The sequence below is a fragment of the Rhineura floridana genome, chromosome 9 (genome assembly GCF_030035675.1).
Source record: "Rhineura floridana isolate rRhiFlo1 chromosome 9, rRhiFlo1.hap2, whole genome shotgun sequence".
Lineage (NCBI taxonomy): Eukaryota > Metazoa > Chordata > Lepidosauria > Squamata > Rhineuridae > Rhineura > Rhineura floridana.
The window spans coordinates 44305906-44377994 of NC_084488.1; the positions used below are offsets into that span (position 1 = coordinate 44305906).

The 72089-nt window shown below is 40.6% G+C and overlaps 1 long non-coding RNA gene across 1 annotated transcript; it reads left to right on the forward strand.

Moving 5' to 3' along the window:
* The first annotated feature begins 13918 nt into the window (after positions 1-13918).
* Positions 13919-27987, forward strand: LOC133364327 (uncharacterized). The gene is made up of 3 exons (XR_009757915.1): positions 13919-15119; positions 16955-17061; positions 27851-27987. It is a non-coding gene; the product is annotated as an uncharacterized LOC133364327 (long non-coding RNA).
* Positions 27988-72089: the final 44102 nt, after the last annotated feature.

The following is a 72089-nucleotide window of genomic DNA, read 5'->3' on the forward strand; positions in this document are numbered from 1 at the left end:
TGTGCACATAACCAATAAAGGCCTAACTTTGCTGCAAGCTTGTGTCTTCAATTTCCTCACAGACCCCCAGTTCAATGAACCTCAAAATTCCCCGTCATCTGAACATCCCATTATAATACATCTGAACCAGGAAACTATGGTTTTCATGTTAGTAACAAGCCAGAAGTTTGAACAAACTTCAAATTGTTTTTTTAAGATCCTGGCTTGGTAATTACAGTCGACTGATTTTGACATAATGGGAAACTATGGTTAGTTGAAGACTTCCAGAGTAACTATAACATGCTAGAAATGGAGGAGGGAAAGGCAAGACACAGGCAAAAGGACTATATCTCAGCTTATTAAGAACAGGGAAATAATCCAAATCCAGGGACTGACCGATGATGAAGATAGCAATTCACAGAAACCACAACCACAGAAACCATATGCCCCAAAGCAACTTGGCTTGTAAGTGGTCCGTCAGTATGCAAGGATCTACATTTTGCCTACCACTGCTGTATAATACTTTGTGCCAAATTGTATAAAATATGTGTTTACAATCCAGATCAGAATGTCGGCTAATTCTTTCAAAAATTCCATTTAGGAAGTGCTGACAACATGTTTTAGAAGCAACAGTATTGTGCAGTAGAAACAGTTCGTTGCTCTGCAATGTTTGACAACACAGTGGCATGTTATGAGAGCTCAAGACTCAAACTTAGAATATGACAGAAATGAAGTCAATTATTAAGGTTCTTTGATGAAGAATTTTAATAATTAAAATTAACATGCAACACGCTGTGTAAAGCAAGGGCACATTTCAGCTACTGTTCTACAATTTTATAACAGATAGTAACTTACCCTTCCAGTCATACACCCAGTACAATGAGAATACATTTTATAAATTAACCTTAAAAATCTGCTGAAAGCAACTTGTTCTTTATGTTGAAGTTAAAATTGTGTACACGCCAAATGAAATGGATTGGAAGAGCAATGTTTACATAGGAAAACCAAAGACAGACTTTACTTTCAGCAGGTGTATCCAAAGATTGTATCTCAAAGAGATGCTGAGATTGCCTACCTTAAGGAGAAATAGGTTGTCCATTATTTCAGTTTATGAAAGTTATGTCCTTTTCCCTGCCCCTTATAAGTTAAAGTAATAGTTGAAACATGACTGTCTCAGAAAGATTCACCATGTTATGTTCTATATGTGTTTAATCCCTAGAGGTCAATACCACACTAGAACTGCACCATGTTCCATCATTAGTACTACTAACATATAAAAAATGTGTACTATACAGAGAGAAAACATTATGGCTACTTGAAAGCCAGCAGTAGCGCAAAGTCATATAAGATTTTAAAAGCAGTTCTTAAAACTATAACCTTCATTTTTATTCTCCAGCTAACCTTAAGTTTTACATACTTTTGCTATGCATGATGCAATTTGCAAACATACAAACCTTTCATTAGCAAGTGTTGATTCAGTATGTTGCAGTTATAAAAAAAGGCAAAATCCATATTAGGTATTATTAGGAATTAGGTCAAAAATATATATGCCAGTATCTTAATTCCCTTAAATCTATGTTGCAACAACACATGGAATACTGGTTGCTCCATCTCGGGAAGTATATGTTATGGTTGGAAAAGGTATAGAGCAGGGCAACCAAAAAAGATCAGGCTGAACCATTCCCTACCAGGAAAGGCTAAACTACTGGAAACTTTTTAGTTTAGGGGGGAAATCAAGTAAGAGGGAACATAACAGATTTTTTAACATTATGGAGAGAGATAAATTTGCTCCCAAGAACTCCTACAATGCAGTTGACTGGCGATAGTCCATAGAAAGGATATCTTCACATAGCATGTATGGAATCCACAGACATGACAGTGTAGTTAGAGGGCAAGTTTGTTAATGGCTACTAATCATGATGGCTACATGCACTACACACTATGCCTCCAAGTACCAGCCCAGAGGTAAATTAGCAATAGATTGATATGACAGTAAGGTATTTGAAGACAATTTAGGAGCAGGGTTGCAGGAAGCAGTGGAAGAATAGAAACTCAGTATAATCTTACAGTGTTTAAATGATAGAGGTGACTGAAAATGGGCCTACTTGGGCCTCTGACAGCACAATCTGAGATTATGGCAAGGACACATCAGTTCCACTTTGTGCTCCAAGCAGGGGCAAGATGTGGCAAACAGAGAGATAGTAACTGATAAAAATTAAGGTGGCCTATATTGGGTTAGGTTAATTTGGCTTGAGCTGTCATTTTTGACTGAAAAATCAAGTTGTGGTTCACTTAAAAACAATCTGCTTCCTTCTTCCCTGAGATAGGTTTGGGCACATGTATGGTTTACTATGTCAAGAGTACGATAGCACATTCAAACCCCACTGAACTCTTCTCTGTCTACTTATGACTAATTCTTTATTTTTAATTTGCTTTTATGGATCTGCTTATAACCTTAATGCTTTTTTAATGCCTACTAACTTCATTATGTGAACACTTATATGCAAAATAGCTTGCTTAAGATGCTAATTATTTGTTTCCAAGAAGACATTATATGTTAAACTATTTTCAAGGGCTGCTTATATGGTTGAGACCAGACCATATGCTTCATTGTGGAAGTCTGACTCATTGCCAACTGTATCTGTCACTGTGAAAATCATGCAATTATTAGTTTACAAGTAAGAATTAAAAACACATTTTGGTTTCCAAAATTACAAAAATAAGATGGAAACTTGTACTTACCATTAATTGCAAACACAAGTGCCTGCACATTGTTCATTTGCTTGAGCTGTTAGACGCTACCTTTAAACAGATTTGCACCAGATCAGTGCTTGAATGATCAGTACAGATTTCCAAAAGGAGAAACTGGATCCAGTACACAGCCCCCAAAGCAAACACTCCCATTTATTCTTACAATGGTATTACTGGTATCAGCTACTACAGATTTCAATACTTATTGCTCTGCTGACTGATATGCAATTATGGTATTATATTGTGTAATCCACTGCCAACACTAACCTTTTTCTAGAAACCTCCTCATCTGAGGATGCCAAACAGAGGATACATCTGGTGGACCCTTGACACTGTTCTACATGGAACAGATACCAAGGTTGATTCAACAGTTGCTGGCCCATTAAAACTTCACCTATAAAAGGCTTCTTAATTAAAATGTCAGGATGCAGCCAGTTTATTCACTAGAGGACTGAAAGGAAATGGGATGTGCAAACAGAATAACGCAGATTCCTCTGTGCTGTCACACCATTTGATGCAAGACCCAGTCAGGTACACAAAGTGGTAGTAATGTCTCCGTCAAGACACATCTAACTTTTGCAACTGTCCAGGCCACCAAACTTTGGAGATGGCCATATCAGGTACACGGAAGTGCTAGGAGAATGCTACTTAGCCTAGAAGCATCTCTACCAGACCAACGCTGATCACAAGTCTCTGTCTCGGAACAGGCAAATCACCAGGAGTGTTCAGCCATGGCAACATACCAGTAAGACTGAAAAAGCCCCCGCACTGTCTACATCACTATGTTTTCAGTGTTACAGGGTCAACACTACATAATTCACTTTTCAGAACACAGACATATGCACATCACACACCCTTTCCTGCATGGGTTCCTCCATCCAAGCTCTCCTCCCCTTGATTTAAAGCAGAAGAACTTGTGTATGACCATGCCCAGGCACTTTGAAGGAGCAGCAAAAAAGTCTTCATGAGTACATGAATACTGTGACACTGTACGGAGTAGGGGTAGAAAGGTTTTCTGGAAGATTCTGCATGGCACTTTCTAAAAATATCTTGACTATAGTAAGGTTATCTACACTAGTAGAAATCTAGGTATCCAATTACACACCAGCAATCTATTAGCAAGCTTAATGGATGGCATAAAACACAATTAAAAAACATGCCACATTCATTTCTCACAGATACCAGAATAGCAGTCACAAACCTTGCTAATGTGCATACCAAGATATCTTAGAACACACATCTTTCAGCTATAGGGATTTTCACATATTAAGTATTACAAAGCACTTATGTGATGAAGTATCATTTTTGAATCTTAATAGTCTCCCCTTTGCTGTCCTCACAGTAAACAGAAACATTCTGATTTACAACTAAGTTAACTAAGTTGCATTCTGTTAGACCTACATGAAATTGATATTTTTAGCTCCAATATTGCCATTATTATTCTTTGTTGTAAAACAGAATAAACTGTCACAGAAATGTCTCTGTGTACGATGGTCCCTATTGCAAAAGAACTGGATAAAAGAACTATCAAGTAGAGCTGGGCATGTTTGTCAGCTCTACAGGCACACACAGACATTATTAATGATAGTATGTGTCTTCAGGGAAAGTCATATTTGATTCATCCCTCCTTTCTACCCATTCATAACCAACAGTGTACAAGTACTCTTTGTACAACATGTCAGGATTTCCTTTTGTAAAGAGATGTACATGGTTGCCATCTTTTTTTTCCTGACAGGACTCCGTATGCCTTTAACAACTGCATGACAGGCAGAAGTTGGAAAGGCTCTGTTATTCCCCCATCAATAAATCTCTGTGCTTGGGAAGTCAGCATCTGTTAACTTCTGCTTGTTTTCACTGCACCTGTTAATAGCTGAAGGAGCCCCATTAGGGGAAAAATATGGCAACACTAGATCAATGCATGGGAAGTCTGATATTTTAGATTGTAAATTGTTCAGGACTCCTCCCCCCCCCCAAGCACCATGAATTTATGTACGATGTATTTTTTTTAAAAAAATGCACATTAAAAACAATATTTAGGTAAAAGCTTGTTTTACTTAATTTTTAAATGTGAGTTTAGGAGAGCACTATTCTCCTGTGGATAAGGGGAAAAGTACTTAATTTCATGTGCCACCAACTTGTGCATCTTTTACCCTATCTGGGGGATTGTTGGGCTGACTGGCAAGACTGGCTCTGGATTTATATAATGCTCCCCCCCACCAAAAAAAAACTGTTTTGTGAAGGATGAAGGCTGAGGTAGATGTTTTTCAGCCAATATGCCCAATAAGCTTCACAAAACAGGAACTATCATCACAGTCAAGATTTACATAACCAACCATTCTGTTCTTTTTAATACCAATGTGGCTCACAAAAGATGACAACCAACAATCATAAAAACAATCTGAGAACTAAAAAAGTGAACAGCATAAGAGCATATTAAGGGAACAATATAGGAATCACCAGAAAGATGGCTGAATGGTCATAGGAAGCAGATTAAGTGCCACTTTGCTCATGGAAAGAGAGATGCTGGCAGGATTTGATTTATGACACTGGAACACACACACACCTGGTACAACACTGGCATAGATATTCTACTGGCAGAGCAGTGATTGAACACACCCATATAAATGGCACAATCATGCAAGGCTAATCTCATTAACTCCCTACCACAGTTGTAAATGGGTAGGGGGGGAAAGGCAATGCCATTCCCATCCCTAAAGCAAAATAGCAAAGAAATAGCAGCTGCTCTACCAGCATAACTTCCCCCTCTTGCTGTAAAAGGATGGTAGGATCATTCTGCCTTTATAGCACTCTACAGAAGCTTGTTGAAATACTGAGGTCACTGGGTGACCTTCAATATTCAATCTTCCATTGTTTTCTTTTTATCAAAGCAGAAAAATCACTATCATGATTTCAGTAGTGTCATGTGGCCAACATCATTTTTCCCAAACATACATGATTCTCCTGTGTCAATAGATATAGTACCCACATTCATACAAAAGCTGCTGAAGGAATGCCAACCTACAATCCTTGGCAACCTACAATCCTTCTGGATTTCAAAACAATAGGCAGAGCCTGTAGTACAGTTACAAATTCAAAAGTGCAGGGTCCCTTCATCATTCTTATACCACACCTCCTCACAGCCATACACCCAGGATTAACTGTCTCTTTTGCAATTTCAGAATTGTAGAACCAGAATAAAACTGTTGTGCAAAGGGTCCCCACCCCAACTTTCCCTCTCTGGGAACGAAATGTTGCCAGAAACCATTTTATTTTCAAAACTCAGAAATGAAGCCTAGTGTGGGAATAGGATTTGGGAGACCAATGTACTTTGCCATGAAGCTCACTTCTCACGTACTGTAGGAGCCAATCAGCATGAAAGGGGAGTTGTGTGTTAGCTACTGAGAAGAGTCTTCTCAGTGAATGAAGAACTTCCGTTCACTCTGATTATCTCCAATCAGCACCAAAGTTTAAGGAAGCATATTATTTGCCAAGTGAGAAGACTCTTCTCAGTGGCTAACATGCTCCCCTTTCATGATGATTGGCTTGTACTGGGACCCTACTCCCAAAATCGTATGGCGTCTAGACCCCCCACAACCCTGGATGACTGCATCCCTGGGCAGAATTGTGTTATCTTATTTTCCAACTGAACAACAAACATCTGCAGGACTGAAACTCTACAAATGAGAACCAGAAGACATAAGACTATAGTGTGGGCAGTGGCAGCACAATCCAAAAAGACACAAATTCGCTGCAGCCATTTCATTGCAACTGAACATCTTAGGATCTTTACAGTTTAACAGCAAGCTTTATTTCTGACCAGTTTCTAACAAGCAAAGATGACCTAAGACATTTTTAGATCAAGTAGTTTTTAAATGTTTTCAAATTAAATAAATAAAATCCATTTTTAATCTAATAATCATAGACAGTACTGCATATACTGTGTCCAACAATACAGACAGACATCAAAAGTCATTAGACAGTAACATGCCATTTTAACTGAGCTGCCATAATGTGCTCATGGGGGTATGAACTGGCAGTGACTCACAAGGAATGAGATCTTGAGATCATTGTGGATAGCCTGATTATGATGTCAACCCACTGTACGGCAGCTGTAAAAAAAAAAAAAGGCAAATGCCATCCTAGGAATCACTAGGAAAGGGGCTGAAAATAAAACTGCCAACAGTTAATGCTGTTATGCAAATCTATGATGACCACACTTGGAATACTTTGTACAGTTGTAGATACTGTAGAATTGGAGAAAGGTCAGAAAAAGGCAACCAAATGATCAAAGGTGGAGCAGCTCCCCTAATGAGGAAAGGTCACAATATTTGGAGCTTTTTAATTTAGGGAAAAGGCAATTAGAGGTAATCTGGTAGAGGTGTATAACATTTTGTATGACATGGAAAAAGTGGACAGAGAAGTTTTTCTGCCTCTCTCATAAAACTAGAACTTGAGGACATCCAATGAAGCTAAATGTTGAAAAATTCAGGGCAGACAAAATCAAGTAATTCTGCACAAGGTGTGGAATTCACTCCCACAAGAGGTAGTGATGGGCATTAATTTGGATGGCTTTTAAAAGAGGATTATATAAATTCATGGAAAATAAGGTTATCCCCGGCTACCACCTAAGATGACTATGCACCTCCATTACTGAAGGAAATTGCAGATGGGGAGGGTACCATATTCTTAGTTTCTGCTTGCAGTCTTCCCATTAGCATTTGGTTGGTCATAATGAGAACAGAGAGCTGGACTAGTTTGGCCTTTGGCTTGCTCCTGCAGGCTCTTCTTATATTCTTACAATGTATTTGAAAATTGAAGAAAAATCCTAACACACCTGTATTTGTGAATCGATGCTCTAGAAACTAATAGGAATAGAAGCAACTGCTAATATTTTGGCTTTGCATTTACAACATTTCTATTTCTTAAAAAAAATTAAGCTGCATAATTTACTTTCTGTAAGAAATCATTATCCTGTCAAAACAGACTATTCTATTCACATTATCTCTTAATTAACACTGAAACATTTAAAAGCCATTAGAATCCATCCTCAAGAGTTCTAGATTGCAAGAGTTCAAAACCCAGCTGTCTTTAGACAGCACAAACATACTATTTTTATATTAAAATGTTAGCAGTAGAAAACAGTGAAAAAGAGAATAAATGTAAGAGATGGTAGTTCACAAGTAATCTGTATCAACAGTGTTAGTTACTCTTCAAAATCATAACTATCCCCCTGTTAAAGAATTCAAAATAATCGCATGTTATTTCAGGGTCAGAGAAAGGAATAAGGAATGGATTGCAGGACACAATCCAGTTCTAAAGCACTTTGTAATGCACATCACTACCATTTGCTAATGAATATGGTCCGAGCTTATAATGTTCAGAATCAATACCTGATTTGCACAAAAGTCAGTAGATTGCAACAACTGGAACAATATCATGTGATGCCTAGGTTTCTGAAAGATAGGTTTCTTGCTATTATAAACATTGTTATATATTCAAAAAACATACAATCGGTATCTGAAAAGGCTGCATTTGCCTGTTGAGAAAGCCTCTACATTTGGGGTGGGTGACCTTTTTCAAGGCCAAAGGCCGCATTCCATTCTGGCCAGCTTTCCACGAGCCACATGCCAGTGGTGGGTGGGACCAGAGGAAAAAAGTGGGCATGATCTGAAACAAAAGTGGGCAAAATGATGAATATGATTTTTACCTTTGTACAGTAGGCTAGTTTTTCTACACTTGCACATTCCTTTCCATTATCTATCCAGAAAAACAAGGAGCATTATCAGAATTCAGGGATTTATTCCAGCCTGGCAAAAATACTAAAGGAAGGTGCAAAGCAGGACTGGCAAGAAGGTGCAGCTCAGGAGCACATGTGACTTAAGGAGAGTCCTGCGTCCAGCTAGAGAGGCTTCAGGTTCTCTATGTCCTACGTGACCTGTTCCTCCCACAAAGTCTCCAGTAATTTTCTGCTTCTAAACCAAAACATCAAGCTTAGAATAAAGAATGCAAAATCAGAACACATATGCATATTTTTATATATTGTTTTGGTTTGCATAATTTATGTTGAGTAAAATCTCTATTGCCTGTTATCTCCATTTTAATAGTCTTCACATCCAGCTGCAATGTTTTAGCTTAATATCATAAATCACATGATTTACATTAACTAATGCTACTTTTAAAAAGCTAAATGTTGCTCAAAACATAATCCATATTAAGATACGTAACATGAGTTTTCAGCATAAATTTTGGCATAGAATTTGGATTTACATGGCAGAGAATAATATTTGTGTTTAGCATGATAATACAAAAGTTGTACATATGTGGTGCAACATACAAAAGGTTTAGTTGCCTTGATATCGATAATAAATAATGATACTTAAATAATGATCCTTCTCTTTCATTTATCTATATGAGAAGTATCTGACTAGGTTAAAATGAGACTTCTCCCATTTATTTAGAATACTATTCAAACTCACACATTCACCCTTGGATTTAGCCCTTGCTCCTGAAGTGCTTTGCCCACATGAGTTCTCCTTGTTTCTGCATGCTACATCTATTCCAAGGCTAACTCCAGCATGCTTTATCCCCCAGCTCCCAACGTAGAGACCCTGAGTTAGTGCAACTCAACTTTTGCTCCCTCCACTACTGTTTTTTTCTGTGCAATTAGACTTCTGAGGGACTTCTATGCACAGTGAAGGGGTATTCACAGCACATGTAGTTAAGAGTATTTATAGGAATTGTCCAAGTCATTGGTTCCTCCTAGTTTCTATGCTCAACTATTTATAAAACTGAATAACTGTTTTGGTCAAGCCTATAACCTTTCCCCCTAAACTGATACACATTGAAAGGAATGCTATCTTACCAACTGTTTGGTGCTACATGAAACCATCCCAAACTAGTAGTGGCCAAAAGTCTTACAGACATTATATTACATTTTTATTGTGTAGGATATGGGTATATAGTAAACTACAAAAACTGTAACCTAATCCTCGTATTTTACATATGCACATTTAAGAGCATGGGTGAGCACCTCAGGAAGGACAAGCTCTTTCTTTGTGAACATTTAAGACCCTTGCACCTAATCCTATGATCAGTAGTGCTTCTGTCCGAGTGCATTCTTATACTGTACATGTCTACCCAGACAAGTCCAATAGCTCTTACTTTCAGTGCAGCTTCAATTTATTTTAAAATACCCTCTGCTGGAACTATATCAGAAAACCTTCACAATATTTGTTCCAGACCAGTTTGTCAGAAGTGGGTTGTTCGCAAGCTTCTCTAGAGAATTGTAACAGAGCATAGTCATGTAATTTAAACTGGAATCATCTAGATTCAACTAGCTTTTAATACCAAGATTGCTTTAAAATGCAGACTGCTTCAAGCACTCGGACAAGCACATTAAATATAAACTTTAGCTTCTAGTAGTAGAATTAGGTGGTGTGATTTACCTACCTGGAACCTTCAAAATCAAGTGGACAACCCTCAAATAAAATATAGTTTCCTTAAAACATTTTTTAAAAATTATCATATGTAGCAATGGCTCCCTTGCATTTGGGTGAAGACTAAAAACAGTTAACACACTGGATAACAATATCCACATTATCAATTTTCATCATAATACTAGTAAATCCACTTATATACTAATGAACAGCAAATCACCCAATACCAAAACTCAAGTTACATCATGTCAGATTGTACTGTATCAATAACAGTTCTATAAAAAATCTGCTTACACAGTTATAGGTTTGCTATATGGTCAAAGCAAATGTATAACAAGAAGAATGAAATGTAGAACTACAGTTTCAAGTCTTATAATTCAGATTTTAGAATTAAAGAATGTGTATATATGTGTGTGTATTCTTTTCAAAAATACATACTGATTAAACTGAAGATTAATTAACAGTTCATTACAGCTTGATCTGTCTAGCAACTCCAACTTTTACTCAATTCACTGTAACTGAAGGAATGCAGCTCCTCTAAAGCAAAGCTCAGAGCTACATATGACCTCTCCAGGCACTGAATTTATTTTACATTGTCAGATTAGATCCATCTCCACAGACATCTCTGACATGGTAGCAAATACTTTGCCAACTTGTAGCCTACCACCATCATCATGTATGGACCCAATCAAATGCAGCCCAAAAGCACACACAACTCTGAATGCATTCCCTTTCTGAACACTCAGCAGCAAGCAGACACAAACAAATGAAAATGCACAAGCCATCAGTTTCTACATGACCATGTTTCTGTATTCAGCCCTTAGAACAGGAAAGGAGAACCCTGCCCTTCCAGGTATTACTGGATTGGAATTCCCATCAACCATGACCACTGGCCATGCTGGCTAGGCCTAATGGGAGTTAGAGCTCAGCAATATCTGAAGGTCCACACATTTCACCTGACCTAGAAGAAAGCACAAGCAACATCAGACACCTAAAAGAGCATGGTGGGAGTTGAGGAAAAATCTCAACTTTTCCCTAGGTGAATCTTTGTTTTAGTAGAAGAACATCTAGTTTAACCAGCAGTTAGAAACTTTTTTTCTTTCTTAAGAACTGATGACTTGATTATCACCTTGATCCAGACAGGCAAGTACTTTGAATGAAGTTGATTTAGTACCACTGATTTCAATGAGTCTAAGCATACTCAAATCAAAGTGTTTCAAGTAAACAGAATTCTAGACCAACTATTGAATCACAGTCCCACTGAAGCAAAAAGAAGTAGAAATAATCTTGTGGCTCCTTAAAAGACTAACAGATAGATACTCTGCTGAAATAGCTGCATCAAAGACAATCAAGAGAGGTTAACACCAGTGAGGGCAGAGTGGTCTTAAGTGATAGGACCATTTCCTACCTGAAATACCCACAAAACCTTTTAAAAAAAGGATTTTTTTTAAAAGGTTATGTTAGAAGATACATATCAAACCTGAAAAAGGATCTATTTTAATCATGGATTATTCCCTCCAGCAGTCTTCAACATAGTAATATTAATATTAATAGTATTTTGTAAACACATTTAAAATTTAACTTTTGAAGGTCCCACTTAACTTTTGATAGCGAATATAGCAATTTTATTAACCTAAGAAAAAGGGGGACAAATGGACTTTTAGCAAGCAAAAATAAAGTTTTAACAAGAACAATGAAATGGATTGCTTCTATATTGCCCTTGCTACTACATATACTTGCAAAGCAACAAAAATTAACCCCATTCTTCTCTAAGATACTAAATACCCAACTAAGACACACAGTAACAACTAATTTAGAAGAGATTCTCGATATGGTTACTAAAGGGCATAATTCAGTCAAAGTTGAACACTTTACTTCCTGATTAAAATCAATGGAAAATCAAAGTCCATTATGAAAATCAATGGCACTAAATTTCAGCTTGATCATGCTTAAAACAGGACATTGACCCTTTTTTTACTATCTGCATTAGACTGCAGTCTCTTACATTGGAATGCAGCCTAATTATAAAAGCAAATTTTATCTTGTAGTTTTACAAGATGTGGTGGGAGGAAAACAAAACAAATCTGAAGTTACACTCACATTTAGTAGTACAGATACGAAATGGTGACAAGTACAACCTACTAGATGTCATAATTTTTAAAGGAGCTTAACTGAGTAACAGAACCACTAAAACTCATTCCCAACCATAACCAATTTCCATGTTTTAGTAATATTTTATTTTTAAAAGTTTGCACTGCTGTAACATAGCAACCAACACTTTTGTTATTGTTCATTTCCAATCAGAGTGCAGGACAAGTTCTGTTGGAGTTCTGAATTAACCATTTGACAAGTATAATCACTTGAAACTATCTGCAACAAATTGATACAATTACACACATCTAAATTGTAGGCACCCTTTTCTACCTTCAACTGTTACAGTCCTGCAGTTATGTAGTCACAAAGACCTAACTTCTTAACATCAAGGCTTAAGTATTTCACTATACATTGCAAAAACAACCCCCCCACACACACAAAAACAGGAGTCATTAATACCAAAGAAACGCATCTAAGGCAGAGAAAACAGAATTATAAACTACATGTTACCAGCCACTCAAAAAAACTTTTTTAAAAGAAAAAATGATACATCAATCAGTAATTTTAACAGCAGAGAACCTTTTCTCCTTTTTGGAAAGTATGCAATATAACCTTTTATTTAGCTATTATTAGAAAGCGGTCATTATAATGAAGAATCTGATACAGTTTTCCACTGCTCCATCTGCTGGATGCCTGTACAAGGCTAACAACTAACTCCCAACATGGGGGGGGGGGTGTAACATCAAACAATTCAGCAGGTGGCTTTAGCAATCTTGGGATACCTCATGTCCAAGGTAGTGCTCAACATTCACTTAGCATTTTAAAATTAAAGAAAAAGGACATAATATTTGCTGTAAAAACAGTATCAAAGAGGCAGAGTTTTCAGTTAGCATAATCTGCATAAAGACCAGGATAGATGTACAAGCCACACATACACCTTTTACAATCCCAAAGCAAGCCAAATGGTCTTTTAAAAATATCACATGTGTACTTGCAATGAGGTTTATATAAGAGGTATCAAAATAGACATAAATTCACCTTCAAAAACGATACATGTTTTTGATACGATGCTTTCAAAATATGTTTACCTAAAAGCATCTTTGATCCATGCAAGCCTGAAAAAGGTGTCTCTTTTTTTAACCGCAGGATTTACATCACTACTGCTGAGGTATCAGGCAATTTAAGACCTGGAATATGGGAGAAGAGGGAGTAAAAGTTAAGATACAAAATACCTTTCCCTCCCGGGATCAAGCGGCAGGGAGAACAAACTTCCTCCTTTACTTCCCTGCAGCTTCAAAACTTATTTACCTCCCCAACTGAACTCTTGCACGGAGCAAAGCGGAAAATCTGAAGCAGCAAAGGCCAATTATTCAAAGGCGCCATCTATATAATAGCGGGCTCAAGCGACTCCTATAACGGAGGAGGGTCTTGGCTCCTCCTAGTGCACAAGCGCTTTCACCTAGGGCAGGCGCACCCATTTGGGAAAGGGGGAAGAAGAAGAGAAGGGAAAGCTGTCAGTACCATATGCAAGGCAGAGGCAAAGTTTGACACACAACCCATTGAAGTGGGGGGAGAAGGATTGGCAGGATTGAGAGAATAGAATTTCAGTCATCCCGTACCCCCTTCCTTCCGGAGCAGCGTAGCCAAATAGGAGCGTACCTGTGTCCTGGGTCTGTGCCAAGCTCAGGACAAGCAGAGTTAAAACCGCTCTCCGCGGAATGGCCTCAGCCTCGGCTCCAGAAAGGCAGCGCTGCAGGACCCACTCACTGGAGAAGAGCTGCCGCCAGTGGCGGCGAGCAACACGTTTGCGTCGAACTTCGCCGCGTCAGTCACGCCGGAGCGCAACAATAAGCCAGGAAGCCTCGCCGTCCGATCCTGTGGCTTGCGCGAACAATCGCACCACCCCAAAAAAGACGCGGCTCTCCTCAGCCTCTTATTGGCACCGAGCTTAGATTCTGGCAGACAGTTATTTCGCTCTCTGTCTTCCTCGGTTCCTCTCTTGGCTTTCCCACCCACCTCAGTCAGTCCCGCCAGCTCACTCCTTCTTTGCCTGCAGCTTCAGCAGCTCTGTGGCCGGCGTCAGCTCCGGTTTGCCCGGGCGTGGATGAGGTGGGAAAACGAAGGGTAAGAAGACAACGACTGTGGTGACGGCGGCTGCTGTTAAGGAGCAAAAGGACTCCGCTGGAGGCAGAGAGCGAGTGGCACGTCTTAGGCTGCAGCAGCTCCTTCCAGGTGCCTGGGAGAAGAGATGAGCCGCTGTCCCCGCCGGCACCCGAGGGCAAGGCAAGAGACGCGCATAATCTGCGGAAGGAGCCGGCGTGCAGCGAGCGGCCACTACAGTCTACCAGCATCCGAAGACGGCTGCTGCTTGCAGCTTCTCCTTTTCCTCCTCCTAGCCGGCAAGCTCCAGGCTGCCGCTGGTCTTTGCCGCTTCCCTCATTAACCTCCTCAGGAGGAGCGCTCCCACCAGAACGCCCTTTAGTCACGGAGGAGGCGAGTTAGCAATTGTTAATGGAGGGGTTTTAGTGATGTGCCGGCAGGGGTTCTCTTACGCGCGCTCTCACTCACGTGCCTTAAAGGTACACCACTGTTTCACTCCCCGGCTTGGCGTTTAACGCTTGTGAATGGGGCACATAAGCCCCGTCAGAGAGGACGGGAAAGGCACGTGACACAGGAGCCAGCTCGTTCTCTTTTTTGGCGTGAAGGAGGGTTGCTGGAATAGCAATGAAGAAGGGGGCGGGGCTTTGAAGCGAATGCCAGCAGGTGTCAATGGAGGCAAGGAGAAAGAGAAACCTGTTCCAAAGGAGCAGATGGAATAGCATGAGGTTTTCAGACGTGGAGCAAAGGAGACAGAATAAGGTGGCTATAGTAAGAGGAATGACTGACAGAGAAGAAAGAGGTCGCGTGCGAGGACGGGGAAGTCTGAATGGAATGGCCCTTTTTAGAATGGGGGAGGGATGACGGCAGGCGGCTGGTTTTGTTTAACGGCAGAGGTGATAACGGCAAAGAGGAATAATGAAAAAGCTGGTGTAGTAATGGCAGACCGGGTGGAATGACAAGCGAGAGAAGGGCCATGATAAGAAGTAGATGGACTGACAAGAAAAGGGGTATGGAAAGAATGGCAATGGTAAAAAAGAAAGGATAGAGTGAAAAACAAGAAAGGAAGGAGCAAGTTGGCAGCAAACAGAATCTTCCCAATTGGTGGAATTAGGGCAAAGGTAAGATGGAAATGGCTATAAAGGAGGATTGGTAGCAGGGAAACACTGAGTGCCCCATGGGGCTAAGAGAATGGGGGGGGTATGGTGACATGTCACTGTGCATGATCATGATAGAATGTGCAGCAGAAAAGGATTGCTGGGGAGACTTGCAAGTGTGAAAATATGACATATCAGATATTAAATGTACTACTACCTTACACAAAGGTAAATATGAAAATAATAATGTGATAGCTGTAGAGAAAATGGTCAACAAACATGACTTATGAGATCTTGCCAAAGAGAAACTGAGTTGTAGTACAGTGCCTAGTGTTTGGATGTGGTAAATCCAAGTACTTCATCAGCCCTGAAGATCATGAGGTGACCTTATCCAAGTTGCCATCTTTAAGCCTAAACTGCTTTGCAAGGTTGCTTAGAGACTGACAGGACAAATGTATGATTCCTGTCCATGTATACTCCTCCAATTGACTTCAGCTGGTGTTAGACCCTGGTAACTACATTATAAGCTTGCCTTAATGAGCCAGCTTTCTATAAAAGAGTTCAGCCTTGAAACATTTGATGTAATAGCAAACTATTCATTTCCATAACTCCTAAGCAATTACAACCAACACTTAACTGAGGGGAAAACAACAGAGGCTACAGTCCTAAACACATTTACTAGGGAGTAAGCCCTCTTGAAAACACTGGGATTCACTATGCATGAGTAATCATACCCAGAGTTGCACTGTACGATGTATTGTAGCATAAGCTTTCTTGGAATAGAACCCACCAATAAATGAAAGAAATATATATACAATTGTACAGAGGAAAAAATGGAAACAGTGAAACCAAAAGGCCATGAAATGCAAAAGATCCAGGTCGTCTGTGATATTTCTGTGCAAAACTCAAGTGTATACAGATGTCACTTTTTGTCTTGTATACATCTGAGCTTTGCAAAGTATCACAAACCTATTAATCACACTGTTCTTATTATACTCTTTATACCCATGTGTATATATTTGCCAATTGAAGCATACCCTCAGGGAAGACACCTGGGAAGTGCTGGCAGCTCACACTTTAGAAATTAAGCACAGAGAAAATAAAATCATTTCAGAACATTTTGTACACTAAGAAGGGCTCTTCAATTAAGTAACTAATAGTATATACTGGAGCTAATTTTATACCCAAATATTCAAACATGAAATTTAAATTTCCAATATTTGCTTGATCCCCTTCAGCCAGTTATCATGAGCCTTACATAAAGGGAAATAAGAAAAGTGAAGAAACGCTTGAAGTGAGTTTGGAGATTGGGTCTTCTAAAGACCGTTATTGCAAAAGATAAAACTCTTCCAGGTTTGCAGTGCCCATTTATTTGGGAGACTTGACAGAGAAGTATATTTGGCATTGTATGGAATAACAGAACATGATACATCCTAAGTGTACTCTTTCAGCTCTCTTCTCCAAGGATAAAGATGGTATTATCTTCCTAAATTCTTCCAGCAAAGAAGAGAAGCAAGAACAGACTACCTGTCTTCTGACTGCAATTTTTCACAGAGTTCGTGGAGAGAAGGATATATTCTGATGATCTGCAGGCACATTGTTCAAAGGTAACTTTATGCTCATTATTAAATGGGATTTACCTTATTCTTTACACTACTTCTTTCTGGTCACTGTCTGATACTTTCTTACAATCTGGTGACTGGTAACTGGTCTTTGCAAATAAAATTCTAAAAGTTATGGGAAAGTGTAAGAAAAATAAGCAGGCTTTTAGAAAGATATACATAGAAAAGGAGGACATAATATATAAATATTTATTTTAAATTCTGGGAAATCTGAAAGGAAAGCATTATTTTTTTAAAAAAACCTGAGACGTTAACCTACCAATCAACACATCTACAAAATTAAAGCTCTTACTAAAAATTATAATGGTACATAAATTATTTACTCTTCTGTTGCTGTAAAAATAAAGAAATCTCTGTTTTAAGGGAAGCTGTTAATGCAGCTGGACTGCACAACTACTGGCCTGTGATATATAATTACATATCCTGTTTGTTTGCAAGTTGAAATCAAAAGAGATCTTGGCAGTGAACTGTGTGTCCTATCTAAACCAGTTTGGGCTTTATGGGAAATAGAACCAAAGTGGCCTTTATTTGACTTTTGATATAAAATGTCGGTTTATTTCCTGGTGACCTGACCCTTACCTACATTCCAGTGGCTCGCATAATAAAAGCCGGTTTAAGCTGGACACGTCCCTACTATGCATTTCTGTATCACATTTATGCTTATAACCTTGCTTATTGTTACTAATGTGCCTTGCATAGGAATGTCAAATGCTGTTCCAGTGTCCCACAAACCTTGACTTGTAAAACTCCTTTGATATGTAAGCAAAGTATATCATGTCTGTCTCCAGTTTAGGGGGCGCCCGGTTGCAGCTGGGCCTCCCCTCAATAGTTGCCTTTGTCTGCTCCTGCATAGTGCTTATCTCAAGGACATGCGAAATATGCAGACATAGAGTCTAAGAGATAGTCTTGATGTTTCCACTTTGTCCTTCCCCCTGTACCCCTTTACCTCCTTACATATGCCCCAAAGCTATGACAGTTAGCAATTGCTTCTTTTGTATTTTATGACGTGAACCCGATATTGTAAACTTCGGGGTAAGCCTATATAAACCCTTGAACACCAATAAACGAGGTTCCCATGCTGGCCTGCTTCGGCTTGTAAGTATTGGGTCCCCTTTGCAAAGGTTTTTGTCTCGTGTTACTTGATCTCTGATAGTGGGTTCATTTGCACTCAACTCCGCACTCTTCCCGGGTGTAATAAGCGAGTTGGGGTTGACAGGGCGACTTGCGTGTTGGGTTTGGACCTAACAAAATCAAAAGAGATCTTGGCAGTGAACTGTGTGTCAAGGCTTTGTGTTTCCTACAGCTCATGTGAGCCTCACAACACACAGACTTTATTTCATTTCTGATTTGCAAAATATGGAAATTGACCAGGGAACCATTCAATGGATTTTCAGAGCCACCAAAGGCCAACTGCAGCAGCCTCTATAAATCTTATTGAGGTATTCCTCAGTGCTGGTATACCTCTTCCAGTATTTGAGAAAAAGGGAAAACCTTTACACTGTTGTTGCTTAGGTAAAGATACAAAATGAAAGTGAGAAAATGTTCCAAATTTCTCTTGTCTTAAATTATATTACTATTATTATATTAGTTGAGAAGTTGAAAAAAGTTTGACTCTTCAGCTGAATTTTAGCAGACATATACAACTGCTTATTATTGTGGGGAAACTGACTTTTTACTTTCCTAATTGAGATTAGGAAAGCAATCAGTAGCCCCAGTGGGAAAATATTTAGCAAGTTTCATACAACATAACTGTAGACACTCTTGTAGCACTTCTAGCCCAGCAATAAACATTTTTCCACAGTTACATTTTTCCAGTCATTGTGATGCACAGATACGCAGTTAACAGATATTCCTAGGATTAATATTAGTTCAGTAGCAACTACTGGAACATTATGTCCCTAGATCTTTTCAGAAAATGCTGCATTGGAAATCTGAAGAATTCTTTTATCTTCCTAGCTAGTTGAGTTCACATAGATTCACCTTTCTGAACAGAGTACAAATGGTTGTTTGCATAAGAACTTTGTAACTCCACTGCAGTCAAATAACAATAAACTGGAAAAAATAAATGCATGTTTTATTCTCAGTGGTAAAGTGCATTGTCAAATACAAAAACACCCTTTTTTCAAAGAGCAGATCAAGTGCTGACTTTGTTTTGAAGCATTTATTTAAGAAGGCATTGCAAATGAAAGTGGTTCATGGTCTTAACATCCTTGGAAATAACTTCTCAAAGGTGATTGCTCTGCTTGTCAATCCTAGTGGTCACTGCCAGTTAACAGAAAGCATGAAAGTTCAGTAGGAAACCCCATTAGGTTCAGCCAGTTTTCTTCAGGAATAGAGCAGAATAGTAGGTAACAAAAGATTGCCACATACTTTTAAAAAATAACCTATTTAAAATATTTCAACTGGTTTCTTTAAATTAGTGAAGTTCCATCTTTGCTGATACTATTAGGCTGCAAGGACAGATAATGTCCATGAACTCTTAATATTCTTATCATTACTGCTTATTGCGTATTAATTTGACATCTGCATTTGCACATACACTGTATTCATTTTATGAAGGATACATTGATAAGAACTCAGTTCTTTTATTTGCTATAAGACAATTGCCATACAAGCACTAGGGTGCCTCTTCCACATAGAGCAAACCACTTTCAGCCTTTGGGGAGGAAACCTACAAGGAGGGTCAGAGCAATCCATACCCTTGATCCACAGTGCTGGAAGTTTGGATGAAGTGGAGATAACCCCTCCTCCCAGCTTTGCCTGAGTTGATCTTTCACTGACCACTGGCAGTGGAACTCTGCCATCTCAGAGCTCCTGATTGCATCTCTTCAAACTGCAGGTGGGCGAAAGCCCATTCAATCCAAGCCTGTTTGATTCACCAGCCTGGGAGTTGGCATGGTGAAAATACAAGACTTAGTAGCCTACCCACTTCCGCACTGGTGGGACTATGAATGTGGCTCTGACACTTCATTAAATTCTGTTACTGCTCTTATGGGATTAGAATTGTATAGAGTTCCATTTTGGTTTAATCTTTCCCCTTCAGGGTTGGAGCCTGATGCTGCAATACCATGTAAACTTACTTGAGACTACCTGTTCACATGGGAGCTTAACTTACATTTTTTTTACTTTCAATTCACATGGCATTCCTCTGGAAAGGTTTACTACTGCTGTTTCCTTATGGCCCCGCCCCCAATTCACATGTTTACTTCCTCGGGTGGGGGGAATCTTGCTGCACACACATAACACACTGGCTGTGTTTTCAAAAATGTTCTTCTCTATGGTTTTTTTCTTTTTATATTCAAGACTTCAATCCAAAACATGTCTACTCAGAAGTAAGCTCTGTTAGATTCAATGGAACTTACTCCCAGGTAAGTCTGTATTGGATTGCAGCTTCAGGATTGCATACAGGAAAGCAGGCAAGGCTCCTTTTCCAGTAATTTCTTTCTTGCAGTTCTTTTTTCCTCAGTTCTTTCCTAGGTCTCTTGGGAAAGGACAACCTCGCCCAAACCCCTCCAGTCATTTCCATCCTTCTCTCTGTCTCCCCCACCTTCCTACAAGGCATTTCTGTTTCATTAACATCTTTAACAAGAATTAAGCACTTGATGGGACATAACAGAGCCCACCCACTAAAAAAAAATTGAAGTAAAGTACCTACACAACAGGAGAGAAGCAAAATTGAGGCATTTTTTCTTTCCTTTTTGCATTCAAATTGGATTGATTTGCTTCAGATTTAAGGGAGAAAGCAGTGACTTGCCTTCCCATGGGCTAAAATGTCATGTAAACTCAGCAAATTTAACAGGCATGCAAGTAGCACCGATCTCAGAGTAAGTCCCCATGTGAATGAGCCCTAAGACCCATTGAATGCAGTGGGAATTGCTTCCACAGAAACAGGCATGGGATTGGACTGCATGGAAAAAAGCACTGAAGGAAGAAGACAGGAGAAGGGAGAATGTGTAAGGAGGGTTAACTGCTTGTGGAACAAATGCGGTGTGGTAATAAGGATTTTCAGGAAAAGTCTATGCCTGTCCCTGTATAGATCATCTGGCAAAATTTTACTCATTGCACCACATCCTACAGTCTGTCACAGAATGGTGGCCCAAAAATAGAAACTTTCCACCGTTGCCCTGCACCCTGGGAAGCCCTTCCCTCTGCCATACATGAAGCACAATCCATCAGTTGCTTCAGATTTCTTCTAAAGTCATATATTTTTGCCCAGTTTTTCCCTGAACCATAAGATTGGACCATGTTATTACTGAATTTTTGCTTTTATAATACTGTTTTACTGTTTGTTTGCATCTGTTTTTGTTACTGTTTTGTTATGTCTATGCTGCATTTTTGTATACTGCTTAGAAATTTTAAAATATTAATAATTTTAGAAATGTTTTAAATAAATAAAATCAATAACCCAGCTTTCCAAGGAGTACAAGCTTGCTATTCTAAGCTAAAATGAAAAAGCTCAGAAGCATCAGAGGGAACAAAAGATGAGGCTTTGTAGAGAATTAAGAAACATGGTGGTTTATGGGGTAGACATATAAACAATCTTATAGATGAGAACAGGAATTCAGGACTCGTGCACAGGGACTCAGTGGTGGCATTGAAATGAAGACATGACATTATCACAGTGAGTAGAAGAGTCAAATATGATTTACTAGGGGTACTCTAGATTGACTGAAAGAAGCTACATTTGCACATAACACTAAGCCATGTTTTGTTTTTACTATGGAACAAACCAAGCGTCATAAGAACCCTTCTGGATCAGACAAAGGTCCATCAAGTCCAGTGTCCTGTTCTCATAATGACCAATCAGATGCTTATGGGAAGCCCACAGGCAAGATATAAGTGCAACAGTTCTTTCCCAATTTGTGCTCTACAGCAACTGGTATTTAGAAGCATAGCACCTCCAATACTGGAAGTAGTATACAGCCATCATGGCTATTAGCCATTTATAGCTTTATCCTCCATGAATTTGTTTAAATCTTTTAATGCCATCCGAGTTAGTGGCCATCACCACCTCTTGTGGGAGCAAATTCTATAGTTTAATTATGTGTTGTATGAATAAGTATTTGTCTCTTATAAATCTTCCCACATTCAGCTTCATTGGATGATCCCAGGTTCTTGTTTATGAAAGAGGGACAAAAACTACAGTTTTTCCACAATAGGCATAATTTTATATACCTCTGTCATGTCCCCTTCATTCATTTTTTTCAAAACTAAAAAGCCCTAAACATTGTAACCTTTGTTCATAGGGAGTTGCTTCAGTCCTCATTTTGATTGCTCTTTTATGATCCTTTTCTAGCTCTATAATATTCTTTTTGCAATTAGAAGTGTATTTTTTATTTATTGATTACATTTATATCCACCAAGAAGCTCAGGGTGGCATACAAACAAGGTTCTCCCCCTCCCAATTTTATCTTCACAACAACCCTGTGAGGTAGGTTAGGCTGAGAGACAGTGAGTAGCCCAGCATCACCCAGTGAGCTTCATGGCTGAGTGGCAATTTGAGCCTTGGTCTCCCAGGTCCCATTCCAACACTTTAACCACTATACCACAGTTATTCCAAGTGTGGTCACACCATATATACTATGATATTGACAGTTTTATTTTCAACCCCTTTCCTAATGATCCTGAATATGGAACTTGCCTTTTTCACAGCTGCCACATACTGGGGCAACATTTTCATCAAGTTATTCACAAATCTTCAAGATCTGTTTTCTAGTGAATCACCATTTTAGATCCCATATGCATGTATGTGAAGCTAGGGTTTTTAGTCCCAATGTGTATCTCTTTATACTTACTTACATTGAATTGCACTTGCCATTTTAATGACCATTCACTTTATTTGGAGAGATCCCTTTTGAGCTCCGTTTGTTCTTACCATTCTAAATAATTAGGTGCCGCCAGCAAACTTGGGGCTTATCCACACAGGTAAATATTGCTGCTATTTTTTCTGCTATGAGTTCTTATATATTGATACTTTTTCAATTTTCATCTACACAAAAGCTACTTAAGTGCCCCAGCAAGCTGAAATTGAAGGGCTAGTCCCCTAATGCATCACCAGATAATCACCTGCTTTTAGATATGTTAAATTGGGTACCCAGCATGGAAATTACAAAGAAACTAGAAATGAGTTTATTTTGAGTTGATACAGCTGAAAGTAGAAACCTTTGAGCAATATCACATCTTTGCACTCAAGTTGGGGGGAAAAATAAAGGCACCCTTCATCTGTCAAGAAGCGGGGCTGCTTGTTGCAGTAAATTGTGTAGAACACTGTCAGTCTGCCCTCTGTGGCTGTTTGCAGCAACATAAAAAGGCCAGCAGAACTGAGGAGAGCAGCCAAAAGTTGCTTGTCAATCCAAAGGAAACAAAATGAAAGAAGGAATGATATAGTGGGCATGGAAAGGGGTGTATGGAAAAGTAACAATTGACACACTCACCTAAAAACATTGCAGCAAAGTATCTACAACCATGAGTGGAGTGGAGACATATTTTTCTCCACTTTTCATGTTATGAGCGGATTGAATTAGTATGTATTTATGGAGGAAACTGTGTGAATAGCTTCTGTTTACTGATAACACCATGTGAACGATGTGAATTAAGAGTTGTTGTTAGTAGCAGCAAACACACAGTAAACCACCATGTGGATAAGTCCTTGGCATCTTCTTGGCCTTGGTGGTACCTTTCCTGCTGTGCAATATACATTCCAGCTGAGCTTCTATTATTGTTGTTTTGAGCAATCCCCTAGCATTCTGGAGCATTTTGACTCTTCTTTCCCTTTCAACTTCCTTTTTACCACTCCACTCATTTTTTGTGTTACCTCTTTGGAAGTCAAACATGACTGTCCACTTAACATATATAATATGTTGAATTTGACAGTGCTGAAATGAAGTCACTGAGTCCAGCTGGCTCAGCAACACTTACATCTCACACCAGGTCCTGTGCAGCACTATAGATTAAGTCCAAGATCCCTTCCCCTTTGATTGGTTCCATTTCTTTTCCACAGTGCTACAAGTCTGAAAGGTGAATTCATTTTGTATTAGGAAAATTTAGTGATGTAACTCTTGCTCTAGCTCCCGATTCAATTCCCCCACCATATAAGTCTGCTTTGGCTATGGGTCAAATGTTGCTCATTTTAATTACCTGAAATTCTCATTTAATTCAATGGACTCTTTCCTCAGGTAAAGCAAATAGGCTTTTTTCCCTGAAGTGTTTAGAAATTAGGGTTAAGAACACAAAGAGGAGAAAGAAGGTGGTTGAAGCAAAGGAAAATGAGAGAAATCACAAAGGACTCAGAGTAAAACATAACAGAAGAAAAGATGAAGAAAGCCAGGCTAAGTAAGGATCAGTTACTTTCAAAATGCTGTGAATTGCTTTATTGAGTTGCTTTCAGTTGCCTACTTCACTTTTTATTCATTTTTTTCAGTTATTCTGTACTTAATAATTTTATATTAAAATCCCAACATTAATTATTTTTAAGATTGAAACATCAAATGGAGAGAGTAAAAGTAGTCTCTGAAATGTACTTTTATATTACATTTGTGTGGATTGAAACATTTTGTAATTTTTTTAAAAAAGGTCTGTCTGCACCTGCCTCAATGTTACAATTATCCTTCCCCTTCCTCCTTTGAAAGACTCATTTTTTGGAACTCTGGTGCATATTTTGTTAATCAGTGATTAGACCATGTCATCTGTACTTACGTTATGATGTTAACATGTCAAAACCTCATGCCCTACAAGTGTACGATCATGTGGAGACATTCCAGCAGTGAAATACTCAGATACGTTCCATGGTTATATCCCCATATTTATATGGCAGGACTTTCTTTTACAGAGGTGAAGAATCCACAATTTAGCCACTGTACTGCCTTGGTATGGCAGTAGATACAAGGCACAGATAACTTGGTGAAGGCAGGTATATTTCTACCCCCACAGGGCCATTATTTTGATTAGGTAATAAAGAACCCTGCCATGCACATTTTGTTTATAAAAATTTAACAACCATGTAAAGAAGGAAGACACAGAGGAAAAGTGGGTTCCAAACTGGCTTCTGCTAAAAGAAACAACATATAACGTATAATTAAATAAACCCAAAATCCTTTCACTTTGCATGATAAGGGCTTTTTTTGTTCATTCAAGCTCCAAAATGCAGGAAATTGCAGAAATTGATGGACCTATTATTTTTAGCAATGTGTATATAGTTTGGTATCCTATGTTGTGGTTAGTTCAAGCTGGATTGATATCTTGGAGATGGACAGCTGTTAATGGCACAAGGGTGGATCTAAATCCTAGATTTGTCTGTCCACTGGAATAGACACTTGGTTTGCCTCCAATGATTCACGAGCATAATTCTGCTGGTGGAACAGGACTTCTGTTTCCTATCCTCTCTGTGCTACCCCAGACATTTTCTGGCAGGTCTTCCTATGCTCTGGGGCTTATTCTGAGGGCATGAGGGGTCTGGAGGGGACAGGAAAGGAAGTTCCATTGCACACATGGAAGTCTATTGCACCAGCGGAACTGCAGCATTGGATACAGCCCATGGAGTCTATATAACTAAAAGCTATCATGTAACTGAAGCTGCCATTCCATGCTACAAACACCCAACTGGCAACCAATACCATCCACACAGAATGATAAGAGTTTGAAAGTACCTTAAAGGTCACCTAAGCCAATTCCCTGCTTAGTGCAGGATAGCCACAGGTAAAGCGTTCCTCTTTACTCCTCTTGTATATCTTCCACACACAGTTTTGATTAGTTTTCTAATCCTGGAACAACAATCCTGTGTGGTAGGTTAATATTTCTCCATAGTGCAGAATCACCAAAAGAACTGAGAGAGAAAAAGAGAGCCTTAGTTTTAAGAACCTTTTGAGTTAAATGGCACCAGAAGCCCTGGGATCCTAATGGGAGGAAGGGCGGGATATAAATCTAATAAATAAATAAATAAATAAACCTTTGGATGGCATTGGTTATTGAATTGCTCTGTTACAATATTCAAACTTAATCACATCTAAGCTATATGTAAGGACCCAGATTAGGGCAGAGTAACTCTCCATAATATTGTAATGTTAGTTGGCCTATTGCTCATTTCTCACTCCACATTCCACTGAACCCTTCCCTTTCTTTCACTTTCACTTTCTGTTTCACTTTCTTTCACAACAGGTTCATATAGAGCATGTGCAGGTGACACTATTATGGATTCCTTTCCCATTAATTACTATTGGTAAAAAATACAAAAATAGGGTTATTGTTACACTACAAAAGCACATAATAAATGTTCCCCTGGACCTACCACAACAACCCATTTCCAAAACACACAGTGCAAATGGACAAATATTTCTGCCACCACCTTAACAATGTCTATGGAAGAAAAATGCACATCACATGTCCACTTCTCAAAGTATCTCATCCAGCATTTAACTCATTCAAGATAAACCACCCTCAAACTTATCTCTCCTACACTGCCATGATTGAACTCATTAGTTTGTTGAACTAATTTCTAACTATAAGCCATGGAACCAGCTGTTTCCACCCATGATCCTCATTATAATGGTAGAATGTGATTCACCTGGCTCAGGCCTTTGAAGGGTTACAACTGTGGCCCTATAATATTAAAAATCAAATAAAGCACTAAAAGTACACAGAAACAATTTTTTAAAGGAGAAAACAGAACACCAAAAAGAACAGAATCCATCAACTTTGACTTGCCTCCAGTTTCCTGGACACAAAGGACAAGCCAAGGACACACAACTCATGTTTAGAGCATTTGAGAGTCAAATTCCACCTACCATTCCACATATCTGTAGAAGATTAGTGAATGAGAACTTGAATAACTCAGTTCCCATATAGCTATATAAAACCTGGGAGTAACTGGAAAACCTGTTTTTATGCAGCCATTGTTGTGTTCCCTAGCTGGAGGTGATTGGGCAGACAGGACCTCTGCCATGGAATACAGACCAAAATTGTACAAGAGAGAGACTAAGACTTCAATCCAGTACACACTTATGTGGGAATAAGTCCTATTGAACCCAATGGAGCTTACTTCTGAGTAGACATGTATTGGATTGAAGCCTTAGCCAGGATGTGCTCAGCATTTTGAAAGGATTTATGCTATTTAGGAAAAGGTGGGAACAACTTTTTTGTTCTCCCAGGCTTTTTATAGATTTCACTGTTAATTACCATCACGCAAGACTGACGTAGATATTTTTGCCTGTGCATTTATCAGAGAGGTTTTTTTACATTCCTCTGAGATGGCTTTAATTTTATCATGGTATTTTGACTGTCGTATATATATTTTAAGTCTTTTACATTTTGTTTTCAATGTTTTATTGCACCTTGTCAAGAGAACTATCACACAGATTAACATACTGTATATAGATAATAAATATACCAATCTTAGAACATGCTGTTGTACTACTTTGAATGATAGATATTTATGTCAGCATGGTAGCTTGTGTTTAAGGCTTCATTGAGCAAGGTTTATGCAGTGCAAAGGATTAATGGGCAGTCAGTGGAAGAAATGTATAGTGGAGCCACAGAGGTTTGAATCCCAGGGAGCATAAAGGGATACCTTTCCTTCTTGAAAGGGCAAAATGTCTCACTACAGGCTTCCCTGCATTCTCTTCTTCACTACAGAGTTAATTCTGCCACTGCCTGGCAATATTGCTATGTATATAATTATAGTCATAGTAAAAGTGACCTGTAGACTGCCAGCTTTTTGCAATTTATATTGTAACAAAAATCGATCTATTTAATTCTTGCTTTAACACCTTATTTCCATGAGGTGAGTCATATGACTGAACAGAGTATAAAAGGCATTGGTGGATTCAGCAGCTGGCTGCACAAATATGCACAAATATGAAGATCCTTTCAATTATTCTGCACTGCTTGACCAGTGTTTTAACTTGAAGAGCTGAATCATCCCCATTTCTATGAAGGTAGGTGTACATGTGATTCTGTCATGCAGTATCATAACCATGGACATCTCAAGAAAGCAAGCATAGGTTGCCAGACAAATGATGGCTTGCCATACAAACATTGGGGAACTCTCATTCCTCAGGTTGCTTTATTCGTTTTTTATATGTTACTATGTCTCTATGGCGATGGGTGCTGATGCAGTTCCTAGACTGAAACAGTTTTAATCACCTCAGATAATAGTTTCTTATTACAGTAAAAAAAAAGGACAAAAAAGGACAAACCCATTACTATTATTGCAAGTCTGCAATTATACTATGTTACGTACAATCCTTTTTTCAAACCCTTGGTGATATTGCCTTAATTATGCCATCTTTTTTCAGTGTGGTGTACTTCTCTTTTTACCACTGGCAACAATTTTTAAACACATTTCCTTGGACTTGAAGACTCAGATACTTGTATCTCCCAAGAATGATACTTAGACCAGGCACATACAAAAGATGTATATTCGTAGCTTTGTCAGATTCATCCTTTGGTGAGTGTCAAGTTATCAAGTTGTTCTGCATGTGTGTGTGTTTTAAACTTCTAATCCTATCTTTATGTATCAACAGAAAAGGAATTTGTAGTAATGTGTCCCAGCATGTGCAGTGAAACTTTGTGTCAAAATCAGAAAGAGTGAAGATTACTGTATATTGTCTTTAATCTGTTTTTAATCTAAACCTTTAGCCCGTGAGTGAAGGCCAGGATAGTACAGAAGCATTTTGTCCACTGGCAGTTAAAATAAAATGGGTTTAACATAAATATTCAAAACTCCTCCAGTATAACCTTGCTAATGAAAACCCACCACAGAATCTTACGAAACCTGACTTAAATTTCTTCAAAAACCACTGCTTAAGTTTGGGCAAAATTCAGGGAGAACAGAGTTTCAAAAGTGTAAAGTAGCTGCTACTAGTCCTGATCGGATAACTTAAGCTGCACGGCTTCAGTCCTAGGCACACTAAATTAGGAGTAAGTCCCACTTAACATGGCTGGACTTACTTTAAGTAAGCATGAAGAGGATCATGATACTGCATCTTAAAGGCAGAAAAAAAGTCCAGAGGAAAGAGGTAGCCCATCTCCTTGGAATTTGGGAATATTTAAAATGTGTTTTTTAAAAATGTTACCTGCTCTGACACCTTTAGAAATTCTAAAATTAAGAACTGTTAAAACATACAAAATGTACATAATAGCTTCTAGAAGACTCTGAAAAATAGTAATGGACTGCCTTCAAGTCGATCCCAACTTATGGCGTCTCTGTGAATAGGGATTTCATGGTAAGCGATATTCAGGGGGGGGGGTTACCATTGCCTCCTTCTGAGGCTAGTCCTCTTCAGCTGTCTAGGGCCTGCTCAGCTTGCCACAGCTGCACAAGCCAGCTACTTCCTTGTCTGCAACTGCCAGCTGGGGGGCAACTGGGCTCCTTGGGACTATGCAGCTTGCCCACGGCTGCATAGGTGGCAGGTCACATAACCCCTGAGCCACTCATTGGGGGTGATCTTTAGCTGGCCCTTGACACCCAGAAGACATGAGCAGGGATTTGAACTCACAGACTGTGGATTCCCAGCCAGGCCCTCTTCTCCACTGTGATATGTCAGCTGTTCTAGAAGACCCTAGGAGCCAGTTATAAAATTATTATAAAATAATAATCTGCACATCTTTTACACCACTGTCAGAGGCTTTGAATGGGTTCAGAGGAAAGTTCCATATATTTTCTAATCTGTATTGCCAGAGCATTTATTTTGATCACTCAGGAAGTTCAAAATAACTTGCTATAACCCTGAATCTAGTCCAGTGCTGTTTTTGTGTGGCTACTTGGTAACAGAAATACATTTCATAGAATCATGCAATAGTAGAGTTGGAAGGGGCCTACAAGGCCATTGAGTCCAACCCCCTGCTCAATGCAGGAATCCAAATCAAAGCATTCCCGACAGATGGCTGTCCAGCTGTCTCTTGAATGCCTCCAGTGTCAGAGAGCCCACTACCTCTCTAGGTAATTAATTCCATTGTCGTATGGCTCTAACAGTTAGGAACTTTTTCCTGATGTCCAGTTGAAATCTGGCTTCCTGCAACTTGAGCCCATTATTTCATGTCCTGCACTCTGGGACAATCGAGAAGAGATCCCGGCCCTCCTCAATGTGACAAACTTTCATGTACTTGAAGAGTGCTATCATATCTCCCCTCAGTCTTCTCTTCTCCAGGCTAAACATGTCCAGTTCTTTCAGTCTCTCCTCATAGGGCTTTGTTTTCAGTCCCCTGATCATCTTTGTTGCCCTCCTGTGAAACTATTCCAGTTTGTCTGCATCCTTCTTGAAGTGCGGAGACCAGAACTGGACACAGTATTCAAGATGAGGCCTAACCAGTGCTGAATAGAGGGGAACTAGCACTTCATCTGATTTGGAAACTATACTTCTGTTAATACAGCCTAATATAGCATTTGCCTTTTTTGCAGCCACATCACACTGTTGGCTCATATTCAGCTTGTGATCAACGACAATTCCAAGATCCTTCTCACATGTCATACCGCTGAGCCAAGTATCCCCCATCTTATAACTGTGCATTTGGTTTCTTTTTCCTAAGTGTAGAACTTTGCATTTATCCCTGTTGAATTTCATTCTGTTGTTTTCAGCCCAATGCTCCAGCCTATCCAGATCCCTTTGAATTTTGTTTCTGTCTTCCACAGTATTAGCTATGCCCCCCAATTTTGTATCATCTGCAAATTTGATAAGCATGCTCTGTACCTCCTCATCCAAGCCGTTAATAAAAATGTTAAAGAGCACTGGGCCCAGGACTGAGCCCTGTGGTACCCCAATCATTACTTCCACCCAGTTTGAGAAGGAACCATTGATAAGCTCTCTTTGAGTATGATTCTGGAGCCAACTGTGGATCCACCTGATAGTTGTTCCATCCAGCCCCCATTTAGCTAGCTTGCTAATCAGAATGTCATGGGGCACTTTGTCAAAAGCTTTGCTGAAGTTGAGATATATTATGTCCACAGCATTCCCACAGTCTACAAGGGAGGTTTCCCGATCAAAAAATGAGATGAGATTAGTTTGGCAGGATTTGTTCTTCATAAATCCATGTTGGGTCCTAGTAATCACTGCATTGCTTTCAAGGTGCTTACAAATTGACTGCTTTATAATCTGCTCCAGAATTTTTCCAGGGATTGATGTTAGGATGACTGGTCTGTAGTTCCCCGGTTCCTCCTCCTTGCCCTTTTTGAAGATAGGGACAACATTAGCTCTCCTCCAGTCATCCGGCTCTTCACCAGTCCTCCATGATTTCACAAAGATAATAGACAGCGGTTCTGAGAGTTCTTCAGCCAGTTCCTTCAATACTCTAGGATGCAGTTTATCGGGCCCTGCCGATTTGAACTCATTCAAAATGATTAGGTATTCCTTGACTGTTTGTCTATCAATCTCAAGGTCCAATCCTGACCCTTCTACTTCATGTTTCCCGGGAGAGTCATAGGCCCTTTTTTGGGAGAAGACTGAGCCAAAGTAGGAATTGAGGACTTCTGTCTTTTTTTTGTCATCTGTTATCATTTTGCCATCCTCATTGAGTAGCTGTGCCACCATTTCTTTTCTCTGTCTTTTACTATGGACATACCTGAAGAAAGCTTTTTTGTTGCTTTTAGCATCCCTTGCTAGCCTCAGCTCATTCTCAGCTTTAGCCTTCCTGACACCATCCCGGCAATTCCGTGATACCTGCCTGTACTCTTCCTTTGTGGCCTGGCCTTTCCACTTCCTGTATGTGTCCTTTTTTGTTTTCAAGTCATCTCTAAGCTTTTTGTGAAGCCACATGGGCTTCTTCTGCTGTTTTCCCCCATTTTTCCTTGTTGGAATTGCTTGCCATTGCACTTTTACAATTTCCTTTTTTAGAAACTCCCACCCATCTTGGACTCCTTTTCTCATTAGGGTCACTTGCCATGGAACCGTACTTACAATTGTTCTGAGTTTATTAAAATCAGCTTTCCTGAAGTACAGGGTGTGCATATGGCTACTCTCAGCTTTTGCTTCTGTTAAAATCAAGAATTCAAGTATGGTGTGGCCACTTTTCCCGAGAGTTCCCGTAACTGCCACTTCATCCACCAAATCATCTCTATTGGTTAGAATCAAGTCCAGGATAGCTGATCCTCTGGTTGCTTCCTCCACTTTTTGTAGGAGGAAGTTGTCTGCAACACAAGTCAGAAATTTCTTGGAGGGTCCGTGTTTGGCAGAATTTGTCTCCCAACAGGTATCTGGATAATTGAATTCCCCCATTACTACTACATCATGCCTCCTCGAAACATTGGCAATTTGCTTTTCAAAAGTTACATTCTCATCTTCTCCTTGATTGGGTGGTTGGTAGTAGACTCCAAGCACCACATTCCTTTTGTTACTTGCCCCATTAATTTTAATCCAGATACTCTCGGTGGAGCTACCAAGCTCATCTTCCTGTATTTCTGTGCAGGGATATATATTTTTAACATATAGCATGACTCCACCTCCCTTTTTATTCCTTCTGTTCTTCTTTAACAAGTTGTATCCTTCAATTGCTGTATTCCAGTCATGGGAGTCATCCCACCAAGTTTCAGTTATACCTATCAAGTTGTAATTGCCCTCCCGTATTAAGAGTTCACGTTCGTCCTGCTTGTTTCCCATACTCTGTGCATTAGTATACAGACATCAAAGACCATGTGATTTATGGCTTGGCTTCCTTACTACATTTTTCTGAGGGCTGTTACTGGGCCCTATTACTGTGCATAAGCCTTCATCAGTCATTACCACCAAGTTTACATCTCCCTCCTCTTTAGGATTTAGTTTAAAGCCCTCCTGATGAACTTCTCCATGCTCTGGCCAAACACATTCTTCCCAGCCCTTGTGAGATGCAACCCATCACTTGCCAGCATCTTCCAGGAACCATAGCCCATGGTCAAGGAATCCAAATCTCTCACGGCTGTACCACCTTTGTAGCCATTCATTCACATGGAATATTTTTCTTTCCCTTTCTACTCCTCTTCTAAGTACTGGAAGGATGGATGAAAAAACTATCTGGGCCCCAAAGTCCTTGAGTTTTCTTCCCAGAGCTTCAAAGTCTGATGTGATTTCTTCATAGCTCTGTTTGGCAGTGTCATTTGTTCCCATATGGATGAGGAGAAAGGGATACCTGTCAGTGGGCTTGATGAGTGATGGCAACCTTTCCGTCAAATCTGTAATCCGTCCTCCTGGTAGACAGCATACCTGGTGAGTCCACGGATCTTCTCTGCATACTTGGGTTTCGATTCCATGCAGTAGGTAGTCTCCCACTACTAGTACTCTTCTCTTCTTGTTGTGGGGTATGGTTTCATTGTCCCTGCTTGATTGAGCTTCAGCCTCTTGCTCATTGTCACACGGGGTCTCCTGTAATTCTTCCTCCACAGGCTGTCCTCCAGTCTCCTCCTCGAGTGGTTGAAAGCTGTTCCATAGCTCCAGTGGTGAAGGGTGTCTTCTAGCTTTTCTGCTCCTAACTGTCACCCTTTCCCACGGAGTTTCCTCCACTTCGTTATACCTCTCCAAATGAGTCTCCTCTTCTGCTACCACATGCTGTTGCTCCTCCACCTCCACATCTCTTTGCTGCTGTTGTTCCAGCGTTCTGTCTAAGAACTCTTCATCTTCTCTTATAGTCCTCAGTGTGGCCACCTGCCATTCCAGGCCTCTCACCTTTTCTTCCAACAGTGCCACAAGCTTGCACTTGTTGCAGGTGTACGCCATGTTGTTCTCAGGCAAGAAAACAAACATGGCACACACCTTGCAGGTCACAACCACTGGAGAATCCTTCCTGTTCATACTCTCGTCTACCTTTCCCCCCCCTAACTACTTGTTTTGGAGTGGCCTGTGCTTTGTCCTGTCCTACTTCAGGGTAAACTTGAGAGTCCCACTAGTATGCGGTGTGCTGTACAAGGAGAATTAGTAATTTGTTTGGGTTTTTTTAATGGACCTCCCCCTCGATCTCCCCTGTCAAACTCCTTTGTCAAACTCCTGTTTGCTCTGCCTGTTCGCTCGCTCTGTTTGCTCACTCTCTGAAAGCTGGCTTGCTTATATGTCCTCACCTGTAGATCAACTGAGACAGCTCTGCTCTGCTCTGCTCTGTTAGGAGTCAGGAAGCAGAAAATTTGTTAGAGTATCACATATTATCATCTTCAAATTCCCTGTCAGATATTTTATTTATTTTCTCTTAGCAGCTTAAATTCTCTCCAACAATATTGTCTTAACTTGTGCTACTCTCTACCTATTTTACCTGAAGTCATAATCTTTCATCTGAGACATCCAAATTTGTTTCTACAGCAACCATTGTGATAAGAGAGAATAGATACTTCAAATGAGAAGAAAGAGGCATTAAAAGTGAAACTGCTAAGCAAATTCCTTGCCTCCATGCAGTAACAAAAACATAACACATTGAAGAGTTGTGACATAAGATTGGATTTCCAGAATTTTTGAAGTGTTACAGATCATCAGTACCTCCTGAGAAGGTATTAGTGCTAATTCCAGATAAAATATTAAAACTCATAGTTTGGTATGCTTTATTACCTCATTCATGGCTCATACTGGTTGTGATCCAAAGGACCATACATTCTAAGCGTGAAGCTATTATTGAAGCTCCTCTGTGGAATATAGCTGCCTGCACTGTCCAACAATGTGCTTCTAAAATGTGGAGCCACTTTGGGAGCAGCATCCAATACAAAGTCAAGTATTTTTGCCCTCTCCAAAACCATGTCAATGATTTGGCAGATATGAGGAACACCATGGTTTAGCACTGCAGGAGTATCAGGAGCTTCTAGATCTGAGTGTGACTGCATGTTGAAGTGAAGCATTGTACTGCAGCTGGCAGCCTTCTCAGTGAAGAGCCTTTCAGTTCTGGACTGACTATGTCCACCCAAGCTGGCCACTAGATCCTTCTAGGCATGAAGGAGTATAAGAGGCTTGTTTTCCAGCTGACTTTGCTTGAGCAATATAGTGTACCTGCACTCTTGCATGTTCCTGCATCCTTGACAATTCTTTGGTTCTGATTTCTGGTTTGCCCCTTCATCCCATTTCCTGATTAGTCTTTTCTTTAAAAAAACATTTATGTTGAGCCCTATGTTAAAAGGGCTCAAGGCAGCTAAGGAAGGTAAAACCATAAATTAAAATTTGGAAACATCACATAAACTACCCCCAAAGCAACAGCAAAAGTTAACAGAATACAACAAGAACATTTTATAAAACCCAGAGAAAGCTAAAACTATTTCATTAAAAAAATGGTTTATAATCCAAAAGTCTTCATAAAAAGGATTCTTTTTACCAACTTACAAAATGTCATCAAAGAGAGGGCAAGATGGCCTCTCTTGGGAGTTCCAGAGTCTAGGCACAGCCACTGAAAAGGCCTTTTCCCGGTACCAACTAAATATATTTCTAGGGATGTTGGGACACACAGGAGGGCCACCAAAGATAATCTCAATAGGCACACAGGCTGATATAGCAGAAAATAGATCCAGTCCTAATCTGTGAAGGGCTTTATTAAAGATCGTCAGCACCTTGAACTGCGTCTGAAAAGTCAGTGCAGCTTTTTTAACAATGGAGTCAAATAGTCCTTGTACTCAGCCTCTGTTAACAGCCTGGTTGCCACGTTCTGGACAGTTGTAGTTTCAAAATAGTCTTCAAAGGCAGCCCCATATAGAGCACATTGCAATAATCTAGATGTGACGTAACTAAGATACAGTATGTGTCACCATTGTCAGATCTTCATTCTACAGGATTTGTTGGTGCACTGGTTGGTGCAACTGCATAGTTGAGAATATGATTTTGGAATCTTTCACTTTTGCTCTTGGTAAATAACACCTGGGGATTGCAGTTTAATACTAAAGTTTCAACAAACCAGCTCTGTTACCCATGGTTTACAGCTGGCTTGTTTTCCTAGAGAACAAAAATCTGACTACTGTCATACATGCCTTGGTCATAGACAGGTTGGATTACTGTAACACACTGTTATTCAACTACTCTGTCTTCATTTTGTTCCAGTTCAGAGTGCTGGTTATTTGGGAACGTGGGGAATAGCTGCTTTCACATGATCTATCTGTTCCTACTTCACATCTTGCTATCTTCATAAGTATGGCTGGTGGGAATGCTCCAGGGAAAAAGTCCTCTTAGTTGTGGCTCGATTAAGGGCCACATACCAAATTTAAATTTTCTCTGCTTTTAAAACAAATTTTCCTGAAGATGGACTTGGCTGCCAAAGAATCTATGTTTTCCGGTAAAGATTTGAGAGGCAATACAGGATTAACAAACCACAGTACAACCTTCTGAACATGTGCTTTGGAAAATGAAATTCAACAAATTGCTCAGCTGACTTAAGAAAAACAGTTGCTTGCATTTTAATGTATCCTTGCATTGTTTAATATGCTATACTGTGCTCATTTTTCATCACAGTTCTAAAACAAATAGAAAATATACCAGTGCAATATTAAATGTTTTCTCCTAAGTGTTATTCCACCCTGGTCATTATTTTGGACATTGTCGTTAGTGTTCTGGGATAGGATTTTGTTGTTGTTTTTGTTTGGGTTATTTTTGCGCCTTATAATCTTTCTTATAACCTTGGGCCTGGATAAGCTCATTAAAAATTAAATTGCTTATTATATCCTACCATCAATTTCCCCTTTGATCAGAAAGCACAATGGCTTTCTTAAGTAGATTTACCTATAAAATATTCTAGTAATGAGAAGAGATTAGAGAAGTTTAACAATTTCAATGCCAAAACAAAAACTACAGAAATATAAAGGAAACAATTGAATGTATACTTTTATGGAACAAATATTGCAGCATCAGCTATGTAAAAATGCAAGTAAATTTTTAAAAATAAGTACTTAATTCATCTTTCTTTTCCCATAAGTTTCTAAAAATGTTTCACATAGTTTATAGTTCTAAACAATGGAATTGGCTCAATAATGTAATAAACAGCATGTATTTATTATTTGACCATTTTTTTCATACTTGTCATTTCAAATTTGTAGACAAGTTCTACTACACTTTAGGCAAGAGGTATTCATATAACTGGTAGACATATTAGAATAAGCTTTTGCAGGTCCACAGGTGGTAATCTCATCCCCCCAGCACTGAAGATTTATAACAGCAAAGTTTTACTACAGATCTTGTATGGCGCCCCGGTTTGGGGCTTGAGGGTCCTCTTCTACATAATCTTGAGGTGGTCCAAAACAGCTTTTTAAAAAAACGTTTGCTTTTGCCCATAGGCACGCTGGCAGCATTGTTGCGGGCTGAGATGGGAACTTCTCCTGTCAGCGCTCATATCCATTGCGCATTGCTCAGTTTTTGGGAGTCAATCCAAAACTCTCAGTCTAAGCTCATTTTGAAATTATGCATCGAGCGGGCCTCCAGAGACAAATTCTGGGGTGAAAAAATCCTTGGTATATACCATTTGTACCACATTTCACCTCCTGCCCCTGGTATCCATGATAGAGCAAGGCTGAAAGAGACAATTTTTTCCCACTGTCACTGGTTAGATAGGCTAGCAATCAATAACTGCAAACCCTTCAGATGGTTTGGGGCTATAAAAAAGGACTACCGAAGGGCAAACTATCTGGCCCATCCCATGACACCAACGCTTAGAGAAGCTTTCACTGCACTCCGGTTCCAGTCAATGCCGAACGCTGTACTGGCGGGCCGTTATAACCAGACCCTGTGGACCCAGCGACTTTGCATTTGTGGGATCAAGGCAGTTGAGGATCTCCCGCATTACCTACTAGAATGCCCCCTTTATGCACATCTGAGGTCCAGAATTCTGGGTGAATTTGTAATATAGGGAAGGTCTGTGCAGGATATCATCGTCTTCCTTTTAGCCGACAAAGATTCTGCGGTTACACATAGGGTCGCTCTCTTTGCCTGTGCTGCACATAAGAGCCGTGCGGCACAGCTGGCTCAATTGTCGAGTAACTCATAGGGGATAAGTTTTGCCCTGTACACCTCTTGAAATTTACCAAAGAATGTTTTAACTGTAGTTTTATATAATGATCAGTGATTCTGTATGTTGCAATGGCCTAAGGCTAGGCAATAAAACTGTCTGACTGACTATTAGAATAAAAGTAAAATGGTTACATCTTAGGTGAAAGCTCTCTGACACTCACACAGTGCAATCTTCCACATGTCTACTCAAAAGTATATCCTATTGTTTTTAGTGAACTTTCTCCTAGGTAAGTGTGCATAAGATTTCATGCACAGTCATCAATCCTTTGCACACTTACTTTGCAGTCATTGAACACAAATGTGACATAACCTCCAAATAAACATGCATAGGATTACACTGCCATGTATTATTCTAGTTTAAGTAGTTCTGCTAGCCTGGGATACACTGCCATGACATTCTGGTTGAAAAAGGATTTCTCTCTCACAAGTGAAGAACTGACAGGACACTGCAGGACATTCTGCCTTCCTCAAGAAATTCTGTTGGTGCTAAAACTTTTTTGCTTTCTTTGAAACTCCTTAAATGTTTTGTTCAAGCAGACTGTTTGGAATTTGGTGACATTGTTCAGAGAATGCTTGAGCTACAGATTCAACAATAAAACCTTTATCTCAGTAAAACAATCATATTATCTCTGCATGTACTTCCCTATGTATTATTTAAATAGACTCTATTCTCAAAGTAAGTATGGCCCACTCACGTCACATACAAAAAACCCATGTATTCATAAGGCATAGTGGAGAACATCTGACATTTGTCAAGGCAAGCTAAGAAGTCTTAACAAAGGTTTGGTTTATGAATTCATAGTAGAAAATATATTTAGGTACCCATCTTTACTTGATTCTGCATACAAATACAACCAAATCCATTTTTAGTACCTTCTTTGACATGGAACTATACCAGGAATTAATTTGGTTCACAGTGTCAGACAGGTTTCCAGAGTACATTGCTTAGTTTTTAAAGAGACCATGCAGGAAAAAGAATACTTTATTCCAATGACAATTTGATTAAAATGATACACAATTGCTAGTAGTTTACTGACAAACATGCATTTCTGTAGCCTCCCTTGTCTGCCACTTTAATCACCTACCTGGAGTATGCAGACTATCTTGTTTTTGACTATTTGAAAACCAAAACTGTATAGTTCTGATACTCCCTTTTGTATCATCATTGGCTGGATTTGCAGAGCTTTTTCTCAGCTTCTCTCTGCTCTCCAGACGTTTTCTGGCTGGAACATAAATATGCAAAAGTTTGGCCTCACGTTCCCCTTCCTAAAAATAATAGATTTCAATTGGAATTGCAATTGGAATTGGATTTTTAAAAATACTTTATTTCTTTTAAACAGCTTATTTGCGACCTAGAGGAGATTTTAAGTGTTAGCACTTGACCCTCTGTGTCTTCTCTCAGACTGAAAAAGCCAACTGGAGTCACAAAGTTACTCTGCAAAGGCTCCTCTCTGCTTTCCTTGAATGTCACCTAAAAAGGAAATGTCCTTTGTGGAGTCATTTATTGGCCTGGGCCAGAGTATCTCTGCATGCAGCAGGCCCCAGATTCTCAAGTAAGACTGGGAATTTCCACTTTTTGAAACTCTGGAGAGCCACTGCCATTCAGTGTAGACCATACTAGATGGTCCAATAGTCTGACATGGTATAAGGCACCCTCCTATGTTCTTATTTAAAGGGCAGTTATAAGTAACAAAGGTCAAATAACCTAGGTATAAATACCACTGGTAAGGCTGAATTAATTAAGCAAGGAAAGGTCCTGCTCTCCTATTCCTCGACTGGAGCAGGCTTAGTTATAGCTGGGCCAATTGCTTTTAAACCCAGGCTCCTGGGTATCACATGGTAAGGTGAATATATAAACTGTAGCAACTGGCTCCATAGGTTGGGAACCACCATCAACACTGGGCAACCCAGAAGGAAAGTGTTCTGATGCTCCCTTGGTGTTTGCCAGGGGGACAGATTTTATTTTAAATGGGTTCAGATAAGCAATGACTGACATCAGCTGTGCTAATTAAGTTGCTTTATTCAGCTAACATATATGATTCTACAGATATACTTCAGTTTATACCTAACAGAGCAGATAATTAATATTATACCATTCACCTATTGGGGGAGACTCCCTTCTCTAAATCTTAATAGTAGTGATTGTTGGATCATATGCTCCCTCCTGCGTGATCTCTTAATGGTGGGTATGTGGAATCTCCACTGTTGTATGTGGAGTCCCTCTAACAATGGTCTGTCAGCTTCTTTTATGCCCAGTAGGTTGACCATCTTCCCAGGGTCTGTGTCATTCTCCTGAGAGGCAGCTGCTGCATGAGTCAGTAGTACTGGACATGCAGCCAGAGCAGAGATAAGACTTGCTTTCCCACAGATCAAAGGCTTGCCCATACTTACGGACACTTCTCTTGGTAGTCTCAGTGACCTGGAGCCTCTAGCCTCTCCTTTCTTATTACATCCTGTGGCATCATATATTCTTATACAGCTCTAAGCTTCTACTTTTAAGCAGGTTCAAATCCTAAAATAGGCTATAGACAGGGCATTAAAGGGACAATTGCTAGATACCACATATTTATTTATTTATTTATTTGTATTATTTGATTTATATCCCGCCCTTCCTCCCAGTAGGAGCCAGGGTGGCAAACAAGAGCACTAAAAACTCTTTAAAACATCATAGAATCAGACTTTAAAATGTATTTAAAAACATTTTAAAAAGCTTTAAAAACATCTTTTTAAAAAAAGTTTTAAAAACTTAAAAAAAAAAAAGGTTTAAAAACATATTAACAAGCAATTCCAACAGAGATGCAGACTGGGATAAGGACTACTTAAAAGGCTTGTTGAACGAGGAAGGTCTTCAGTAGGCATTGAAAAGATAACAGAGATGGTGCCTGTCTAATAATTAAGGAGAGGGAATCCCACAGGGTAGGTGCCACTGCACTAAAGGTCCATTTCTTATGTTGTGAGGAACGGATCTCCTGATAAGATATTATCTGCAGGAGGCCCTCACCTGCAGAGCGCAGTGGACTGGGTATATAAGGGATAACTTGGTCCTTCAGGTATCCTGGTCTCAAGCTGTACAGGGCTTTGTACTCCAAAACTAGAACCTTGAACCAGTCTGGTAGCTAATAGGTAGCAACTCTTTCAGCAGTGGGGCGGCATGTTGGTGATACCCTGTGCCAGTGAGCAGTCTCACTGCTGCATTTTGCACCAGCTGCAGCTTCTGGACATACAATATCTTCAGACATACAATTTCCTTGACAATACAAAAGGAAGTGGTGGGGGTAGGTACTTTCTTTGGGCTTTCACCACTCCAAAACTTCCCTAGGAGACACTATGTTAAGTCTTTTTTAAAAATCATATAATCCTGAGACAGAAAATAATTACTTAAACACACATATACCACTTCCAAAAGTTATCTTACTCTGGCTTAAGGTTGCCAGATCAGAAGCATCCTAAACCCTGAGATTTCAGGAGCGAACCCTAGTGATGTCATGGGGGGCGCCCTGGAGCCAGCTACATCCTATCAGGAGGAAAGAGGAACTTCTTCCTCCTTGTCCCTCTGATCAAATGCAGCCAATTCTGAAGCTGGGGGGGGGCACTTGTATGGGCCTAAATCATCCTGGTGAAGGGAGACTTGGGCCCATTGTCACAGCCTCCCCCTTGGAGTCAGATGCATTCAATGGAGGGAGAAAGGAGGAAGTTCCTCCTCACCCTCTCATCGAATGCAGCCAGTTCCAAAGCTGGGGAGTGCATCAACAGGCCTAAATGTCCACAAGGAACTTATTCCTTCCTCCACCAGATCAAATGCAGCTGGCACCAAAGCTGGGGGGGCACATCAACAGGCCTAAAGATTTGGGTCCATTGTTACCCCAACCAACCAACCAGAAGCCTGGAGATTGGGGTGACCTGCCTGAAGACCTGGGAAGGACCCTTAAAAATTAGTCTCTGAGTGAAAACCTAAGTTCTGCCTACTCTGGCTCCATCTGCACTATACATTTAAAACAGTATCATATCACTTTAAACAGTTGTGGCTTCCTCTAAAGAATACTGGAAACTAGTTTGTTCAGGGTGCTGAAAGTTAGGAGACTCCTATTCCCCTCACAGAGCTACATTTCCCAGAATTCCCTGGGAAGAGGGATTGATTGTTAAACCACTCTGAGAACTGCAGCTCTGCAAGGGGAATAGGGATCTCCTACCGACTTTCAGCACCCTTAACAATCTACAGTTTCCAGGATTCTTTGGGGGGAAGCCATGCCTGTTTAAAGAGGTATGATACTGCTTTAACTGTATAGTGCAGATGGAGCCAAAGTGTATTAGCCAGTATTTTCTATTGTACTACAACTATGTCTTGTAAACTAGTTTTACCTACTCAAGCAGATATTTGCTCAGTAAGCAGTCTGCAATCCCATGTTTTTTCAGAAGTATGTTTTGCTATATTCAGTGGAGTTTGCCCCCTAGTCAGTGTGCCTAGTATTTTAGCCCTAACCTATTAATACTGTAACTGTGCAACTAATTAAAATAAGTACTGCATAAATACAGACCCATTGGGAAGGTTTTAGTAAAACATATTTCATTTTGGCTAACTAAATATAGTTAGAATGTCATTGAAATATACCCTTTTAAAAATGTATTTGTAACAATATGAACTTATATTCAGTCAAATTCTTCAAATGTGGATTTTTCTGGCAACAATGGATGCTTGCACCAAAGTACACCACAAGTCAATCCAATAATCGATTTTTGACTGTGTCCTAACATTATGGCATGAAGTATAAAGATGGATTAGTCTGATTCTGTTCCTTTTTCCTTTTTCAACCATCTAATTTTAGGCAATATTCCTGCAGTTTCTATCTTCCCAAAATATGAAGAAGTATAGATTTTCCAAGCTGCTTGACAGCACAATCCTATGCATGTCTATTCAGAAGTAAACCCCATTGAGTGGGATTTACTCTCAGGTAAGATTGTATAACATTACAACCTTTGTGGGAGATCGACTACTTGTGTGCTCAATCCTTGCCCCTCCTAGTTGCTTAAACCAGCCAGGCTGACTGGCTAATTAAGTAACAAGAGTAGTAAATGCTTTCTTAAGAGGCTATAATCCCAATTAGGTTTAAAGAGGTGAATATGAAACCTTTGCTAAAGCAGTCTTCTTGAACCACGCTGTATTGCAAGATTTCCAGCCAGACTTTGCTGATGGGTGTAGACAGCCAACAGCATGTAACCTCCTTGCTGAAAATCTGTACTGGCTGTCCATATGCTCCTGGGCCAGGTTTAAGGTTCTTTCATTAATAGACAAAACCCTGAACTACTTGGATCCGGGGTACCTTAAGGAACACCTGAGCCCTTATATCCCAGATCATTCACTGAGGTGATTTGGAGGAGCATTGCTAGTTGTCCTTGTGTTATAGAGGCTTGCCTGACAAGTCAGGCTTTTAGTGTTGCTGGGAAACACTTTTCTAGCAAAGATTCAGCAGACACTCTCACTTTTGATTTTCAGGCATCTCTGGAAGACTTTTTTTATGTAGATAGGCCTGTGTGACCATTTACATTTTTTGATCAGCCAGTCATTTTAATGATTTTTTTTACTGGTTTTTGTGGTGTTTTATATTATTGTATATATTGCTTTACATGTTATATTGCTATAATGTGATAGCCTGAGCACAGTGGTCATTGCATTGGTAACCTCAAGGCTTGATTACTGTAATGTGCTTTTTGTGGGGCTATTCTTGTATCTGGTCCAGGAGTGCAGCTAGTTCAGAATGCAACACCCAGATTGCTTACAGGAGCAGATTACTGGCAACATGTTACCCTGCTGCTGAAAGAGCTACACTGGTTGCCAATTTGCTACCATGCCAATTCACGGTACTTGTGTTAATTCACACAGCCCTAAACAATTTGGGCCCAAAGTACCTTAAGGATCGCCTGACTCCCTACGTTCTGTCTCAGTCACTAAGCTCTTCTGATGGAATGCTTTTAGTGGTTCCCCATGCCCCTGAGGTTAGGGTTGCCATATTCCAGTTCCACAAATCCGGGCAAGCTAATCTGCATATTATGCAAATTATTTGCATATTATTTGCATATTAATATTTGGATTGTCCAGTTGTTTTGTTTTTGTGCCTAGGAATTACCAACAACAACTGGGGAAAGATGTGAGAAATCTTTTTTTAAAAAGCAACATTTTCAGCCTTAAATGCCCAGACTCTAGTTTCCAACACAATGGAATATTTATTGATTGATTAAGAGGATTTATATCCTGCCCTGCTGCTGTTAAAAACAGAGCTCAGCACAGCTTACAAATATAATAAAAACAATAAAAATACACAATCAATATAAAAACATAATAAAAACACAAAATAGCAACAAACATAAAGTAAGTCAGGGCACCAGTATGGTTAACCTTTGCTGGTCATTGACCGAAATAAACTTATTTACATTTTTTAGTATAGTTAACCATTACATATATGATATATTTCAGAGATGTGGTGGGTGGAGAAAAACAAGAAGCCAAAATGTTAGGAAAAGGAGTCTTTCACACCACATGCTCAGTTCTAAATACTGTTGCAGCAAGTTTTACAAGTTCCTCCAGTATTCCACTGGTGCAGGCACTCAGACATTCAAAGTATCTGTATGTTTCTTAGGTTCTATAAAAGCAGAGCTTTGCTTAACTCAAAATTTCTTCTCCCTTTGATCAACCACTTCTACACAGTTTCCACCTCCATACTCAAAATGAAACTGGGCCTGGAAGTATGCAACAACCCCACACATACCTTGCTAATTAGATTACCAATGCCAGGATGTCTGTTTTATTGACTACTCTCCTGCTCCCCCCCCCCCCAGGCATCATGAAAGACCCAGTCCTGGGCTCAGAAAGAAAACAAATATCTGGTCCTCTTCAAAGTACTCATAAGCCTCTTGTTTTAATTAAAATAATAATTATAAATTCTTGCTCTTATCACTAATGGGAGTTAATTACCTTGCATATGCTGCTGTTGCTTCTATGGCTGTAATGGAGTGAGGTTAAAGATAAGTGAAATGCAAATAGGAAAAAAACAACACAAAAGGCAGTAACACTTTCCTAAATGTAATACCATACCAACCACAACAAGATTCCTATGAGTAAGGCAGACAACTCAGCATCCCACAACCAGTCAGGATTCATAACCAAAAACCCAAACTAAAAAAATCCTAACAACCAGTCAGCCAAGGTCACAGAAATCCCCATGCAGCACAACCTGACCTGGGGACTGCAGTTAATGCAGAATGCTGCAGCACAATTGCTGACATGAGTGAGATCCTATCAGCACATAATACCTCTGCTCTAAAATCTGCATTGGTTGCTGATTTGCTACCAGGCCAAGTTCAAGCTGTGCTTTCCATGTTATGGGTGCCACATAGTACAGTACTTGTTCTGCTCTTGTAAGAAATCAGTCCTGTAAAGTGGCAGCACCTACGCTTTGGAACTCCTTGCCTATTGACATTAGACAGATGCCTCTTTTCAACACCTGCTACAATCAGTTTTAGCAGTTCCTGTTGGAGGCTTCCTTGACACACAGATCAAAGATGGAAGAGGAAGATTCATCTGGCCCTGAGGCAGGAAGATGCTTCTATACCACCGAGGCTGTGAGCAGTGGGGAATTATGGGAAAGAACCATGCAGAAGGTCCTGAGTGAGGACGACATCCTCAGCTCAGATGTGCAGCGCCAGCAATTCAAGCAGTTCTACTACCAGGAGGCCAAGACCCCCTGATAAGTTTGCACCCAACTCCACAATCTCTGCCAACAGTGGCTGAAGCCAAAGTGCCACACAAAGAATGAGATCTTGGACCTGGTGATCCTGGAGCAGTTCTTGGCCATCCTTCCAGCAGAGATGGAAAGCTGGGTAAGGGAATGTGGAGCGGAGACCAGTTCCCAGGCGGTGGTCCTGGTAGAAGATTTCCTCTTGAGCCAGGCAGAGGAGAAGAAGCAGGCAGAGCAGCAGGGAAAGGATCTCTTTGTAGAAATGGGCACCGCTTTCCTTGAGGCAAAGAAGTTTCCATCAGACACCATTCAGGGTCCACTGGGGCATGAAATGATGCTGGCAAGACCTCCTCAGCCATCTGAACTTTGTGATAGAGGGGAAGCAGCTACTGTGGAAGCAGATCAGGGTCCAGTGGTCTTTGAGGATGTGGCTGTGCATTTCACGGAGGAGGAATGAGCCCTGCTGGATCCTGACCAGAGAGCTCTGCATCAGGAAGTCATGGAAGAGAATTGTCAGATTGTGGCCTCTCTCAAATGTTACAAACTGGAAACCAAGAATAAGAGAGATCATGAGAAAATCCACACATCTGGAGAGCTGTGTCAACATGTTGAGTGTGGAGAGACCTTCAGTCAGAGATCCCATCAACAAATTTACAGCGGGGAGATACCATGTGCTTGGATTGTAGAAAGAGCTTCCACTGGAAGCATCATCTCACTTCCCATCAAAGGATTCATACGAAGGAGAAACCTTATCAATGTCTGGAATGTGGAAAGAGCTTTAATAGAAACACAAACTTCCATTGTCATCAAAGAATTCACACCAGGGTGAAACCATATAAGTGCTTGGAATGTGGGAAGAGCTTCACTTGCAAGGCAAGTCTCAATGCCCATCAAAGGATTCACACTGGGGAGAAACCATATCAATATATGGAATGTGGAAAGAGCTTTAGTAGAAGCACAAATGTTCATCATCATCAAAGAATTCATATCGGCCAGAAACTATATAAATGCTTAGAATATGGCGAGAGCTATAATAGAAGCCCAAACTTTAACTGTCATCAAACTATTCACAGTGGGGAGAAAACATACCAGTGCCTCGAATGTGGAAAGAGCTTCTGTCAGTGCTTCCATCTCACTAGACATCAAAGAATTCACACTGGGGAGAAACCATATCAATGTTTGGGATGTGGAAAGACCTTCAGTCGGAGCTCTCAACTCTCTTACCATCAAATAATCCATACAGGGGGAAAACCATATCAATGCTTGGAAGGTGGAAAGAGGTTTAATAGAAGCACAAACGTCCATTACCATTGAAGAATTCACGCCAGGGTGACACCATATGAATGCTTAGAATGTGGAAAGAGCTTCACCTGCAAGGCAAGTTTCACTGCCCATGAAAGAATTCACAGTGGGGAGAAACCATATCAATGCTTGGAATGTGGAAAGAGCTTTAACATAAGCAAAAGTTTATATCATCATCAAATAATTCACACTGGGGAGAAATCATATAAACACTTGGAACGTGGAAAGAGCTTCTTTCAGAAGAGTAATATGATTTCCCATCAAATAATTCATACGGGGAGAAACCATATCAATGCTTGGAATGTGGAAAGAGCTTCAACTTCAAGAAAAGTCTCATTTCCCATCAAACCATGTAGGAGAGAAACCATAAATGTACTGCTGACTGGTGATCACTGGACCTGGCAGGGTCACCAGGGGGCCATGGAGACATAGCCAATGAGGTTATGGAGATGTAGCCAAGTTGGGCGGTGATTACATACTGATTATGGGGAAGGGTGCAGTCTCAGTACCTGCAGATACCTTTGTGCACAGAATTGCTCTCTAGTTGCTTATCTATTTAAATATCCAGTTCTTTGCTTGTTCGCAAAAAGAAAGCAAAGCACAAGCTGGTGCTTGCAATGGAAAATATCCAAACCTGTTCTTTTGTTTCCTCAACATGCTGCATCTTAAAGTAAAGGTAAAGGTGTCCCTGCACTTATAGTGCGAGTTGTTTCCGACTCTTAGGGTGACGTCTTGCGACGTTTACTAGACAGACCATATATATGGGGTGGGATTGCCAGTTCGTTCCCCGGCCTTTCTTTGCTGCATCTTAGGGACATAAAAAATGGCCGCTCATTCACAGTCCAGGAAGGGGAAATTCTGGCAATCTGAGGATATCAAGATGCTTTTTGAATTTATTTCAACCGAGGGAAGGGCAAATAGAATTCTGGCCAGCACACCCCTAATAATCACACCACTATTCAGATGTGTTTCACACATTTTTCTTATGGGTTGTGTGGGGGAAACTGAGCTCGGAGGAGAGGAGGCCACCAGGTTGGCAGCATGTGTTTACTTTCCTTATAAAATCTGAACCATTAACTTTAGCATTCTAATGTAGTAGAAAATTGGTCCTTCAGGCCATTCTTTGTTGCAGTATTATTTATTTTGTAATTTTAATGTTGTCTATAGCCTGAAACTGATTTTATTTATTCTCCCTTTTTTAGTTTTACCGCTTTAGTCCCATTTTAATATCGCTCCCTTTGAAGTGTTAACTGTATTTTATGTATTTTTATCTTTTTAAATTTTTTTTGCGTTATTTCCTGTGTATGATGTCATTGTCAGCTGCCCTGAGTGCCCTACTGTAGGGTAGAAGGGCGGGAAAGAAATGTTTTAAATAAAATAAAATAAATAAATAAATAATGAAATTACTTCTTGACTTTTTTAATTTATACCATCCCCAGTTCCTTCAATGCTGAAAGTTTTGAGCATGTGTGTAAAACACCCTGGGGTAGCTTTCCCTTCTTTTCCTCTTTGGTGTTTACCCAAGTTCCTTACTAAGTGTTGCCATAAGCAGCAAGCATCTTGATACCATGCTAGTGAAAAACTGCCAGAGGCTGCTGTTTTGCATATATGATGTACTGAAGTATGTTACTATGGTAATACTTAAACAAAGAGAAGAAGAAACTTCAAAAGGTGTCTTGAAACAATGTATTAAGACACAATGTGATTCAGCTTGATGGGTGACTCTTTTTCAGGGCCAATTGAACCTGATTAATCAAGAGCCAGCTAAAACAAATCTGTTATGGTATCTTCTGAAGCAAATAGCTGGTTCAGTTACTTCTGAAAAAGAACCATGCAGGTTGAAACTCTCCGGGCTTCAAAGTGTACCTTCTAAGATTTCTGCTTTTCTTCATTCCTTTGCTGGCCATATGCAGCCTTCTTTGCCAGCTGGAGCATCATATTTCCATGTAGAGATACAAAGAAATGAAAAACAGTTAATTTTTCTATCAGTAGAATCTTCTGTAAGTTTCACCAAGCCCAAGGGTCTGTTTGTATTGTTATGAGTATGGGGGTTAGAATGGATGAACCCTGTGAGTCCCCTTCCAGTCTCTGAATTGGAATCCTGTGCCTTGGGCCTGTCTCAGGTGGCCAGAAGAATTAATTTTGTTAAGCTAATAGCGTGGCCAGGTTGCTAATGGGTCTTCTAGGTGCCCAGCAACTGGTGAATGAGCCAGGAAGGCCATTTTTGTCATTGAAACTCTTCAGGAGAGCCTTCCCCCCTCCTGGCGCCTAGGAGAGGCTTGTGTAGAGAGTGTGTTTAGAATTGTCTGGAGAAGGCTGGGGACTGGAGGCAGGCAGAGAGGCTGTCTCTCTGCACAATGGCTTTAGGATGCCTCCTGTAACACTGATGGAAAAGCTGAATATTGGACTGCTGATGCCTTGAACCCCTCCATCCTAAGCTCAGGTTGGAATGTGTGTAAATAAATAAACCATATTTCATAAAGACACCACAGTCTCTGCTGGCCTTCTTCCTAAAGGAAACCAAACCCTGGATGAACGCAGGGACCCCTGAAATCTCACCGCTTGGAGATTGGGGAGGTGCGCAACAGTATCTTGGGGAACAATCTTGTGCTTGAGACTTGCTGGCTGAAGGGCTATATGTTTTTATGGAAGTCCTGCTACACTAAATATGCCACCACAATGACAGATACACAGACAAGATACACTAACAGAACATGCTACCAGCAAAGCCATGGATCTCTGATTGAGAATACTCTTTTTAATGCCGATGCATCTTTCATTTGTGATGAGTCTTCATTCTTCCAAGTGTCCAGTACATGCAATCTGTCCCAAACTTCTGCCTTGATTACTTTTGCTTTTGACCTCCTTTAGTTAGGTTGCTCTGTGATTTTAAAATATAAAAAATGTGGCATGCCTGATTCTCTAAACTTGAGTACTGGAATGGTAATATCTCTACTATGAATCATAGAGTATTTGGAGGAAAAATCGATTTATAAATATTCCCTATTGCTCCAATTATATTTCCCCCAAAACTTCCTCTGCAGATATTTTGCCGTATTGTCATTTTTTGTCATTCAAACATTGACACTGAGCTTTCAGAGATGAAGTACTTTAACTGTGAGATGCTTGTTTTAACTCATGAGATATCTTTTTTTTTTACAATAATTTTTATTCAAATTTTCATAAAACATACAAAACAAAATCATAAAACATTCAAAGACAAAAAACAAAACAAAACAAAAATGATTAAACAAAAAAATAAAATGTTGACTTCCCATTTGTCGCAGATCAAATCAGTTATAGGTCTACAATATATAACAATCCTGTCTCTTAAATTATATTATAAGATCACTTTCCTCCAGTAGTTATCTTAATTAATCATCAAATCTCATAAACATTACTTTATTCTTTCCACAAAAAGTCAAAGAGAGGTTTCAATTCTTTAAGAAATATATCTATCAATTTTTCTCCAAATAAACATGTCAATTAATCCATCTCGTTAATAATAATAATAATCTTATTGTCATAACCATAGTCCAAATAAACATATCGATTAATCCATCTCATCAAAATCTGTTAGGTCCAATAATTTCAATAGCCATTATTCCATTATCCATATTAATTCCATCTTCCATCTTCAATAGTCCTGTTAAGTCCAGTAATTTCAGTGTCCAATCTTCCATTATCAGTATTCCATAATAATCTTGCTGTCATAGCCATAGTCATATAATAAGAGACTGATGGGAATTTCCTCTATCCCAAATATTTTCTTGCCATCGATTCTGAATAAGTTGCTGAAATATTGTTGTAAAGTCATATCTCTGTTCTTCTTTTTTACAAAATGCACTGGCTCATCTTTTGAGAGTTTTTCCATTATCACATGGCTGCAGTTAATTCCATAGATTTTCTCTATATCAAGCTCCATCACGTCATTCCAGTCCAGAAAATTATCCAAGCCATTGATAACTTTATCTCTAATATCTTCATTAATTTCTTCAGAGATAACGTTAAATTCCAAACAGTAGATTTTATTTCTAATATCCATAAACTCCAGATCTTTTTCCAATTCCACATTTGTTCCAATCTCCAGGGCTTGTATCTTCCCTTTATTTTTTCTTTTCTCATCTCTGATCTCATTCTCCTCTCTCACAGGATCCCCTATTTCTTTAAGCTCCTGCGTCATTTTGCTCAGTTCAATTTTCAGCTCCTTACTGCCCTGTCGCAGGGTTTGTTTCGTTATCTCAATCTCATCCATTATTTTCTGAAACATAATTACTTCCAGATTCTCAGCCACTTTCTTGATTGCCATTTTTAAAACCACGAAAACAAAACAAAACAAAAATAAAGAAGAACCACTTCTTATTTCAGCAACAATTGGGTTAATATTCCAGGCTTGATGACATCACAGTATAAACAGAGCAGCCTGCCTTATCTCTCTATGTTCAAGAATACAAAACAAATTTAGTTCCCAGCATCAAAACAGTTAGTGGCGTCGTGAAGAAGCAGATTCGTCAAAATAAAATAGACCAAAAAGAGAATAGTCCCAGACAATATAATGTTCCTCGGAATAGAAATCCCTCTTCTGTTTATATCTTTAGAATGCACTTCCAGCACAGCTTTTTGCAATAGAAACAGAGATAAGCTGTTAATTTCGTGAATAACAGAGAAGAGTTATAGCTCACCCAGAAGTTCTTTAAAGCTGATTCATTTGACAAATCTCTTTTTGCTGCAACAATTTAAACCAAGTAAAAAAAATAGTAGAAAGAAGGGTGCTTGCCTGTTAGTCCGTTTTCTCTTTGAAGAAAAGATAAACGTATCGCATTAATCAGATAGAGCTTGTTCGGAAGTCCGTCCGGCATTGCTGGCTGGACCTTTTCTCATAAATTAATGAAATCCAGTCCTCCCAACAAAAACAGGCTTTTGAGGTTGATCTCTACGTTTCTCCCTGCCCGGGAGAAATTTCATCAGTCAAAAAAAAATATGTTCTGACTGATTTATATCTGAATAACCTTCTTTTGAGGCGGGAGCCCGTCTCAAAAGCAGGCACAAGCGAAGTCACCCTTCCCGGAAGTCCGAGATATCATTTTTTAAAAAATACTGGAGAACAATTTTATAGGCCACTGGTTACTTTATGTGGCGCACAATGCTTGCTCCCTACAGCTGCCAAATAGCTATTATTTTAACAGAGAAAGGAATTATGTCTCTTTTTATCTCAATTTTAAAACATTGGAGGGCACTGGCATATAATAAATTCAAGTGAAGCATCCATACATACCCTGTTTGGTACAAAACCAAAGGTTGCTAGTGCCACTAAGTTTTACTAGATATACTATATTTCGGATACTCCTTGACCTACCTGTTATATTGGAATTTAATGAATTGCTTTACAGAAAGACCATATTTCAATGAAGTAATATCTGTTACTAGGATCAAATTGCTATTTTCCTCATTTCTGGCATAACATCAAAACTGCATGTGGTATTTGCACATGGAGCTAGTGCTGACCTCAACATTTCAAGTGATGTAAGCACTGTAACCAATATGTACTTCATCCAGTATTGCCTAGAAAGCCAATTAATATCTGTTGGGGGAAAAATAAAATGTAACATTTTACAGAGTTTATAATCAAAAAGGGAGACTTTTACTAGAGCAAATAACTTTAATTAGCTGTCACAAAATGACCTCATACAAGACATTTTAACATGCAAATCATATAACCACTGTTCCTACTAGCAAAGTGGGTGTTCAGCTAGTGAATGCATTGGAAAAGGGGTAATGAGTGGGGTGGGTAGGAAGGTGCCAGGGGGAATGAGTGAGGTGTGTGTGGGGTAGGAAGGTGCAAGGGGGAGTGCCATCATGGGTCCCTGCCCCATGACATCACTAGGGCCTGCCCCTGAAATCCTAGGGTTTGGGATGCTTGTGACCTGGCAACTCTATCCCAGAAGTATGCAGGAAACTGATGTTGTTACTTTTAACTGGCTGTCAATTTATTTACATTCTGAATTTAAGGTTCTACATATGACATACAAAACCCTGAACAGTTTAGGACTTAAATATCTGACAGCATCCCCCCCCCCGCCCCTCTCTCTCCCTGCCTGTAGGCCATCCTGGGAAGGCCCTTCTTAATGCCCCACTGCTAGGAACTGCTTGATGGTAACATGTGAGCAGATCTTTTTCATGGTATCATAATGGCTCTGGAATAGCTTCTCCCTGGAAATTTGCTTGGTACCCAAACTACTGGCATTCAGATACCATGTAAAACTTGGTTGTTGAGGCCTTTGGCCATTCATGCTGGTGTTATTTGATATATTGTTTCTAGTGTATTTCCTTTGGAATGTCTGCTTTAAACTTTGATGTTCTATTGCGGCACACCCAAAGATCCTTGGGTAGGATATAAATAGCCTAAATAAATAAATATCCTGCATTAAGTAAGCCAAGTGTCCATTGTCCATTTTCTAAAGGGTCAGGCTCATCTCCTTTCAGAGAGGACAAAAGCACACTATTAATATAAGATTTGATGGGCAAGGGCACACTTGTGGCTCTGATAAGGAACTTAGCTTATTTGACTCCAGCTGACCCAGGAAAACTCTTCACCTACATTCTTTAGTATGTAATGACACTCATGTACAGCCCAGACCTTTGTGAATAACCCATTTCAGACTGAGGTTGCAATTCATGGATACGTTTTTGGGTGTGACTGTTTGCACATTGCACCCACAATTTGCTCAACTTTTGTTGTTATGTGCCTTCAAGTCGATCACGACTTATGGTGACCCTATGAATCAGTGACCTCCAATAGCATGTGTTATAAACCACATAAGATCTTGTTAAGATCTTGTAAGTTCAGGTCTGTGGCTTCCTTTATGGAATCAATCCATCCCTTGTTTGGCCTTCCTCTTTTTCTACTCCCTTCTGTTTTTCCCAGCATTATTGTCTTTTCTAGTGAATCATGTCTTCTCATGATGTGTCCAAAGTATGATAATCTCAGTTTCATCATTTTAGCTTCTAATGATAGTCCTGGTTTAATTTGTTCTAACACCCAATTATTTGTCTTTTTCGCAGTCCATGGTAAGTGCAAAGCTTTCCTCCAACATCACATTTCAAATGAGTTGATTTTTCTGTTATCCACTTTTTTCACTGTCCAACTCTCCCATCCATCCATACAGATCCGGAATACCATGGTCTGAATGATCCTGATTTTAGTGTTCAGTGATATGTCTTTGAATTTGAGGACCATTTCTAGTTCTCTCATAGCTACCCTTGCCAGTCCAAGCCTTCTTGCCAGTGTCTTTGCAATTTAAAAGGAAGAACTTTAAGAAGGGAGTGAAGCACCTTAGCTTTTTGAGGGTTGTGGTTGCTAGCCGGAGATTTGGGGACATAGTGGATGATTGTATTCTTTAAGTAAGGAGATTAGGACCCTGGGTTCTTCTGGCAACCCGAAAGAAACTGTGTCTGACTCCCACCCACAGACTCTGGCATTAGTGAAGGTGCACTTCTAGGTTATGACAATCCAATATTTGGCTTACCAGTTTTCCTCTTACCACCAGGTAAACATTAGCATCTTTCCAAGATCCTTATTTTCCTGATTTCACACTCTGTCAGCTCTCTTGAGATCAGGAAAGCTAGTATTTTGCATGTGAACTTTCTCCTTTCCTGATTCTTTCTTCCTCATAACTAAGCTGGGTCCTTAAGCTCCTTAAGACTCCACCTTGTCTCTCTTTGTATGGTGATCCTCTGCTGTGGCCTTCTCCTTCCCTATCTCCATAACAGTAGCTAAGCATATGGTCCAGGTAATGTGGGTGTCCTATGTAATAGATTACTTAGCTTTTATTTTTGCTCTGTTTATTTCTGTCATGGCATGTCAAACTGCAAAGGCTATTATTTTTACTCTTAAACTACTTTATTGTTTTATAAATATTACAATTGCAACTCCATTGTGGTTATTGCTAGGTTGCTAAAGAAAGCATGTTAATAGTGGTTTTCATTGGTCATTGATAAAATCCCCATAAGAAAGCAAAGTATCTGTAGCCAATGCAATTCCATCTGTAGTTTAGTGTCTTCTCCTGTAAAAGATCCTAACATTAGTACTGCTAATTTCCCAAAATTGCTTTTTCTATGAATATATATGCAAGATACATGTTCACATGCACGTGCGCACTGGAATATGAGCACATCTGGTAATAACATAGAAATCCTTTCCAGGGTCTCTGGTAGAGATCTTTCACTGCTACCTGATCTTTTAAAATTTGTTTTAGGTAATTGAGTCTTTTAAATAGATGTGATTGGGATTGAACATGGGCTCCTCTGCCTGTGAAGCATCTATCCCTCACTTACTTATTGTCCTTTCCATGATCAGATCAGAACGGAGACACATGAAATGACAAGAATGGAGAGGCGGCTGAAATGAAAGAAATACCCTCCTCTTTGCTCTGGCCCTCTTCTTCCCTACCCTCTCAAAAGTTTTTAATATATAGGACTCATTCCAGTGTAATTAAAAGTGGAATATAATAAAAAGAAAAGAAAAAATACATAAACTATGAAATATTTTAGCAGGTCTATACTTGTATTATATAATGCTCAATTTTAAAATGGTCTCCTGGACATTGTGACTACGGAAGTATGGAGATTATCTGGGCTTGAGTAACACATTTTAATTAGTGTATTAAGACAATATAATTAGATTTTTGTTTAGTGCAACATTAATTATACAGGATTTCTAAGAAATCTTTCTGCTGTCCAGGGGCCTCTTTGATGATATGCTGCGCCAAATTTTCTGTACTAACATTACACAGAATTGTTTTTGTGCCTCTTGCCACCTCAGCTAAAATGTCCTCCTTCATAGCAGCTAGAAGCCTAAAAGCTGCAACATGTTCAGCACAAGAACCACCACTGGAAAGCTCTCAAAGCAAGAGAGCTACATTCCATGTGCATATATTAACTTCAACTAAGAGTAGGGATGCCAGGTCAGAAGCATCCCAAACCTTGAGATTTTAAGGGAGGGTCCTAGTGATGTCAGTGGTGCATGTGTGAGTGATGTCATGGGGTGGGCCCAAGTAATGTTACAGGGGCAGGCCCGAGTGATGTCATTAAGCATGATACATTAAGCATCGACCACAGTTGCTTGGCACATATAATTCAAACAAAAATATTTCTCTGATTGGAAATTAATATGCAAAGATATCTATAGTCAAGTGGGGTTGGCAACCCCCTGCCTGGAATGTCCTGCCCCTACATTTTAACATATTTGAAGCACATGAATCCCACCATAGAATCATGGGAACTGTAGTTTGTTAAGGGTGGTGGGAACTATAACTGTGAGGGAGAAACTACACTTCCAAGGATTCTTTAGGGGAAGTCATGTGCTTTAAATGCAAGTTGGATGTGCTTTAAATGTATTGCAGTGCATAGCTGGGAAATGAAGAGGCAAGGCAAGATGAAGTGTGGGTAAATCAAGGGCCACGTTTATTGGAATAAAGCCAATTACATGCTTGATTGTATAATAAAATGATCTGCAGAGACAAATGTGGAACCTATCTCATACTCAATCGGGCGAGGACACCCTGCCATAGGAAAGGGGGTGGTCCAAACCCAATTCCCATCTCCAGGCCCCATCCTGCAGGGTGGTTAGGGAGGCCTTCCTGCTTCACCCCCCCTCAGGGCTGCACAACTCAGAATCCACTGATCACCTTAAAGGGTGCCTAAGGGTGGGCACCAAACCCTACCTTGTGAAATTCCGCACATATGTGCCACAGAAGAGGACAAGCCTCAGCTTAGTCCCTCTTCCCCCACCTGCGGCAAAGTATTTCACACAGGGCACTCTGCAGATCAGAAAGAAACAGATCATTACCCAGGTCAGGCATATGAACACCATCTGGTTGGTAAAAATCAGCCCTGCCACACAGGGCCGGCTCCAGGCATGTGGGGGCCCTTGGGCATCAGCTTGCCCTGGCCTCCTGGTGGGTGGATGTGCACACACATGCGTGCATATGCATGCATGTGTGCCCCCCTGCGTGCACCCCATGGGCCCCCCATGGCCCCCCTACCTGTCTAGTCTTTACCATTGTCCTCAATGAAGATGGTGGCCACGGTTTCCCTAAGGGGAATGAAGCCTCCACCTCCATCTTTGTTGATGGCATATGTGCGTGCTATGCACGCACATCTCTGCCATCAACTAAGATGGCAGCAGTGGCTTCAGTACTTTAGGGAAGCTGCGGCCACCATCTTCATTAAGGGTAATGCTAAAAAGCCAGCTGACAGGTAAGTGGGGTGTGGGGGGGTGCAGATCGCAGAAGGGGAGTGGAGGGCCCCTCAGGGGCTCCTGTAGCCTCAGGGCCCTCGGGCCAGTGCCCAACCTGGCCACCTTTAGAACCGGCCCTGCTGCCACACTTCACTTCCGGATGATGCATTACCTTGCCCTGCTTATCAGCAAGGGAGACCCAGACTTCCCTATTTACCTTTTGACTGGCCTTGTTCAGGCCCCTGGGGTCAATCCCATCCCTCCAAATCCTCCTAGGGAGGATATTAGACCAAACAATCAGTGTCCCAAGCCACCTCCTGCGTATGGCTGCAAAGTTCAGGCAAACCTGAATGATAAGGGCTTTCCCCTTTAACATCCCCAGGTCTTTGCCACCCAAATGTATAATCAAAACTTGCGGAGGATGCTGAACCAACAAAGCATCAAACAGAGTTGGCAGGAGGCTTTCCCACAGCATACCACATCTACCCAGCCACTGGACCGAAGCGCAATGGCTGAGCCCCAACTGGGTTCCGTGCCTGGTATGCGACGCCCTCCTCTTGGCCCAGAATACCATGCTGTGGCCACAAATGAGTCCCTTGACTCTCTCCAGCACCCTCCGACATGTTAAAACAGAACAATTAACAATACGCTCATTAGTGCAACAGTCAACATGGGCCCTTGTTTGACTCCTGCACACTAAAGAGAAAAAGACTGAAAGCTATATACTTAATCAATGAGATTGTCAGAAAAGTAGGAAAAAACAAGCTTTCTGACTTGCAAAGGGCTCTAGTAATTGCCTTGTCAACGACAACCCTGACTTCACTTATTGGCTACAAACCTGAAAGGGCGGGATTAGAGCAGCCAGCTTTGAGTTCATTTAACTGAAGTTGCAGGGGAGGGAGTTGACATTTTGGTGTATATCTCGGGAACCAGACCACCTGGAAACTTAGGAGTTTTTTTAATGAAAGCTGAGAGTCTGGAGATTAAGGTGACTCACCCAGAGACCCAGAGAGCACCACAAAAATTCAGAGTCTCTGGGCAAAAGCCGGACATCTGGCAACCCTAACTAAGAGAGATAATCTGTATGTGCATGATCACCAGATGCTAACTAATGTGCATTCTATTGGGTGAAGCCTTTTATGCTTCCCCCCCCATCCAAGTGTTTGAATATTTTACTTACTAGATATCTGTAGAAATATTTCTTTGTGGGGGGCAAAGTCTATGAATTATTACTACAGGTCATTGGAACCTACTCAACCCACCATTAGTTTTAGAATTCCAGAGGGCAAGCGCCCCCTTCTCCACAGACATCCTTGACTGATGATTCCACAATTCTAGAGTTTTGGAGTTTTGAGAATTGAATTCCTCTGTGGGGCCATGTACCTGACTTAGTGCCTGCAAAGCATAACTCTCAGGGTGGTATTCAATGCTAGTCTTAATCTGAGAGCTTGAATATAACCCCCATTCTGCCAGGTTGGCTGTAGAATCAGGGTGCTGGTGCACAGGAGAAAAGGTGTAGAACTGAGTATTGAGAGCTCTGGAGTCTTACATCACAATCTGTTATTCACAGTCACAAATGTATACTTTAAGAGAACATTTGCCATTGTATTTGCACTTTTATCTATCTGAAGATGAATTATAGTAAAGGTGTTTGGACAGTAGTATGTGGTTCCCTCTCAAGCAGGAGTGAGAAAACATTCAGTGTTGGACACAGCAACAGTGGGCAGCAGATTAATTAATGATTTGCAGCAAGCTGTTGTGATTAGTGATGCCGCTGAAGTTCAGAAAAATAACAAGCACAGAATACAAATTTAACCAGGTCACAATGAACAAATTATACTCCCTTGCCCCTGAAAATTTCCCCCTAGTCTCAATTTAAATTGACACTATTGTGAGCATATGTTCCAATTTTGCACCTGTGTCTGCATTTCTCAGACAAGGCATTCAGCTACTATTTTGGTACATGTTTTTTTAATTGCAGAAACTGACTTTTGGGGGACAGTGGCTGATTGCCAAAAGTGGCTTACAAGCATTACAACAGCCCTGCCATGTAGTCCAATGTTACTATTATTGTCAAATATTGCAGGTTTGGGGGAGGTTACCAAATAGTGGCTAACCACATCTCTGCAATATATTCCACATTTCTTTACTTACAGTTAGGCAATACTCACCCACCTACCCACAATGCAATGCCTTTTGAGTTCTAATCTGCTTGACACTGGAAACCCACAGTCACATCCCAAATCTTTTTTCATTTGCACCTGGGCACATGCTCCAAATTTTAAATATGTGGTAGAAAACAGGATGTCATCATGCATTATGCACGTGGAAGCTTCACAGAGTTGCCTAGGCAACATATTGCTCTCTTCAAACCCCAGCACCTAAATTCCCAAGCAGCATTGCAAGAACACTGATGCATCCCAGAAAGGAATTGCACATGCACATTAGTTTAGTCAATTTAGAATTCTTTAAAAATTAATGTTACTGCATGTTCCATAATACCTCTCTTAACTGCCAGCCAATTTCAGATTTGAGCAAAGGACAGCTTGCCCATCTTTTGTTGTGATGAAATATTTTCAGACTTGTCATTATTACTGATTCTAATAATTCAACATTGTCTTCTAATCTCTGTGCTTTTGTATGGCCTTTGCTTTGATTGAGTGTGGCAGCTTAGTAATAGGGCTGTAATAGCTTTAGTTGCCCATAATTATATCTGATATTAAGCCAATGTTTTAGGTAAACTAAAAAAAATACAGTAATACCTCAGTTAACAAAGTAGATGCATTCCTGGGCATTACTTGTTTAAAAGAAACTTTGGTACAAGAGGTAAGAATAACATGGAAAGAATAGGGATAGGTTCCTACGTAACCAAAAAGAAGAGCAGTTCAACATATTTCAGCAAACTTTTTATTTGTTAATAAAATACATGTCTGAAATGAAACAGCCAGGTCAGACCACTTGAAGGCTTCATACACAGAACAGGCAGGCAAGGGGCAGCCTCTACCACCACCCTATGATTGGTCTCTCTCTCTCTGCCATCCTGCCCTGTACTCGAGGAGACATATCTGCACTGCATTGCCTGTGCCACCCCTGGTAAGGAGTGCCATTCCAATCACGCATGAGACAGCTGCCTGCAGCAGCCGCAGTCCAGTAGACCAGGAGCCACATTCTGTGTCAGAGTGTGTGCCCCTGCCCCACCCCCTAAAAAGACTTTGTTTAAAGGAGCTTCTTTCCCAGAGGATTTGTTAACTGAGGTCTTACTGTAAATCTTGTTATGTCAGCATGTATAGCTAGACAAATACAGAAGTTGTATGTTTCCTGCCCCTTAGTGGAAGAATATCATAAGAAGTGATGGCTGGGGGGGGGGGGGAGTGTTTTTTTTTTTTTTAAGGAAAACCACATACTGTTCTTTAGGAAAGATCGATTTGATAATAAGATACTGCAGCCAAACTAATACAAAAACTTGGAATTGTATATATTTTCTGTATTTGAGCTAGCTCCCCATCAAATTCCTTCCATCTGATGTAGTTTAATCTTGTTTAGTGTTCTTCTGTGCCACTTTTCTCTACTCTTTTAGCATCCATAGCTTTGTAGCCACCAGGGAGTTCTCTGTGTACATAAGATTCCTCGACATCCGTCAGTTACATTACAGATCCAAATGCAAAATCTAGTGCTCAGAAACATTATGTGGATTTGTGAGTGACAATTCCTGGAGGGCTTCAGGTTCATAAACTAATGAGACATCAATGTAGTAGGGAAGAGCTGTTGCATATGTAATGTGAAAACTTGTTCTAAACTTGTTTGTCATTAAAGAAAACTTGTAGTTCTAATCTTACTATATACACTCTATTTACTATATACACTCTGTGTATTTCAGGATATAATCATTCTTATTAAAAGAATTTGTTCTTGTAATCCTACAATCAGAGCCAGCCCTACCATTAAGTAATGTGAGGCTGATGTCTCAGGCAGAAAATTTTGGGTCTCATGAAAGTGCAGCAAATTGTTAAGTTATTAATTTATTATTGCATATTTACTTCCAGAGAAGGGGATGAAGCACTTTAGGAATTTTCTGCTCCAGGTACCATAATAGCTTGGCTGGCCTTGAACATTACACACCTTGACTTATTGGGGCGTAGGGGGACGACACCATTTGCTGTTAAACCTTAGGCAGCAAAATGCCTTGGGCTGGTCTTGCCTGCAATTGTTAATATGGAGGTTTCCAAATTTGTTACCAAATTCTTCCAAGCTACACAACAAGTGGATTGGACTGTGAAAGACTAACCCAAATTGTGTTTGCATTTTGACAAATGTGTAGGGCAGTACAATGTCTCAGAGAGGAGGTCAGGTCCCCTGCTCCCCTGCTGCATTCACTATAGCTGCCCAATTTCCCTGCTCTTTAAAGTTTGATAAAAATATCTGTTGGCTATAGGTATGTTCTTAAACCACAAGGTTTTTTGCCTATTAGTGAACATTTTTACATTTAGAAAACAGTGTTGAGTTGAAGATGGGATTAGGGAAAAGAAGTAGCTTTTAAGCATATGTTATGATGAGTTACCATAGAACCCTTTGCTTTGACTACACAGTGATATCTTAAGCATCCAAAACTGGCTATTATCACTTGTGAGGATGCACCAATTATGAAGAAAAAAAGCAAATTCTAACACCAAAATTGTATGCAGCCTTACAGGTGAAGCAGTCTCATGGTTAACAAGAACCTTTCGTCTGCATTGTGAACAAAAGTGTTAAAAAGTCTTGACAAATTACATTTTGAAAAACAATATTTATCCTTAGTGCTGGAGCAAAACCACCTGTTAACCACCAATGTTAGTATGCAAATATATTTATTTTGTTTTAAGTTGCCAATGTCACACAAAACAATTCTCCTGGTAGTGTGATCCTGTACAGCCATGAAAGATTGTAGTATCTATATTATCAATTGGCTAACACAAAGGTAGCTAAATATAAGGAAGCTCTACTCTACTCTACCCCTCTGCTGTTCTCAACACCTGAGAGGATCTGTAGGGAAGGAGGTAGTCTTTCAGATATTTGGGACCTAAGTCATTTAGGACTTTAAACACTAACATGAGCACCTTGAACTGGGCCTGGAAATGAAATGGCAATCAGTGCATTTCTTTTAAAACAGGGGTTATATGAGTTCTAAAAGGAACCCCGCCAGTCATCTGGCTGCTGGATTTTGGACCAGTTGACGTTTCCGAGTCGCCTTCAAGGGCAGCCCTATGTACAGTGCATTGCAATAATCCAGTCTGGAAGTTACCAGAGCATGGAGTATTGTGAGCAAGTCTTCCCTGTCCAAAAGGGGCTGAAGCTGGTGAACCAGCCAGAGCTGGAAAAAGATATTCTTAGCCACTGAACCTACATTGAGAATCCCCAGGCTACGGACCTGCTCCTTCAAGGAAAGAGCAACTCCATCCAGAACAGGCCATCTTCCCACCTCCTGAGCATGAGAACTCTGGACACATAACACCTCTGTCTTTTCAGGATTCATCCTCAATTTATTGGCCCACATCCAGTCCACCACGGCCTCCAAGCACCAGTTCAATTGCCTCTCCTGATTCAGAAGGAATAGAGAAGTAGAGCTGGGTGTCATCTGCATATTAATGGCACCTCACTCCAAATCTCCTGATGACAGCTCCCTGTGATGTCATATAGATGTTAAATAGCATGGGGGACAAGAAGGAACCTTGCAGAACACCACAGGATAATTCCCATGGTGCTGAACAGTAGCCTCCAATAACTACTTTTTGGTGGCTCTGGAGTTATGAGTGGAACCACTGAAGCACAGTGCCCCCAACCCCTACCTCCTCAAGACATTCCAGAAGGATACTGTGGTCTACAGTATCAACAACCGCTGAGAGATCAAGGAGAATGGGCAGAATCACATTCCCCTATCTCTCTCCTGACAGATGTCATCAACCAGGGAGACCAAGACAGTTTCAGTGCCATGGCCAGACCTGAAGCCAGACTGGAACAGATCCAAGTAATCAGTTTCCTCCAAGCATGCTTGAAGCTGTACCACCACCACCACCTCAAGCATTTTGTCCAAAAAGGGGATATTTGCCACTGGGCAATAGTTGTTTAATACTTCTGGATCTAGGAAGATCCTGTTAAGGAGGGGACAGATCACTGCCTCCTTCAAGGCAGATGGTACCTCTCCCCTTCCAGCTAAGCATTAATCACTCCCTGGGCCCACCCACTCAGTCCCCTATGGCTAGTTCTCAGCAGCCAGGATGGGCAAGGGTCAAGGGAACAGGTGGTGTGTTGCATTTCTTCAAGCAGCTTGTCCACATCCTCAAGCCACAATAATTGGAAGTGATCCAATACAGGTGGAACAGACAGTGCTCTGGATGCCTCCTTTGGATTTGCTCTAACTGTGCATCCAATTCTGTCTGATTCTGATCCATTTTGTCCCTAGAGTATCTTGCAAAGTTGTTACGGCAGACCTCTGAGGATGTCAGAGCAGCGCTGTCTTGGCCAGATGCCAAAAGCCTTTTCAACACTCAGAAAAGCTCTGCCAGCCAGCTACTTGTGGACACAGAGGTGACAGAAAAATAAGCTTTGTTCGCTGCCACCATGTGGTAAGCATGATAGTGCAGCCTTACCTGTGTTCTGTCAGGTTTGGATCAAGATTTGTGTTCCATCAGGTTTGGACCAACCCTTCTGTTTCATTGCACGCAGATAACTGAAATACCAAGGTGACCTATGTTCTTCACAGCAATGGTGAGGGCACCCAGGAGCGATCATGTCGATGGCTCTACGTATCTCACTATTCCACGGCGAGACAAAAGCTTCCATAGGAGCACCAGCCATGCCAGCAGGAAAATCCGCCAGAGCTTTCAGGAATCCATCAGATTCCTAAGTCTCTGAGGGCAGACCATCTCAATGGGTTCCCCACCCTTGCAGAGTGGAGTAGCAACATTCAACCCAAACCTTACCAGGGAATGGTCTGTCCATGACAATGAACTCACAGTGAGTTCCCCAATCAATGGAGTAATACCAATCCACTCAAAATACATACAAATAAATACTTACAAACTCTGGCTATGAACACACTGGTCATTTACAACAAAGTGTTTCCATTAGCCACATCTGGAGGGGGGATGGGTTTATCTGCTGATCAATTGTGAAATCTCTTTGAAGCTGAATGAAAAAAAAATGCATTCAATCTGATCCCACCAGGTTTTACACTATGGAAGTGGAAGTAGACTGCCTTCAAGTCGATCCTGACTTATGGCAATCATGTGAACAGGGTTTTCATGGTAAGCGGTATTCAGACGTGGTTTACCATTGCCTTCCTCTGAGGCTGAGAGGCAGTGACTGACCCAAAGTCACCCTGTGTGCCATGTGGCTGTATGGGGATTCAAATCCTGATCTCCCAGGTCATAGTCCAACACCTTAACCACTACACCACACTGGCTCTCTTTACAGTAAAAAGGGTCATAGTTTGACTAGCGTCATGTGCCCCCATTTTCAGAAGAGGGAGGTGGAGACACACTGGAACCGGCAGTACAGTGAGTGTGTTTCTATCTTCCATTTCCCCCACCATTATTTTGATTAGCTAGTCCCCAAATTATCAGAATTAATACACTCCACACTGAGAATGAATATGATTGGGTCTTATAACCCAATCCTATATAACCCAGTCTCCTTGCTATGATTTCTTTTTTAATCACTACTGCAGCCTCAGGGTAATTGGAAAGTGCTGACAATTTTTTCACATATATCTATTTTCCTGTCTCCCAAAACAGATTCAGAGAGTCAAGGAAATGTTATGCTCCCTCATCAAAATCTGAAGAGATTTTCAAAGGTACAGGGATTTGCCATCAATGTACTTAACAGGATATCTAATGGTAAAGCCACAAATTGTAACCATACTTACTATCTACTTCTTTGTAGTTACAATTTTAGTGTCACACTGCAGAAGAAACAAATCAAAATTTGATTCTATACAGTAATTGAGACAATGTAGTAAGAAACTTTGCTGCGAACTTGGAGAATTCTTACATTTCCTTTAATATGCTTTCTGAGTGGGGCAAGAGGAAAGGAACTAAGTTCCACAGTAGTTCACAAAGATTTTAGCTGTGCCATCAACTGCATAAGGGCCTAATTTCTTAAGTCAATTGCTACCATAAATTCCGTAGCACATGCAGGCCTATTACAGCTGGGGGGGGGGGAAATTAAATCCTGACTGAACACCACAGTGGCATGTTGAGATTATTGCTGCAATTAAGGAGGTGTCATTGCAGCATAGAAAATGCTGATTGATTTGCACTATAGTGCTGTTCTCAGAAGTGCAGATGAACCTGTTCAAAAGTAAGCCTTCAAGGGAGTCACAAGATAGCTATCTGAGTTACTTGTGGGTGTGTGGAAGTTTTTGTGGTGCTCAGAACTGCAACTGCACAATAAGCATTTAAAGCCATGCCAGCACATACTAATTCCGAATGCTACTTAGGCTTACTCCAAACCGAGAATGAAAAAATATGTTTGTCTTTCTCAGCTAGGATGAATGTTAATATTGCAATTTTGTATTTGGCATTATGAGATAATTATTACAGTCTGCTGTGTACCAAGATAGGATTGGCAGGCCTTTCGTTATTAATACTGCTGGAATCAGTCGGATCTGCAAAGGTGTCATTGTGTTTTTGTCAGATGCACAGATGAACAAATTGAGCTCTATCTTTTCTTGGATGTATTTGCCTGAGAGTTTTCTCACTTTGTTCTGTTTACTGTTTGCAGGTATAATGTGAAGCCTTGCATCAAGCTTTTATAATCATCTACATGGTGAGCCAGGAAGTAGAAAGGTATTGGGTGCTGCTAGGTCAGCTCTGAGGAATTGATGGCTGACTGAATAGAAGAAGAAATTGTGAAATACTAAGGTAATAAATAAGTCTCCCCTACCTCTCAAAAGCTTCATAGAAATCTTGCTATCCTAGCTCCCACCAACAAATTCCAACTCAGGACTCTCAGCTCCATTATTGCCAGTGGATTTAATCCAAAGTTTAGCAAACTACTGGAACATAAATTATACAGCCACAAGAGTGGCTGAATACTATAGCCATGGATTTTTCACATTCTGCTATGTTACATTGAAAATACCCCCATGTCATTCTGTTGCTCTCCCATAAGCTTATTTCAAAACAAAATTTTACAAGATATATAGTTCTGACCTCAGAAATGCTTCCTTAATAACCCTCTAAATTTTCATGGTAATACACAAAACACTGAGAGAATCCAGAGTTCAAAGTCTAAAACAAGAGCAAGATAATCCAGACCCCTGTTGGACTTTTTCTGTCAGTGGTCTCATAATTTGTTGAAATTAATTAAAAATCAGTCATGTTCACAGAGTACCTGTAATCCTATTATTGATATTGCCCCATACTCCAGCCTTCATCTTCTGCAGTTTAAAAGTTTTTAACAATGCATGGCTGATTTTTAATTAATTTAAGAAAATGAACAGTGAAGTCTATGATAGCACAGGCATACTCAGTAAGAACCAACTGTCAGTGTTCTAAAAGCCAGACTCACTTTGGCTAGGCTAATCAGGGGGCACACACTGCCAGACATTGATTCCACTTTAAACAGTCATGGCTTCACCCAAAGAATCCTGGAATGTGTAGTTTGTAAAGGGTGCTGTGAGTGGTTAGGAAACTCCTATTCCAGTGGCCAGAGTCAGTGCCAGTGCCAGAGGGTAGCCATGTTTGGCCCTTGGTGGCCCAGAGGGGCCCATGAAAGACCTTTCCTTAGGGTGAGAGTGTGGCACTCTCATTCTATGATTTGTGGCAACATTGGGTCCTGCAACCTGACCTTGCCATAGATTGTGGAGAGGGAGCTCCCAGGCACTTTCCCAGTACAGACAGCACGGGCCTCAATAAGCCTGCCTGCATGCCCCACCTATTTCTCCCATCAGTGTGAATGACATGCATGCTGTGTGTGCATGCCTGCTATCAGCCAAGATGGCAGAGGGGGCTTCCCTAAGGGGCTAACACCCCCGCTGACATCTTGATTGATGTCAGGTATGTGCACTTTGCGCACACATCATTAACACAACATGAGAGGTAGGCTTATTAGCTCTTCACCGCCTGTATGGGAGGTTGTTCAGCTACAGTGCTACAGGTCCAGGGCAGGCTGGTGCCCAAGGGCCCAATCATGACTGGCCAGAGTGGTTTAACCACCAGCCCCTCTTCCCAGAGAATCCTGGGGATTGTGGCTCTGTGAGGAGGAAAATACAAACATAATTTTGGTTGGTCTTTTATAGTCCAATCCTCTTCCTGTGTAGCTTGAAAGAATTTGGTAACATGTGCCTCTGAGCATATGGTGAATGGTGGCAACACCTGCAATTAGCCCAAAAAATAGAAACAAGCCATGTGCTGTGCTGTGCTGTGCTGTGCTGTGCTGATATTGTTTTAGCAGGGAGGAAGCAGCAATATTAAAACAGTTGATGTAGTTCAGATGGTTACTTTCATAGAATCATAGAATAGTAGAGTTGGAAGGGGCCTATAAGGCCATCAAGTCCAACCCCCTGCTCAATGCAGGAATCCAAATCAAAGCATTCCCAACAGATGGCTGTCCAGCTGCCTCTTGAATACCTCCAGTGTCGGAGAGCCCACTACCTATCTAGGTAATTGGTTCCATTGTCATAAGGTTCTAACAGTAAGGAGGTTTTTCCTGATGTCCAGTTGAAATCTGGCTTCCTCCAACTTGATCCCATTATTCCGTGTCCTGCACTCTGGGATGATTGAGAAGAGATCCTGGCCCTCCTCTGTGTGACAACCTTTCACGTACTTGAAGAGTGCTATCATATCTCCCCTCAGTCTTCTCTTCACCAGGCTAGACATGCCCAATTCTTTCAGTCTCTCCTCATAGGGCTTGGTTTCTAGTCCCCTGATCATCCTTGTTGCCCTCCTCTGAACCTGTTCCAGTTTGTCTGCATCCTTATTGAAGTGCGGAGACCAGAACTGGACGCAGTACTCAAGATGAGGCCTAACCAGTTGTTGAGCGTCCGCTCCCCCACGAGGGCCACGGAGGGGGAAGACATGAGTTTCAGGTTTCCCAGCTGTCAGAAGGTGTGGAAGACCCAGGAGTTGTTGAGTCTCAGCAAGACCTTGGGAGGGGGAGTGAGGTTGAGTCCGGGCCAATTCCCACGGATGGCATGGCCTCCAAAGAGGAGACCGCCCTGCCCCCAGACAGGTCAGATGAGCAGTTGGAAGATGTTTCAGAGGGCGCGTTGACTCCCCCTTTACCAAGCAGCTCTTGAGATGCTTCAAGCGCGTCACCGCCCCATGACCTCGAGCCGGTTGCTAAGGAGACGGTTCTTTCAGACGAGCCGTTGGAAGCACGCCCCCCGTCACCCCACTCTTGACGCCATGAGAAACGGACAGGATAGAGGCAGGACTTGCGGAAGGAGTCAGAGATTACGATCTAAAACTTTCCCTACTTAAGACTGCAGCTCTCTGGGTTGAGCTGCTGAGTCAACTTTCTTCACATGTTGCAGAGCATGTCTAGAGTGCAGTTAGGGAATTCTAGTGAGCTAGCTTAGAGGTTTCTAAGAAGTGCAGTGCTTTTGATGTATCCATTACTTTAATAAAACAAGATTTAATTGCACCTGTGTCTCAGCCTCGTGAATCCCGCTCTGAAGAGGACACCAGTGCTAAATAGAGGAGAACTAATACTTCATGTGATTTGGAAACTATACTTCTGTTAATGCAGCCTAATATAGCATTTGCCTTTTTTGCAGCCACATCACACTGTTGACTCATATTCAGCTTGTGATCAATGACAATTCCAAGATCCTTCTCTCATGTCGTATGGCTGAGCCAGGTATCCCCCATCTTATAACTGTGCATTTGGTTTTTTTCCCCTAAGTGCAGAACTTTGCATTTATCCCTGTTGAATTTCATTCTGTTGTTTTCAGCCCAATACTCCAGCCTATCAAGGTCCCTTTGAATTTTGTTTCTGTCTTACACGGTATTAGCTATGCCCCCCAATTTTGTATCATCTGCAAATTTGATAAGCATGCTCTGTACCTCCTCATCCAAGTCGTTAATAAAAATGTTGAAGAGCACTGGGCCCAGGACTGAGCCCTGTGGTACCCCACTTGTTACTTCCACCCAGTTTGAGAAGGAACCATTGATAAGCACTCTTTGAGTACGATTCTGGAGCCAAGTGTGGATCCACCTGATAGTTGTTCCATCCAGCCCCCATTTAGCTAGCTTGCAAATCAGAATATCATGGGGCACTTTGTCAAAAGCTTTGCTGAAGTTGAGATATATTATGTCCACAGCATTCCCACAGTCTACAAGGGAGGTTACCCAATCAAAAAATGAGATGAGATTAGTTTGGCAGGATTTGTTCTTCATAAATCCATGTTGGCTCCTAGTAATTCCTGTATTGTTTTCAAGGTGCTTACAGATTGACTGCTTTATAATCTGCTCCAAAGTTTTTCCAGGGATTGATGTTAGGCTGACTGGTGTGTAGTTCCCCCGTTCCTCCTTTTTGAAGATAGGGACAACATTAGCTCTCCTCCAGTCATCCGGCACTTCACCAATCCTCCACAATTTTGCAAAGATAATAGACAGCGGTTCTGAGAGTTCTTTAAATATGTTTGATTTACTTTGCCATTTTAGTGAAGTTTCCTATGGTAAATTATTTTAGTTTGCTTCTCTTACTTTTATTTGGGCTGATTGCAGGTGTTGTCACCACTCACCATATGCTCAAAGGCACATGTTACTAAATTCTTCCAAGCTACACAGGAAGTGGATTGGACTGTGAAAGACCAACCCAAATTGTGTTTGCATTTTGACAAATTTGTAGGGCAGTACAATATGTCAGAGAGGAGGTCAGGTCTCCTGTTTCCCTGGTGCATTCACTATAGCTGCCCAATTTCCCTGCTTTTTAAAGTTTGATAAAAAATGTCTGTTGGCTATAAGTATGTTCTTAAACCATAAGGTTTTTTGCCTATTAGTGAATTAGATTATGGTTCATATACAGTTAAGATCATGGCAAGAACTACTCAGCATAGCTATAGAAAAAAGATATTGCCGCAACACTCGACATGCCCGCTGAGTCCCCCTTATGAAATATGGGATGGGCATGACTACATGTGCAGGACATGCCTTCCAGCTCAGACCTAGGCAAGCATATAGGTAGCATCAGGGTAGGCTGGTTAATGGGCTCAGTCTGTTTGTACCTACACACCCTCTGGCATGTCTGTGGCAATCGAGGCAGAGACAACTCAGCCAGGTCATTGCCTGGCTCCACCTCCAGCATCCTCTCCTGCGTTGGAGGTGGGTGAGCAACAAGAGTCTAGCCAGGAGGTGGAAAAACTGTTGGAAGTGAGGTAAGGGGACTGACTGACATCTCAACCCCTTTATCCAACATAAGCTGGCACTTCAGGGGAGGGCTGTCAATAGGCAGATCACTTGGCTGCTCCTTGACATACTCATCCATCACTACCAAACCACTGGGTCTTCCCCCTGGATCCCAGACCACCTCCTCTTCAGAACAGTCCTGCCAAGAGTGTGCCATGGGGCTCATGACATTTATTACAGATAAGAACCAAACATTGCTTCATAAGCCAATAAGAGGAAGCACTGCTGAAGAGTCACAAGCATGTTAAAACGTACCAACATACCTGGGTCTTCCCCCTGGATCCCAGACCACCTCCTCTTCAGAACAGTCCTGCCAAGAGTGTGCCATGGGGCTCATGACATTTATTACAGATAAGAACCAAACATTGCTTCATAAGCCAATAAGAGGAAGCACTGCTGAAGAGTCACAAGCATGTTAAAACGTACCAACATACCATCCATGCCAGGTTTCCACACTTTATTTGCCAAAAGTAAGGGCTACTCTATCCCATTGTGTTCAATATACATAAAGGGATAATTTTGATGGATTTGAGTGGCCATTCCAAAAAAAGAAAGGCACTGGCATTCACTGGAAGCTTCTTGTCAGAGGAAGGGGATGGGAAAACAGTCTTTGCTTCTTTTTGCAGCCCTCCATGTGCCTACCATGCTGCCCTGGAAAGACCTCTCCCCCCAGAAGGAGGTGCAGGGGCCTATAGTGGGGGGGGAGGAATCTGCAAAAAATGCTTTCTCACTTACTTTCTCCAGCATGAGCAGAATTCCACTAGGTGCAACTCTGGATCCAGCCTGAGAAGTGACAAGTGTACTGACTTTTGCAGTGGTATTGCAAGGTAATATTCTATAGCAAGAGGACTGTTCATCATATGGAAATGAAAGAGGTATACCTATAGGTTCAGGCTAAAGGATTTTGAATTTCATAACCTCAAGTACACTGAATCCTGTAACTTTTCTCTAAAATCCTTCTGATCAAGTGGTTCTGCACTAAATACATATTATTTCTTATTGTCAATCCATTGCTGATTGCTGAATGTTCTGTGCCAATCTGATGTCAAGGTGGCTATTTCCATATAAGCAAAACTCATTGTAACTAGCCAAGGGAGGAAAACAGTGAGATATTGTTTAAATAGCTGCAGTGAAGAGTTGTTTTCCCCACCCCACCAACACAAGATTACAACATTTATATAATGACAGTAATGTAGTACTAAATTTCAAAAGTGCTGGTTTTCTCAGTGGGCAGAGGAATGGGCTGGCATAAGGAGCAAATGTTTCCCATAGGAGCTGCTGGAGTTTGGATCGTGCTATGATGGAGAAGTCTTTTGTTATCTCAGCTGTCGATAAATTAAAACTGGCCCTAATATTCCTATGAGAGTAGGCTGATGAGTCACCTTCCATGTAATAGCCAGTGTACCCTAAGGGGCTGTCTCATACCAATTAATTCTTAAAATTT